The sequence below is a fragment of the Centroberyx affinis genome, unplaced genomic scaffold (assembly GCF_046629955.1).
Source record: "Centroberyx affinis isolate AG114_WGS23_722 - 3 ecotype Tasmania unplaced genomic scaffold, CSIRO-AGI_Caff_v1 ptg004631l_1, whole genome shotgun sequence".
In the NCBI taxonomy this organism is placed as follows: domain Eukaryota; kingdom Metazoa; phylum Chordata; class Actinopteri; order Beryciformes; family Berycidae; genus Centroberyx; species Centroberyx affinis.
This window is the reverse complement of record NW_027282236.1, coordinates 1-71,866: the sequence shown is the minus strand read 5'-3', so window position 1 is coordinate 71,866 and position 71,866 is coordinate 1. Positions and strand designations below refer to the sequence as shown.

Sequence of the window (71,866 nt, the reverse complement as noted above, 5' to 3'; positions counted from 1 at the left end):
TTAAAAAGCCTCATATGTTTTGAAATATGCTACTCAATGATCAGACGATATGATCCTGGGAAAAAAACAACTATTTATATTGGCATTAATAATAGGAATAAATTAGATTAAGTTAATAGCTCTGACAACAAACTCTATTAATTCATGTACATATTTAAATGCTAATGGTCATACTGTGCTTGCAGATGCAAACATGTAATTCAGTTAAAAGGTGGTCTTTCAAGAAATAAACATGGTTATATATGTTTTTGCACTGGTTGAAAAACTATATAGTTTATCACTTTGAAAAAAATTCATTTAACAGCAAGCTTTGAAAAGTAAATATAAAAAGCCATATATTTAGCAAATGTTGTCCTCGTTTCATATTAACTACTGATGTGTACTTCTGGCCATGGAACAATAAGATTTTGTACTTTATTAGATTAACATTTCTTTTTTGGGAGATGACTTGCACATTTTTATGCACCAAAGCAATGATGCATAATTTTCAGTTGCAAAATTAAATACAGTGGTAAAAAAATAAGATGTTAATTATAAGAATCATAAAACATTATCCTTTCACATATATTGACATCATCTTTTTTTCAATCATTCATTCTTTCTTGTGCCTTTAAGATAAAGTTAAAATGAAAAAAACGGGTGTATATATTTCTTTATATATTTATATATTAAATAAACTGTCTTTTTTTGTCATGTTATATCACTAATAAATTATAACCTAACATGGGTTTCAATCAGCTTTTTTAAAATGATACAGGTGGGCAGCACTTCATGAGGAAGGTATTTCGGTCAAGTAGTTGGTTGTAAATAGTCTTTTTCAGTCGCTTTTCATCCCAATAACAAATCCAAAATGTACTGTATTTTTCAATGCTTTTTTATAGCAAAACAGATTTATTTGTTTTGTAATAATTGCCATTTTTTTGCTAAATGTCCAGAATGTATGCAGCTATTTAATTGTATATTTCCAACAATTACGCCAAAGCGTTGCTCAAGTTGAATACACACAGATTTTACCTGTGAAGAAAACTTGTGGAGAAAACTTGTATAATTTTTCAGCCTTTACACAAACATGACCTTGACCTTTATCAGAAAGCAATCACCAATAAATGCTTGATATTATCATTGTATTTTGTGTTCCTCTTGTTAGATTTAGGAGAGCAAACGCAAACGATCTCATTACGAGTTGTAATTTGTAAGAAAGCAAACGAGAATGATGTTCAATTGTGATGTATAATGGTTTTTCCTCTTTCTGGACACATAGGGTTAAGTCAGCTTAGCACGACGACATTTTGCTTTTACCTCTGTCCTGATTTACAAGTAATGATTGAATAGCATGGCAGGAATAGTTTGTGAGGAAAACGTTGCTTGCGTGCTTTTCATCATATAATATTATCTGGGACATCAATACTGCGCATGTCTTGTGTCCACCATTTTGTGATCAGAACTTTATGCACATGCCCCCATTTTATGAACTTCGGTACAACACGTGCTTTGTAGTCGATGACCTCGAAACCGATTTATTTAAAACGTTTCTTCTTAATTTATATTATATTTATTTGTAATTTTTACTTGATTTATTTTCATTTATATGCATCTTCAAATATATCAAATATTACTTGCCGATGCTGATGAAAATCACTGCCCTCTTTTTCAGACATGAACAAGCAACAGAACTGCAAATATTTTGCAGTGATTATATTGCATCATTTATTCATGTGTGTTCAGACAGAATTATTATTTTCAAGCTGTGGTGTCCCCAGTTGTGATACTCTTCATTCTGTGTCTGTTGACTGGTGTGTGTGTGTGTGTGTGTGTGTGTGAGAGAGAGAGAGAGAGAGAGAGGGAGAGAGAGGGAGAGAGAGAGAGAGAGAGAGAGAGAGCAGAAAGTGGCGGTCACAGTCGGCTGCCTGAGGTGACGGGCGGGGTCAGAGGTCAGGTTGTGTTAATAAGACGTGATGTGCTGCCCTGGGACCTCCGTCCCATGGGGGATAACCCCCTAATCGGCATTAGTTAATGTGTTAGTAATCTTTACCTTCTTAAAGCAAACAGCAGTGGAACATTCAATGGGCCTGCTTGGCCTCCCGTGTAACGCTTTTGACCTCGGGGTCATGGCCTTTGTTCCCTGCTCGATGGGGAGTGCCCTCAGAGGTCTCGGGTGTAATAGAGAAGTTGTTTAGACACGTGCGGGGCTTAAGCAAGACCACCTCATAGACTCTGCTCCTGCTCCTGGAGAGTGAGTAAAAACTCTTTCATCCTAGCGTAGGGCTGCACTTGTGGTTAGCTTTTATCCCCTTGAATCAGTCCCTTAGAATATCAATTGTTTCTATGTGCCACATATCATGTCTGGCGTGTTGATGTAGTGGTGGTTGCTGACCAAGCACAGAAGCAGCCCACCCCTACCCCCGCCCCCCCCTTGATGGTCGCAAATGACTGAGCGCAGATCTTGTTTGTCTTTGCGGATCCCCTGCCCACTGCAATTTCATATTCCTCCGGCTCTCCTCACTGCTTCCTGTAGCTCGAGACACTATAGGAAAACAAGCAGTGTCTTAATTATGTGGCCTTGCTCCCCTTACATGACCTTTTGTGTAATACACAGTGTTCAGCATGTCAGCATGGCTCAAAAATGTCTTTAAGATACCATGGGATTTTTAAATATATGTATTTAGTATGTTTAGCAGGCTATAGCACACATATGAGACCTGGAGCTCTTTCAATATGAGTGTGGGAAAATGAAATTGTTTGTTCAATGCCCTGATATCTATGTAATCATTTTAACATAATAAATCTAATTCATATGTATAATATATTCTTGAAATTGAAATTATATCTCCTAACTATTTTGAACATATTCATTTCATTGTGTAATATTCCTAATAGTTCTGCTTACTCGTTATAAGATAGGACAACAGCTGCTATTATAGATTTCAGTGGTTATTTGTAGCTTTTTGCAAAATCAATAAAAATTGTACAGTTCACCAAGCAAATTTTGTTTTGAAAATCACAGTCAAATGACGTTGGCCAGAGTCGATGACATGGCGTCGTCTGCCATTTTGTTTCACATCGTTTTATCAATTGGCCTGAACGACTGATTCTGTATCACAGAAGTGTAGCAGACATGTGGATGAGAAGCTGTGGCTTCTCTCTATTTTAATAATCCCTTCAAATATGCAAATTAAAGAGTGGTTACATTTTTGTGTGGTTGTCAAGGTTCTAAAGACATTTGACTTATTTGATAATAATTCAGTCAGAAAAAAAATCCTACTGGTGGGTCAAAAACAACTTCACCAAAGTGTTTCATCTGAAACAGTTTATTTTATTTACTCATTTTAAAAAAGGTAACTTAGAGGCTATGTTAGTTACTAAAACATGGTATAAATATGGTAAGTATAATTGTAGTTATATAATGTGATCAATTATTGGGAAATGTAACCTAAGCACAGAGGAGCAATGTAGAGAAGCATAGTGGTAAAAGTTGGCAGGCCACCCAAAACCAAAACTGTATCCTCAAGTGAACCTTTTGCCATGCAAAGTGCAGTATGCACACTAAGCATAATTACAGAGTCTCTCTAAAACAACTACTAGTTTAATACTTTCCTAACATGTTCTGTTTAATCCTCCAAGTTATTCCCCAAAAAGGACTCTTAACCATTATACTACACTATTATATGTAGGCAGCTTTATACGTTGAAGCCATAATGAAGACATGGGTTTCTCAATTGGTTAAAACGCATGGCGAGATGTGACGTGCAGCTGCACTCCTTCTAATAGGATTCTATAGCTCATGCCAATGCAGACACCCGAACCGAGCTCGTATCTCATTTAGGGAGACAGAATAGAGAACAAATGAATTGCAATCCAACTCTTTCTGCACTTGGTCTCCACTGTAACTAAGTGTAAATAATGCTAGAATTTTCCTCTGACTGCCTCCACATCCTTTGTGTTTGGCCACCTGTGTTTTTATTGAAACCTGTCGAGCAGTAAGGAGTGAAGAGGGGAGAATGGTTATTGTGGAGAGTCCAGTCTCTGTGCTGCAGCAGTGAGCAAGAGAGCCGGCGAGGAGCGGGGTGGTGGCCGTGCTATGAAAGCACCCCTCTCAAACTGTACAGCACAGCCTGAAGCAGTAGCAGCCATGTTAGACAAATCTGCGTGAGCCTGAGCCCCACTAATAACGCAATGCCCTCTGCAAACCAACAGAAAGTTTTCACAGAGTAAAAGCAAGAAAAGTTTTACCCCCACCTTTTTTTCTTTTTCTCCCTGCTAGGCATGCAGTTCCCTCTTCCCCTCTTTAGTTCTCAGCAGTTTATAAAGAAGAAATGCAATCAAAATAGATCCACAGCAAGAGATACAGTTTACAGATCCCCCTTCTCCTTTTCTTTCTTTCTTTTTAGAGCTCCTGTACTTCAGGGCAGAGGGAGAAAAAGTTAAAGCCACGAGCTCAGCCTTTGCAGTTTTTGGAACCAGAGCCAAAAGAGGCAGGAAGTTGTTTTACAATAGCGTTACAGTAATCTGCCACAAATGGAAAAAGCCAAATGCTGATCGCCGAGTAGAGAAGGTGGCAGAACAGAGGCAGAAAGAGGGAGGGAGGGACAGAGGGAGAGGGAGAGAAAGAGAGCTAGCGTGTGTGAGAGAGACAGACGTTAAAGCAAAGAATAATCAATATAAACTAAGATGGTGGAAGCAGCCATGCTGTTTCTCTCCCTCTCTCCCTCTCTCTCTCTCTGTGAATCCTTGGATGTGCCTATTTACAAACCAGAGATCTGGTCAGAACAAATTATTTAGACCATCATATAATTCTGTATTCCTCCTCCATTTTAGATGGGACAAGTCATCATCGCCGGGGTTTTCTCTGAATTTTCTCTGAACTGTTGAATGCGCTTTACCCGGCAAGTGGCAGCTGTTTTTCCTCGAGGAAAAGCAGCAAAGTCTCACCCAAAATGCTTATCAGCCTTTTGACTTTGTGCCAAAATAGCTGCAAGGGTTCAGCTCCAGTGTTCAGCCTCGCTTTGTGACAGAGCCGGGGCAAGGAGGAGGGTCCTAGCCGTGCGCTCTTTGCCACATGTTACTGAAATAAACGCTCTGGAAGCTTATCTTTTTTCCTGTGTGTGTGCCTCTGGTCTATTCTGTGCATTCACGCCAGTCACTGTGGCATGCTAAAGAGTTAATGCACTCGGAGAGCCTGTGCTCCTTTCAGAATGTGCTCCCAGGACTGTTGCAGCGACAAGAGACCCACTACAGTAAGAGATAAGGTTAATAATTCAACCAGCTCTCAGAAGTGTTGCATATTTCAAGGATCCTTCAGCGGGGCAGTCCACTCTGAGAGATTGTGTGTTCTCTCTTTTCCTCTCTTTTCTCTTCTTTTCACTAGTTGATAGCTGAGGCATAGTGTGCACTAGTATGGCGTGTGAGTGTGTGCACTGCGTCTGCGCGCTGCTGGAGGAGTGGATTTCTGTGTCATTCTTCCTCCTCCACCCCTCCCACACTCTGTGCTTTCCACCCTCCCACTCTCCCTCTCCCTCTCTCGGTCTCTGTCTCTCTCTCTCGCTCTCTCTCTCTCTCTCTCTTTCCTTCTCTGTCTCGGTCTCCCACCCATCTTACTCCCTCCCTCCCACCCTCCCTCCCTCTCCCTGTCTCCAGTGCAAATACAGTTCCTTGCCGTGTTGGACATGTGATGAAAAAGTGGCTGGTTTGCGCGCTCCGCCGCACCTCCTATTTCATCATCAGCGGAGCTTTTCTCCCCTTCACTCTGCGCTTGCTCTCTCCTCCTCTCCTCCTCTCTCTCTTCTTTTTCTCTCTCTGTTTTGCTCGCTCCCCTCTTTCTGCTCCAGCTACACGCAAGGGGGAGACTCGAGCTCTGCGAGGGAAAAAAGAAAAAAAAGTCTGCTGCTATTTCTACAGTCAGGGCCTCCCCACAGCCCGCCCTTCCATAGACGGAGCTTTTTTTTTCACTACTAGCTGGATTTTAACCCTCTGCCTCCAACTAGCTGCACAGCAGCTCTGCAAAACCTGGCAACAAGTTGCTTTTTGAGGGCCTTTTCTTACTTTTGGCGCATTGATTTTTGCATCACTTTGGATTTTGCCGCTGTTTCTTGCATTTTGTTCCATTTTATTATCTAAAAATATACCGCGGCTTTCCTGCTGATGGTTTTCCAGTAGTATTTATTTGGTTTCTCTCGATTTTGGATGGAAATTCGTCGAGGTGGCGTCTCGCCACGTGACGGGCCTTGTTCCACCTGGAGTGCCGGGGCGCCATTCCTGACGGGTAACCTGCTCGCCGTGGGCTCTTGGTCCTGCTGGCCACCATGGATGACAAGCAGAGAATGTGACTGAGCGTGGTACACATCTGTGTGTTAAAGACATGTCCTTCGTCAGCGCCAGCAACTCGTCTGAAGTACCGCACCTCCTTCTTCCTTGCTGTCTGTCTCTCCTTCTCTTTCCTTCCCATGTCCTCTCTCTCTCTCTCTCTCTGTCTCTCTGTGTCTCGCTCTCTCTTGTTCTCTCCTTTTCGCACCGACTCTCTCTCCTAACAGGGGAGTGAGTGGTGTGCCGGGCCGGAGCTCTTTCTGGGACAGGTGCCAACTGCAAACAAAAGACATTAAAAGGCAATAAGAGAAAAAAAAAAATGCAGTAATCGAGAATTTTCAAATTGTTGCAGCGAAATGTCAGAAGTAGCCGTGCATGTCTTGTCTCTACGTGGCCGCTGTGTGCCACTGATGCATGTTTGTATCAAGTATTAAAACTGATTTCGCGGCCAAGGCTGTTGGTACAGCAGAGGTTTGAATACTTTGCTACACTTAGTCCAGTGAAGGCATTTCATTCGGGCAGAGGGAGGGAGTAATGAGGGAGAGCAGAGTATAGACTGCTGAATTATTCATGTGCCCAGCCAAGGCTGTGACTGGACTGGTTGTGCTATTTGCATGCATCAGACATGCTGTTTGTCTGTTTGCTAACATTCCTCATTCAAAGACTTGTTAACTAGCAGACGGGCTTAGCTGGAGCCTTGCAGACAGCCTCATGGCCTCCTATTGTTGCAGGCCCCGCCAGGCCCGGGCCCAGCCGGTGGCAGGCGAGCCATGCAGCCCTGAGCTTGGGGCTCAGACTGTGGCTGGAGGTGGGAGTGAGCCTGTGGCTGAGATTGAGGCTGGGCTGGGTCCGAGGCATGGCTGCGAAGGGGACAGTCTGAGGGGAATCACTGGGTCTTGCGAACACCACCAGACAGGAGCTTATGGCTTTCTGCTCTTCTCAACAGAGATGTGAATCCCACGAAAACGGGAAGAGCTGCCGAATTTCACGTCCAGATTCGGACATTCACCATCTTCGCTGTGGAATATGGGTAAGTAGTATCTGTTTTAATATGTGTAGGCCTGTGTGGTTTAGATGCAAGTTTATCCGTGTGTTTAAAATTGCGATCTAAGTTTCCGTGTTTAAATAACATGCTGTACAAATAAACATTTGATGCTCATTAGGTTATTACACAAAGTTTCTTTTTACCTCAGTGCGCATTGATATGTCTGAATATAAAACCCTACATACTCGTGTATTTTAGGAAGGTACTACTTTACGGCAGATATGAGAGTTTTTAGCCACAAATCAATTTCTTCAACTCTGAGAATGTATTTCCATAACTTTCCCCACCCCCCACAAAACCTATTTGTAATTTAATGGTGCAAAAACATGTTTAGTCAAAAGCCATTAATGGCACTTTGATTACTGCAAGGATAATCTGACTTTGTGGTAATCAGTGGATGAGTGGAAGGCCACGGTTGTGGAGGTATTTCATGTGAGTGATGTGGTTCGGGCTTGGTATGAGTATGAGGAGAAATACGTGGTGTGCTGATCGGTTTGACTAATGTTCCCAAAAGCTTGACTGTCAACTAATTTTCGATGGGAATTATCTGTATTTCTTTGAATTTGAAGTGTTCACAGCAGTATTTGCCTGTGTACACAACATTTGAAAGCTATCTGGTTATTTCTTCTCCACTGATTATTCTGAGCAACAGGAGATCCATACAATACATCACTTCTTTGCACATGTGATAAACCTTTGTTTGCGCTTTCCATAGCAACATACTGTGGCAAGTGCTTACAAAAAACTACTCTCAAATTGCCCTTGTAATTATATTGATGCAAATGAATACATTTCCTTGTTTTCATTTTAAGCCAATCTGAAGTAGGAACAAACCCTGAGTGAGTAATAAAGCTGTGTAAGCAGCCATGAAGTAATTCCGCTAAAACAAAAAAAAATTATAGTAAATGTTGTAAAGTAAATTTCAAGGACTTACTGTAGATAAAAAGCAAATTTGCCTTGGCACATTCGGCTCTTTGTCAGATACTTGGTAGTTTGCATTATCTTTATGATCTCAAATTAATGGCACGACCATCTTATATTAATAAATGAGGCATTTATATGGCCATTTACAATCCCCAGGCCTATTCTTAACCATTTGTGGTAATTTGTAGTATTTCTTGTATGGGGAACCAAAATGATTAGTAATCACTGTCACTGGATATGTATTTTTCATACAATTTTTAAAACTTATCATATTTTTAAGCAAATAGCGTTGATGTGGACATATTCCTAGCTTTGGCCTAATGCTTTAGCTTGCTAATTTCTGCTCAGATGTTCAGTTGCTTATCAGGGTTTTTGTATAAGGGTTTGGGGGTTTTCTGAAGGGCAAAGCCTATCTGATAGTACTCGAAGCTTTCAGGTGTTTGTAATTTTTCCATACATAGGTGATTGTGTGCATTCATATGAATATCAGCTCTTCTTAACTAGCAGTGGACTCATGGTTTTGGCTGGCAGAGTATCACACTACCCCACCCCTAAGGCCTTTTTGGCAGCGGATGGCAGTATTCCAGGGGAAGGTTGCATGTTGAGAGGCAGATGGCAGGGTGGTAAGGGTTTGCAGTATTTTCTCTCTCTGTAAGACTATACCTGACCAATGCAAGACCCTGCTATGGCCCACAATGAGGTATACTGTGCACTGAAGCAAACTTCAGTATCCTGTAGCTACACAGATACAATAAAGCAAATAATGGGACACACACACACCACACACACACACACACACGCTCAAACACACATTCACAATCTAACACACATATCCCACTGATATTGCAGTTTTATCAGTGAAGGATATCTGAAATAAATATTTTTTAAGAATATTTAACACAGTTATTTTCTATATCCTTGTCTATGTTTTTGTCCTTTCTAATGTTAGGCTAGATAAAATGGTGAGTTCAGTGTGTTTTATTTCATTAAACTCATTCAACTATCAATTCCAAAATGGCATTTTTTTAATACATCATTGTCAGTAAATATATTTTACTTTCTGATATACACACGGGGGCTAGCGGTGCATGAATTATGCTACAAAAGTGGAGCTTAAGAAACTGCAGACCACAGCTAGAACAAGAAGTTCCCAAACTTGAACTTGAACTTAGTCTGAACGTGACCTTGAACTTGAACAAGAACTGCCACAGGATTTGCAGTGGAACTGACATTCTTTGCTAATATGTAAAATATCCCTTTTTTCTAAAGATGCTTTGAGTTCCAAATGACAACAGATCGAGACTTTTTTATGGATTATAGGTACCAAAAGAAATAGGTGAAAATGAGGAAATATACAGTGCATAATGTTATGTTTATTTGGTTGACCACTTATTTCCACAATTGACCACAATTATAATTTTAAGTAACTGTTATATGTAATATGTAATTCACACATTTTTTAGGTATTTTATGAATTATTTTGTCGTTCATTGGGGTTCATGTGCTGATTTGTACTTGATTTAGAAGTATTAGAGTTTTACATTAAAATATTCTATATAGGTTGAACACCGTAAAATGATATAGTTTTTATATAATTTTTTTTCTTTGAAAAATGAACTGTTTAAGAATTAAAAAGTTCAGTCATAAAGTTCCCAAAAGCAATAGCCTATGTAAAAAAAAAATTCTATAGGCTGTCTGCGTACAGAAGAGAAATACCAGTGAGTATTACAGTAATAGAGAAAATACATTGGAGTACAGATTGTTTGACTAATCATCATGTAGATATTGAGACTTATTTAGACTCATTTATATGTTTTACAGTATTAACATTGGTTCATGGCTACACAACATCAGTGTTTTTCAGCAGTTTCATGTGCATTTTGCTTTCTAATGGCTTGACCAGCGAGTTCTTATATCTAGTTCAGCCTTACCTGTGCATGTGTGTGTGCGTGTGCGTGTGCGTGTGCGTGTGCGTGTGCGTGTGCGTGTGCGTGTGCGTGTGCGTGTGTGTGTGTGTGTGTGTGTGTGTATGTGTGTGTGCGTGCGTGTGTGTGCGTATGTGTTTGTGTGTGTGTGTGTGTGTGTGTGTGTGTGTGTGCGTGTGTGTGCGTGTGTGTGTGTGTGTGTGTATGTTCTACTTTCTGGGCCACATCTATGATTTTAGAAATTAATATGTTTTTTTTTTTCATATGAATGTAATTGCAATAATGCCTGTTTTTCCATCTTTGACAACCAAAGCACAAAATCTATCAGGTGCCTTTGTAACTCATACTTAGCCGTTTGCAGGTTAATAATACTAGAAACTTTTTTTTATTTTTATTTTTTTTCAATCTACAATTTTTAGCATTTAGTTTTGCCTAATTAATTGTATCTATTTAGCCCTTTGGACTAGTATAACAATGGGTTTGTAATTCAGTATGGTATATTTGAGTTGAGCATTTTAATTCCTGTGATTCTGATTGGCCATAAAGTAGCATTATTTCTTATTCTCAATAAGGCTGTAAGCATAAAGCAGGATATCCATTTAGATGATAAAAGAGATCAACCTCTTTTCAGGAACTGCCAGCCTGGGGCGTTGCCACACCTCTGGGTTATGCAAATTTAAAATTAAGAATCTTATTTCACACAACATTAACAAATGGGATTACTTTCTGGCATGTAATATTATTGTTTAGTTGTGTAATCTAAACAGAGGTGAGAAATGATTTTTTATTTTCAGATTAACTTTTGAATAGATGCCCCCCCTTTTTTAGCTTTTTTTTAGTGGGCCTGTGTGTTGGTTGGTATAGGAGCAGTGTGTTTCTGCAGATCTGGGTATTTCTGCCAAATACTCTCGAAGCACTGAGTGTGTGGTTCAGGTCATGTGCCAGTGCTCAGTGTATTCTTACTAGTGCAACACACAGTGAAAATTACTCATTCACCAGCACAACACAGCGATAAGCCGCCAATGCACTGCTTCATTTGTTAAGTGGATAAACTGGTATTTAAGATTATGTGATTTTGTTTCATTTATGAGGTTGCTGTGATGTTGTGAATTCCATCCAATTTTCTCCTGGCTAATATGAAATCCAGATTGGAGTGGTGAATGGAGGCCAAGTGAGCACTGTCTGTAAATATATTTTTCTGCCATAATAATGAAGCCCCTTTTATTTCTCCAGCTGAAACTGTCTCAGTGTGCCATTTTGAAGTACTGTAAAACTCAGAGACCCAGCACAATGTTAGTCATATGTCTGATCTGAGGCTCTGTGGAGGACTGACAGGGTTGGGGATTTAATTTCCATACTGCTGGGACTGTCCATGCTAAAAAAAAATGCATATGCTTGTAGTCCTGTGAGGAAATCTGGATAAATGTTCACCAATTAGGAATTCATTTTATAATTATTTTTGCATACTTCTAATCAGTGGAAGCTGTTAAGCTTTCCAGATTTTATATGCAACATTTTTCATTTTGATTTATTGAATTTCTGTGATGACTGTGATGGAGAAAGATAATTACATATCTATCTATATATATAGATACATATTTAATTGTACTATTGTCATAGAAATATGCGTGTTTCAGATCACAGTAAGGATAATATAATTGCCATAAGAAGAGAAAGGCCTGCCAGAAATGCAGACATTTATTGTGGAATAGAGACTTGGATTTCACTCACTGTAGCAGAAGCTGCCATATTTTTCAATTCTTCATTTTTCTTAAGCTCAAGATGACGTGCACGCTCAATGCACTTACTTTATCACAAGGGATTTCAGCAATAACATTTGACATTATATTAAATAATGTAGACCAGGCTGAATATAAGTTTACATAGGGTAGCAATATGATGATTTTGCAGTTCCACCCTAGATTTGGGTCCAGCTTTATTACTGACAGACTGCATGCAGCAGTGCAGTGAGTCAACACTGTGGGGCAGATTAACACTAGCAGGTCACCACTTGTTGAAATGGAGCTGGATTGAAATTTCCCACTTTGACAGTTGAGCACTTATGATGGTGACAGTGCATTGTGGGAAAATCAGTGAGACATTTCCTGACGCTTGGAACTTGTCTTTTACAATACTTCTATTAATCATTAGAAAAGTCTGCTTCGGGCTTTTTACTTCGTGCTGGGCAGTCATTAGAGGAACTGCGTTCAAATCCCCTCAAGATGAACAGCAGTGTAGTCGGCCTGAGTCTGCCTGAGAGAAGCTGTTGCCCTCCAGCACTGTGACTGTGGGAGAGCAGATCAGTGGACCCACAGTGGCCACTACAGGCCGAGCTGCACTGATACAGGATCAGCAGTACAGTAGGAAGTAGGCCAGGACTGTGCAGAGAGACTGGGCAAAGAGACCGAGACCCCGACACAAACACACACACACACACCCACACACACCCACACGCACACATACACACATACGCCTTGAGGGTTGCTGTTGTGTAACCACGAGCCAAAATTATGGCACAAAATCGCGAATTTCAAGTCTCAATAAACATAATAATTACACGCACATACACACACACACACACACACACACGCACATGCACATACACACCAAGGCCTCTAACCCTGCCTCTCCTCTCCTCTCTCCTCTCCTCTCTCCCCATACATGGAAGCCATTAGTCCATTACCCCGCTGACTACCGAGGATTGGGGGGCCATTTTATTCTCCCTGTGTTTATCAGGATGTCAGCTGGGAGTGTCACATGCGATTTATCCACAAAACCACACCAACTCCGCTGAGACGCTGAGCACAGTCATAATGACATAATATTGGACTGGGGGAGAGTTTTGGGGGGTGAGGGATGATGTAGATTTTCCTCCCCTGTAACTGCCCCTCTCTCCCTCCAGACGTCCTGAAACAAGACCTGTGCAACTTTGACATGGTCGTTTTACATCATGGACCCTCAGGTTATTTTTTTGTCCCAAGTTTATTTACCCAGGAACGATTTGCCCAACATGTACGCCGTTTTCAGAAACTCCCTGATTCACACTCCCGTATGTACATACATTCACACTTATACTGCGGCAAAGTACAACCGGAGTCTTACTGTTGGACTCTGATCAGCTCGACTGCAACGTTTGGGTGTTAAGCGCCTTGCTCAAGGGCATTTTGTTTGTAGTTTAGGATGGGCCGCGTTGCTCATTCACTCAGATGAATATTAGGAATCATAAAAGAAATAAAACACACTGTTGTCCTTGCTTCTGACCACTTGATATATGCAATACGTGTTTTTAGGGGGTTTTTAGTCTGTAGTCCACAGTATCACGTCTCAGCGTCTCTCAGCACACGTCGTCAGGATAGATACTTGTTTTATGTACCTGCCAGGCAAAGCGATATTCCAGATAACGCTGAGCTGAGCCCACTCAACTTTTCTTTTCCAACGCTCATATATTTCCTCAGCTTTTGGCCTCTGCTGTCGCCAAGGCAATTTAGTCATAGAAAAACTGCAGAATCGGCAAAATTGCTCCTCTTGGAGGTAGAGCTGGAAGTGTTGAAAGGCCTCTCCTGCGTCTCAAAATAAATCCCTTCCCCTCATCTCACCTCCAGTCCATCACCTCTTTCCAATTCATCAATGTTTAGCTGAATTATGCTGTTTAGATTTAGTGACCAAAGCCAGCAGTCCACTTGCTTAATTTGTCATTGTGTTGACCGTCTGGGTAGTGAGTAATTATTAATAGTGATTATATCATGTGCTTTTGATGCATTTCATGATCTAAGTGTTTTTTTCACTGATCTGATTGGACTACTCTAATACCACTTTGACCACTGTAGTACTGATTTCTACTGTGTGTGCATATAAGGTATGCCTATTCCCATTCAAGGTCAGGTTTCCTCGTATGTCTGTATAGACTGCAATATAATGGTAGAGTGAACCAGCAATTACAGGATAACAGCAATTCATCAGTGCTACGATCAGCATTAGAATAAGAGACTGCACGTCAATCTATCCATCTTGCACCAACAAGAGTTGCTGCAACCTGTGTTAAACAGCACTTTCAGTTTAGATGATCGAAAAAACTAATCGATTTAACTTAAAAAAAATGGTCTTTGTTATGTCCTCGTTCAATACTTGCAACCATCTACATGGTATATACTGTAGCCTATCCCCTCTGCACACACTCGCCCAAGCCCCATGAGTCATCAACACGCACACACACACGCACGCGCGCACAGAGTGCAGTGAGTGCACAGCTCGGATATGAATCTCCCTCCATGGGCCGGAGGAGTTGGGTTACTCATGGGCCCATAAACATGTGCTGGCGGCAGTCCAAGGCACTGCACTGTAATTACAAACGTTAGAAACAATATATAAAAGACCCTTCCCCGGCAAGGCCACGTCCCGCGCTGCAATTAGCGTCCTTGTACAGAATTATCACCCTTCAGCAGCAGCGCTGAGTGGAGGCCCGTAATTGGCAGTGTCCTCCTTGGTCCAGGGAAAGGACAACCCTTCACATCTCTCTCTCTCTCTCTCTCTCCCTCCCTCTCTCTCTCTCTCGCTCTCTCTCTCTCTCTCTCGCTCTCTCTCTCTCTCTCTCTCTCTCTCACACGCTGCAATCTGAGATTTCGCTAATGATGACTAACTACCTCTGTTGTCCTTCGCCCCATTTCACCTCTACACACTGGCTCTGGCATCACACACACGCATGCACATGGTAACACAGAAACATGTCACAGGGGCTGCTGCCTTGTACATTAACGCCGTACAGTCTATACGTGCCCCCATGCGTGAAAATGAACATACTGTGCCGCATGTGCAGGAAAAAAAAAAAGGTTATTATGCTCACAAGTACACGCATACGCACCACTTCACCCACGCACATGACACTGTAGGGCTCCAGTAATGCAGCATGCCAAAGTGTGTGCACATATGCAGTGAGTGGGTGCCACTGGGCCAGGCCGAGGCCGCGGTGGAGCTAGTGTGTTGGTGTTGGTGTTGGGTGAGCATGCGGCAGTGGGAGTTGGCCGGTGTACAGGCCAGCAGAGAGGGTGCGGTGTGTTACATGTTCCACTAATGAGTTTCCTTGGCCAGGCTAGACCGTGGGGCGAGCTTATTAGTAAACAGGCTACAGAGAGGAGCCCCTACAGCCCTCTGCTGCTGCTGGCTCTCCAACTGATCCCTCTCTCTCTCTCTCTCTCTCTCTGTTTCTATTTCTCTCCCCCTCTCTGTCGGTTTCTCTTCCTCTCTCTGTTTCTATCGCTGTAATTTGTCTCTCCCTACGACAATCCTCTCTCTCTCTGTCTCTCTCCCCCTCTCTCTCTCTCTCTCTCTCTCTCTCCCTTGCTCCCTCTTGTTGTAGGCAGTAAGATGGTCTTCGACTTCAGCCAGAGGCACAAACAATTTGGCCAACAAGAGAAATCACGGACAGACAGACTGGCGATCCCGGCAGTATTGTAAGTACCATAATGTATTGCAAATTGAATATGTTGTCATTTAATGATGTATTATTATAGTGCAATTGTATTGTCTTCCATTTCATTTAATGAGATTAAGTGTATAATTAGATGCTGCGTAAGTTTCATTTGTCATTATACGTATGATATCCAGCTACTCTGTCTGCATTTATTGTCTTTCTTTTTCGGAGTCTTCTAATATTATAATGTGAGCCTTCACTGTATAAAATGCCGTCATTAGATTCAATCAAAATGGCTGGGCTTTGTGCCTTCAGCCCATTTGAAAGGCCAAGTGGCCCCAACAGCTTAACAGTACAGCAGATTCCAAAAAATGGATAATCTTTACTCGCACAGAAAACACTCTGGGTGTAATCTTTATTGTCCACAAGGCGTATGAAGTCTTGACTCCAGCCCACCAATTAATTCTCTATGCTTGGGCCTGGAACTGTTAGAAAATGGCTTCCACTCTCTGCCTCCCAGCTCTCAGCTCCCCGCCGCCATTTTGTGTATCGCTGCCAAAGTAGTCAGGTAGCAGGATGAGAGGGAGAGAGTGAAGGGGGGGAGAGAAAGCGGGTGGAGCTGGGTGTGAGGTTAAGAAGCAAGCTAAAACTGTATAGATAGGGGAGACCGGAGAGGATTGGAGAAAAGCGGAGAAGGTGGTTGTCCAGGGGGGGCAATGTACAGTGATAGGAATACTGAATCTGTCCTTTTCTTATGGGGAGAGGTTTTTAATTGTTGCCGACTGACTGCATACAAACAAGCAGCCTTGCAGCCCCTCTGGACCCTTCCCAGCTCCTCTTCTCAAAGAGCTGACCTTGGGTGGACGCCATAAACTGTTCTTTTCCATTGGCGCAAAATGTGCTGGCAGGGCCCGCAGCTGCACGACCCCCTTCCACCCTCCACCCTCCATCCCGCCGTCGCTCCTCCCTCTCTCCTTCACACCGCCCAGACTCCCCAACAGCCTGGCCCCCGTAGTAACACAACCTGCCTGCTTACAGTGCACTAGAGCCAGAGAGCATGGGAAAAGCTTTAACTTCTGCTTATCTACCTGTCTCCGCCCTGACCGCAGCACGCTATTAGCTGCAGCTTCAGCCCCAGCCCTAAGCCCCTTGCTTCTCTGTGCGCCTATCATCTGCCCTTAGTAACCCCGGGCCAAACCCGACATCCTCCAGCACCAACAGCTCGCTGCCCGTGGCTCTGGAATTCTGCAAGCGCCAAGCATTCGATTTCATGGGCATATGGCATATAGATCTTCCTGTTTCCTGACCCTAAGATCACAGCTATCAAGCTATCAGTGGGTGTCCTCTACCCCCTTTCTCTTAAAGGAATACACAGAGTTTTGGTGAGACTGGCCCATTGGTCAACTTACCCTTTAAGTAATGACAACATAGACACCAAAATCACCCATGTGTTCATCATTCATTCCGGTGCTCCATGCTAACTCTTTAGCATACACTAAAGTGATAGCAAGAAGACTGACCTTTTAGTAATAAAAGTTTGTTAGTGGTTTTTATTATATGGCATGTAGATTCATACATACAAAATTAAATATCATTAACCCAGTATAGCTGATGTAGTTTATTTTTGGAACTATTTCAGGTGAGCAACCTGAAATCCGCTGCAGTGGCTTTTAGCTGTACATCGTCATTGCCCACCACATTCACTTAGTCCCTGGTTGTAGTACATTATTTTCAAATTTTCTGTACCTTTCACTAGTCTCCTTCACAAAACCTGCCAAACTTGGCTGCATATCATTTAATATTATTATTATTAAATTATTATTTTCATTTTCTCACTTTTGAGATAATCTAGTCGCCTACTATCATTCATCATTCACAGTGTAGGCTAAAGGGTTCGCATCTACGATCAAATGGGAACACATGGATGATTTTGGTGTTGATTGACCAACGGGGCAATCTCACCAAAACTATTTTTATTTTTTTGGGCATTTCTGCTTTGTTGAATAGTCACAGTGGAGAGACAGGGCAGAGAGAGGGGATGACATGCAGCAAAAGACACGGGCCAGATTCAAACCCGTGCCACTGTGAGTAGGACATGCTCGGCTGGTTGTGCCAAAACTTGGTGTATTTTCAAGGAATGTGGAAGACGTCCTTTCACATCTGCACATAAACACTGTACAGGAATTTTGCCTTGGTGGCACTGGTGCAAAGACATATCGACAACTTACAGCACATACCGACTATATGGCTATATGGCCTTTAGTGATGTTACGCTAACTGCCGAACTGTCTGGGTTTGTGTATCCTCGCTGGCATGCAACTACCTTAGACTCCTTAGACTTAGGTGCAAAAGATAGCATAGGTCTCACCAGCAGCGAGACGGTTGGCCTATCTGGGGCCGTGGCACTCAGACAAGCTCTCATAGAGACAGACAGTCAATGGTCTCGCTAACAGTTCAGACTGCACTCCGTCCCCTTTGGCTCCCCGCTCCTCTAATCTGGCCATGTGTTTGCATATGGGACAGAGTGGCCTCCATATTGTGTTTGTGGAATGAATTATGAATGCTATTGCATAACCGTGGCCTGTTTCTAGGGCATATCTCTATAGCATCTACCCAGAGACCAAAGCATGAATACATTTACCCGGCCTAGACCTCTTGGAAGTGATACTGTGAAGCTGGCCTCTTGAGGGCCTGCCTGCGTTTGTTTATGGTTATATAGAGCAGATGGCCATGCAACATGGTCACATATCACACACTCGCTGCCTCGCTGGCACTGCCACACACACTAACACAAATGCATATAGGCAGGAATGTAGGAACATTTGAAGGGGACACAAATCCACAAAATTTCATTCATTATTCTTGTATAAATCACATATGGACACGTATAGAATCTCTTTATCAGTGTACATTATATTCCCATTCATCTTGGCAGCAGGCCTAGAACTATAGGCACCGGAGCTAATAACTGCTGTCAAATGAAGCTTTTCAACGCTAACTGTGGTTAACTGTGCTGTATTTACAGCCATAGCTTTCAGCTGAAACTGCTAACCACTGTAGCTAACAGGGTCTGACTACAGCCAGCTGTAGCCTGGGGCTAACAAGCTCCTCAAGGTTACACACTGTATAGAGCCCTGTCTGCCCACTCTGCCCCTCTGTCTGTCAGCTGAAGTTCATATCCAGGGAGAAAGGTATGTGTCCCACCCTCTAAATATAGCTGGCGACAGATGCAGCTCGATGGGGCACTGCCCGAGCTCAAAGGGGCCCTACAGGCAGGCCAGGCCAGAGCTGGGCAGGCAGACGTGTCAGGACTATAGACTTCTCCTAATAGACGGGGGCCCTCCAGGTCACCAGCAGCCACATGGCACTGCTAGTCTCACCAGCTTCCATTAGCTTGGCAGCTCAAAGGCTAGGCTTTGTTATACGTCAAAAAACTGACAACATCTCATGTATTTCAGTGAGACGTATGCATTGGCGGATGACATGGATTGACGTGAAAATATTGCAACCGTCAAACTGTCAAAAAAGTTGAAACTAACTTTTGACGGCGTGCAAACGTCACCCGCTAACATACTTCATCAGCCAATGACATTTGTACAGACTGCTTCAAAAGGTTTTGAGACACGCCCACAACAACGCAACCTAGGTGGTTTCAAGGCATATGTGCCCATTATTTTGATTAATGCCAAATGTCCCATGTGAACTTAGACATGGAGGACAAGATTATAAAATTCCAAAGGAGGAGTGTCAGTCATTGGCTACATGCTGGTTGCTCTGTGCACATATAGTTTTGTAATATATTTTATCATTTGCCTGGATCTAGCATGTACAGTATACATCAGTGTCGCCTTCTCTATCGGCCCGTCTGTGTGCGCATACGTGCATGCAAGTGTGTGTATCTGTCTCCATGTGCATGTGACTGTATACTGTGTGTGAGAGATGAGAAGCAGCTGGCAGGGTTGGGCTGAGCAGTCTGGGCGACCCCTGCTGTGTGCCCTGTCATTACAATGACTGGGGTCATTTTTTACCTCTAAAGATGGGGCCGGGGGGCCGCGCTGGGATCAGCTAACTCTGCCTAATCCAGCCCTCTTCACCTGGCATGTTGATGGCTCTGCCTGGGGGAGGGGGGTTCGGGAGAGGGGGTGGGGGGGGAGGGGGGGAGTAGTCACTGGGGTCGGTTCATCTCACAGCCAGACAGGCGGACACACATATGCACATAGGCGCAGACACGCATGCATGTAGGTACATACAAACTCACATACACATACACATACACACAGCACCCAGAATGTCACATACACATGCACGCACACACACACACACACACACACACATGTAAGAAGGTCCACACTGAACCACACACACAAACACACACCCACATATACAAATATATATCCATGCACTCGCAAAAACCCACACATGTAGGTCCACACACACACACCCATATGCACACACATACGCACACCATCATATACACACACATACACACATATACCCATAAACTCTCTCTCTCTCTCTCTCGCTCTCTCTCCTCACACACACTCACACAGAGTTTGCGAGCTCCATATCTGCCCCATGCAGAGGTGACGGGGAGGTCAGCCTGTCTGACTTTGAGCAGAATCCCCCTGCGGCTCGCCCCAGCCATCCCCCCTGGCATGTGTAACAGGACCTGCCCATGCAGCCTCTCCTCTTCTCCCCTCTCCTCCTCCTCCTCCTCCTCCTGCCGCCTCCCCTGGCCCTGGTATAAATAGATGGGTCATGCCTGCTCCGCTAACCCTGGGGGCTGAAAGGGGGTGGGGGGGCACAGAAGCCATGCTTCCCTTTTTAAACGCTCCGCCGTGTCTATCTGGATTCCTCCTGTCTGCACCCAGACACCCCTTCGCTTGGCAAAGAGGCACGCATATAGATGTACTTACACACACACAGGCGCTTAGATGCACACAGTTGCATGCACACAAACTAGACACATGCACATTAAATAGGCAAGATTTTTTTGTTTGTTTTAGTATTTTATCAGTCTTGTCTTGATGAAAAAAACTGATGAAAAAGTTTTTTTTTTTTATTCCTGACCTATCCCTATCCCTGACATATTGGAGACCACATAAGCATGAATACAAGAACTAATGAGCATACATACACAAACACATGTGCAAAACTCACAAGCACTAGCACCCATGTAAACCCGTGGTGTCAAAGGGCCTCCATAAAGGGTGGGATACAGAGAGTTGTAAATCTGAGGTTGCGAGAGAATCTGGGGTTGAGGAGCAGGTTAAATGCTGCTCCCAGCTTAAACTTATTTAATGTGCATGCCAATTTGACAAACATTTTCCTTGAATGTGCACAACCTGACAACACAGATCTAAAATCAAAGAATTGATGGTAGCGCATATGCATTTGCAATTCATATTGTTGTGGACAAGCACACACATTCAGGAAAATGATGAAGAATGGGGATACACACCATGTAAATGTCCAGCTGCCAGTGCTGGCCTACCCTCCACACTGACCACAGGCCCGGACCGCCAGAATCCCATAGATCAAGTTACAAGGTTACAGCACTCTGCTCCATCTTACTAGCACTCCAGTGAAATTCAGCTTCATTATTGATTGATAGATAGCGTAGCGCTTTGACTGAAGTGTGATTGAATTAAAGCGGCTCTTTAAGCAGTGCTGGCCTTTGCTGTGAAATCTGTGTGAATGTGTTATGCAGTAAATGGCTATTGTGGTTTGCTTTATTTCCTCTAAAGGGTATTTCTGTGCATTTGTGTGTGAGTGGGCATGTGTGTGTATGTGAGAGCAAGATCCGTGCATGCATGTACATGCTCGTGTGTGTGTGCATTTGCAATCACAACTGTGTCCATGTGTGCACATGTGCATAGGTTTGTTTATGCATTCATGTGTGCATACCTAAAAGTGTGCATGCATGTGTATTTGTGTGACATTATGAGAGGATGAGGCGTGGAAAGCAGGTCTTTACGCCTCAGCCTTTCTAAACAGCTAATGGAGGAGCGAAGCAGAAGAAGCATATCGGTTACAGATGCTCTGGTTTAAAGTGAAGGACTGCTTGCTGAGTTTGCACACTTATAAGAAGGCAGAATTTTCAGGTGGACAAGCTCCCACTAAAGGAGGTGTTTTTAGATTGTATTACATAACCGTGTCAAGAGCCTGATGCATGTGTGTGCAAGCGTGCATGCCTGTGCGCGTGTGTGTGTGTATGTGTGTGCATGTGTTGTATATTGGTCCTCTTCAGTATGTGTGTGTGGGTGCGAGTGTGAATATTTCCCTGTCACTGGATGATAGCAACTGGCTTCACTTGAAAGCAATAGCTTTCCTGGATGTGCACTCTGTTGGTCAGGACCCCAGAGCCATCTACTATATTAGATTGAAGTATGTCCAGTCAGCAGACTGAGAGGACAGTGTGCCTTGACCTTACCTTATGAAGTCTGGGCCCCACACCACTTAGCTTTTTGCAGGGCTGCACAATGTGAATGGATCGTCATATGAATAGCAATAAATGCAGACACAGCTTTTTCTATGTAATTTCTGTTTAAACACTTAACAAATTAAAATTAAAATATATTGAGGGTGCTGTGCTAATACTTAGGGTTTGCTTGGTTTGAATATTATGAAACAGTTCTCTAATTAGTAGGTCAGGTTTTCTGCACAGGACTAGAATACCTTGTTTAGAGGGCCATAAGAAACACTTTTCGTCCTTCTGTTGTAGTGTTTGTAGTCTCTTGTGATTTGGAAATTGCAGGTCAATATTGTAATTTCTCCTTTTTTTATTAATTGTGCACTGCTAGCTTTCAGTGAAATGTAGGAAATGACCACGATGTATCTTCCCTGTGTGGCTCTGTTTGTGCATGCACATGTTTGTTAGTATGTGCTACATCTTTCTGTGTGTCAGCCTGTCTCTGCCTGCCATGTGTCTCTGTGCTTCTCATGTGTGTGTCTGTTAGCCTGCAAGTGTGTGTGTGTGTGTGTGTGTGTGTGTGTGTGTGTGTGCATACTTACAATCCAATCATCCAGTGCTATGCTGTAAGTAAGGCAGTGTTGAATAATGCAGACAGCCTCAGACTCACCACTGAGCAGACACAATGGGGCCTCTCAACTCAAGACCTACTGTTCTGTATTGTGCTGTGCTGTACTCCAGTGCCTTCATAGATGGAATAATATTACTGTGGAGGTACATGCTGACAACAATTTCGCTAATATGACTCTTTACAGCATATAGTGTGACAGTAAGACATGTGGTATGTGTGTGTGTGCCTCTGTGTGTCCACATGCCGATGTAATGTGTGTGTTTGTCACAGAACACACAAGTATACAAGCGTACAAAACTTCATACAGGCATACACATGCACATACTCACATACCCAGTCTGTTCAAGTTGCAAGCAAAACCCAGACACACATACAATTATATTTCTTGAAAACACTCGTACAGATTGACAACCTCTGGGGTCCTAGCAATTGATCTCACAGAAGGCAAATCTAAAAGTCATCATGTTGAAGTATTTCTCCATTTCCTTTGTTGCAGAAGTAACAGATTTTCCCTCTTGGGGCTTTTCAGATGGAGGCTACCTGACAAGCCGCTGAAACCATGATGGAGGGAGGAGGCGATAGGCCAGTGTTCCCCCCTTCGCTGCGTGTTACAGAGCAGGTGAGAAACATTAACAACGGCAGCAGCTGCGGCCCTCTGCTCTGCACATGTGGGCCAGGATATGAGCTAGCTCAAGCTCGCCCACTCTCCACACCGGTCACTAATGTTAACACTCTCCTCTCTGAGCCATAGAAACAGTGCAAGAGAAAAAGGGGGAACATGATGGAATCAACATGGATCGCTAGGTGGGACGAGACCCATTTCTGTCTTTTTGCATTATGTTGTTGTGAACAATAATCTTGAGCTTTGGAGTGATGTGGACTTGTTGATCACCTTGCCCAGCCCCTTTCAGCATTCATCATAGGCCTATTGAACACAGACCAAAATCCGAAATACAGAGCAAGGTCTGAAAAACAGAGCAATTTTGAAATGGAAAATATTTAGCAAGTTGAATACTGCAATTTAGATTTTTTTGAGCTTGAACTATTTTCTGTAAAATCCTTTGCATGTCACAGTATCCCATATGTTACTGACATGGTGACATTTGAATATGGAAATATGCTGGCTATACAATTTGTTTGGGACATAAGCAGTTTGCCGGATCATTTGAATTCCCCTTGGCCCCAGCTATGAACCGGGTGACACGGTCACATTGTGTTCTGAGCACACACAGACTCCAGTCTCACCGGTGAGGCGTCCCAGAGGAGAGTGGCATGTGTATTCCTGTTTCTGTGAATCATAACCAGTGTTTTGTATTCAGTGAGGTGTGTCAAAGCGGATTACCTGCATGAACGGGGACCAGAAAGGACTTTGTGTTCAAAGACTGTCCTTTGGGGTGAGGTAGTAGGTTGTATAGTTTTAGGGTCATACCCTTCCTGTCAGATAACTATACAACTTACTGTCTTTCCTGAAGTGGCTGTAATGTCGTCAGATTCCACTTCGGGAGCTTTTGGATCGGGATCATCGTTGGAATTTGTATGTTTACCCACTGCTAAGAACAAAATTCAATGGCAGCATTTCATAGAGGTAGGACTAATTCACTTGCAACTGTATTTGCTTCTGGTAATTTTCTTTTCATGATTAATCATGATTGAACAGTATGATTGGATGTTCAATAAAGAAGACGTTTATTAAACGTATTGTTATGTTTTGCTTTTTATCTTTTTGGACAAGCAGTTGGATGATGTTCTCTTCATATCTCACCAGATCTATTAAGTAGACTTGTTGTCATCTTGAAGTTAGAAAAAGGACCCTCGGCCTCTTTCCTTAGCTCTTATTTTTTATTTATTGTAATATTTTTCTCTTACATGATCATCTTAAGGTCGCATGATTATTACCAATGCACTGTGGCTCTGATCCTCACACTGCTTAGCATTGTTTGCTTCTAATGTTGGTGATCTAGGAATTGAAGCTCTACTTACTGTTGCACTCACTGTAAGTCGCTTTGGATAAGTGTGTCAGCTGAATGCCTAAAGTGTAAAAAAGTAAGTGTAAAAATGATGAGGAACTACTCATCTATTATAAGGAAACATGCAGTGTACATATGTTACTCTACCATAGTGCTCTCTGTACAGCTCACACCAAAAGCTAACCAATGCCAACCAGTGAAGACCGTTTCCAAGCGAAGGATATGAAAAGGCAGCCCCCCCTCTCTGATGTTCGTACGGGGTGAGGTAGTAGGTTGTGTGGTTTCAGGGTAGTGATTTTGCCCAATCAGGAGATAACTATACAACCTACTGCCTTCCCTGAAGGGCAGCAATACTACACCAGACAGACAGCAGGGGGCGTCATGTGCACAGCGTCATAAACCTCCCAGGATCAACAAACCAAACCAGGTCAACTGTCTGGCCCAGAGCCGTCAGCCTGTCTCTTATCCAGAATGTAGGCTTCCACCGCCGATCACAGGAACAGAGAAGGCCTGCAGGTAAAGTCTGTTAACTCTGGCTTTTGTCCTTAATTTGGCTTTTCTGTTTCAAACGATAATAAAAAGCATGATGATGAATTGCTTTGTCTTTGACTTTTATTTCTGGGGGGTTTTCCACATGTTAAAGAGATTTAAATGAACTGTTTAAAACTTTGGGTCTATTTGCACTCATCACTATCAGTGCAATCTATGAAAATGTTATACAAAACATTGTCTGGCATGTGAGATTAATTGGAAGATGTACTGTATAGCTTTTTAAAAACTACAGTAGCCTAATCATCAAATGTAACACCAAGTGCCTTTGATGAACATAGTAGTCCCATAAGTAGTCTAGTCCCATTGTATTAATGCTGAGATACTATTGCTCTCACCCAACCAAATTGACCAAATGCTGGTAAATCTTTGGTTGGTTTATCCAGTCTAATAGCCAGTGTGGAAGGGAACCAAACTTTTTTTGGAGGTTGCTTTCTATTGAACAGTTGAGAAATTAGTAAAAGAAGTTGGTAAATTTTCATATCCAGCAGCCACTGGTAAAGCGAAACCTTAAGTTTACTGGCTCTATCAGGCCTGGGATCAGCCGGCAGCCCAGAAACGTCCTAAACCTGAGAGCAGAGCAGACGGAAAGAAGGAGAGCCGTGGCACAGTCTCACCTCCCGGGCTCCAGCATGATTCATATGGCAACAGATGATGGTTACAGTATTCTATCTCTCCCCAGCCAACACCACACACACACACACATAGATGATGGACTGAGTGCCAGTCAGTATCAGGCCAACATGGGCGTCAGACATGCCTCACTGTCTGAGACTGCAGCCCACTGTATCTCATATCAAGGTCAGGCTCAGGGTTGTCATTCATTGTGAAAGCCCTCACTCACTCCTGTGCCTTCACTCAACAGTCACAGAGCCAGTGGTCAACTCTTAGCCAGTGTTACAGGTAGCTGCTAGTTAATATCCATTTCACCTCAGATGTTCAATGTACCCACCCATACAGATACATACCAAATTCTGCTGCACACACTTGCACTTCCTCATTCTGAACTGTTTGTACATGCATTGTTCTCGAGTTTTCATGTCACACACGTCTCACGCATCTCAGTTATAGCTGTCAAACAGTTAAACTGGTCTGAGCTACTTACACATTCACCAGTGTCTCTGGAACAATGAGAAGGATTATATGAAAACAAAAGTTACTGGGCCGGTGCAGCACAGATCTGCAGCACTGCAGTGTGGGAAAAAGATAAATGTTCAAAATGTATCCTGTGTGTCTTGACCAGTGTTGGGTGTATTTGTATGTAGGCTGCACCCTGTGTAGTTGTCCCCCGCCAGCCACCATATTGAATTGATGTGAGTCTTGGCCCTGGTGATAGTGGAGAGTGAGCTGAATACTAAGCCTGATGAGACAATGGCTCTGTGTTCATCCTGTCTCTGGGGTTGCATCTCTAAAGGCTATCCTCAATCCCTCATCTCCTCTTGCCTCGCCACTTCTTCAACAACATCGCCAAAGATTTGACGTCCACCCTGGGATCTTCTTTTCCCATGCAACCAGGAGTTAAATGAAAGGCTTTTGAGGCTCGCGCTGAAATTTAAGGTTCAGAATTCAATCAAATGTTCTCTTATCATCCAAAGTTGCCAGGAATATGATAAGAATGATACTCGCCGCACTGTTTTTCTAAGCCTTCACATGATGTCATAGCCTTATAAATGGAATAGTGTTATTGATTGAATGTAAGTGGATAGGAGTGAAGGCTCTGTGTGGGTAGGACCCTCAAATAAGACAACATGCAGTGTGCATTTGCTGAAATGAAGGATAGCTAAGCCTGTACCTAAATAGATTGAGCCACGTTAATCTGTGCCACGGTGATTATAAAAAACAATATTCAGTCTAAAATGTAGGGCAAGGAAATAAAAACCCATATTTTCTTTCAAACAAATACCAATGATATTTGCTCCATATACATTTTTTTTGGTTTTCTGAATATAGCAATTAGCAATACATATATAGATATAATATAGAATTAATCACCAAAAATAAGTTATGATGAAAAGCAGCCCATGCAGCTGTCAGGCCTCACTCACTGTTATAGACATGGCTAGAGCGCCTCCCCATGGCTGCTTATACACACACAGCAGTGCCATACCACCCAATTCATCAAAATCTATTTTTATTGTAAGTATTAAAGGCATAGGTTAATACCTAGATTGTTGATGTTAAATTATTAAAAAGTCTCTTGAATATAAATCTAAAATTGTAGAGTTAGAAATTGGATGCAGTAACTGTGGATAAAGAGCTAACCGCCACCCTCAGCTTCTCAGCAGCAGGTGGCAGTAGAGGGCTTTCTCACTAAAAGTGAAGCAGAACCCCAAAATGACCCATTTACTTCAGTAGGTCATCAAATTCAGCCATCATAGGGCTCATCAGCAGGGAGTGCATACCAGCAAAACCCATGGACAGCTCCTAAAATTCCTCAAAATTCTTTATATAAAAAGAGTCTGTAAAGGATCTGTAAAGAGTCTGTAAAGGATCAACTTGATTGAGCTATATGCATTGACACATCAGAGGAGGATGGAATACCAAGGCCACATGGTTCCAATGTTTGATTTGTTTTATTGAAGTAAAAAAAGAGGTGTAAATGTGTTTAACTATACACATGCATACCTGAGGATACCACAGAAGTATTACACGTATTTCTAATGTTGTCCTCTTGTATTTTCATTCCCACAAATGTCATTGTGTCCATTATGTATGTTACGCCTCTGTCTTAGGTATGTATTTGTTTGAATGCCAAAGTTTAAAAAATAGGAACGTCTGTAAGGTTAAAGTGAAAAGTAAAACTCTGAGTCTCCCCCTCCTCAAACTCAGTTGTGATTCTGAGCATAGATGCCATTTCAGGATCATAAACTGGTTTGTCTTCTAGCACCACAAGTGTCTGCTTTACACTTCCTCACGCAGTGTACTCTCTCTCTTTTAAAAACAAGGTTCAGTTCAGGGACAGACGTGTTGTAAGTGGCTGGGGTGTTCCTCATTATATCATCTAGATGTGGAAAGCATTTAAAGTCTACCCGTAATTGGGAAACCAACTGTCGTCCAGACAGAATGTCTTGACCGGAGCCCATAACGCCGGGCTGTGTTTCTGTCTGCTCTCCTGAGAAGTGTTGCAACGAGCCGTATCTTCTGAGTCTAATGTTTCCCCATGTCCTCCTCACATGGAGAAATCACCCGTGCCCTGGTCAGGCCGTTTGGACTGCAGCTGACATCTGTCTGCGTGTGTGTGACAGATTATACTTGAGTAAATGAGTCACTACAGGATTTTATATTGATTGATTTTTATATGTTACGCAGCCCATAACGCTGGACTGTGTTTCTGTCTGGTCTCCAGAGAAGTGTTGCAATGAGCCGTACTGTATATTCTTAGTCTAAAGTTTCTCCTTGTTCTGATGTTTACATGGAGAAATCACCAGTGCCATGGTCAGGACATTAGAGAGTCTTAATGGGCTGCAGCTGACAACTATGTGTGTGTGTGTGTGGGTGTGTGTGTGTGTGTGTGTGTGGGTGAGTGCGGGTGTGAGTGTGGGTGTGATGCATTATACTTGAGTATACTAGTCACATACTAGTCACATCACAATCAGCAGGATCTTCTATTGAAAACCTAATTTTGAGATAATGCAATGCCTTATTGATATGTCTGTAAGTATGTATTTGTTTCAAGTAAAACACAGTCTCCCCCTCTTCAAATTCAGTTGTGATTCTGAGGATAAATGCCATTTCATCCTATAGTCACATGTGTACTCAAGTATAAACTCTGTCACGGACACACACACACACACACACACACACACACACACACACATATCAACTGCTGTCTACTGAGCATCTCGTGTGGTATATTCTTAGTCTAATGTTTCTTCATGTCCTCTTCACATGGAGAAATCACCAGTGCCATGGTCAGGACCTTAGAGTGTGTGTGTGTGTGTGTGTGTGTGTGTGTGTGTGTATTTGCGTGTGTGTGTGTGTGTGTGTGTGTGAGAGAGAGAGTGATGCATTGTACTTTTACAGTCACAATCACCAGGATTTTATACTGAAAACCTCATTTTGCGATAACGTGATCCCTTATTGGCACCCATATGAAATGTCTCTTTTTGTTTGCCTCTTCACAAGGAGCTGGTAGGGATTCAGTGTCTTGCTCAAGGACACTTCAGCAGAGCGGATGCTTGCCAACACAGGGTCTTGAACCCGGGCCCTCCAGTTGAAGGGCCCTATCCCCCTATTCGCTGTGCCACCCTTCTACCCAGATCGTGCAATATACACATCTGATGGTTCTTTGTGCAATACATCTGACTGTACAAACTGACACAAAAGCGTGCATGCATGAGGGTGTGTGTATACGTGTCTGCGTGTGTGTGTGTGAGTGTGTGTGGGGGTCTCTGGGGGGACACCCTGGTCCCAGGACCCATTACAGAAGGGCTACTATCTGCTACTAGGCCTAGAGCCAGGCTGTGGAACAACACCCCTGGGTGCTCTGCCAAAGACATGGACAGAATGTGATGGGGAGTTGGGACAGGCAAAGGATGAGGAAAGAGGCGAGTGGAGAGATGCAATCAGCGAACGGGTCACATAGCCCACTCAGCATCTGGCAGGAGCCAGGAAAGCAGAGCCGCTTCATTAATGGGCCGTTTATTGCAACAATTTTAACTGGAAAACCTTCACATCTTGGCCCGGTGTCAGCATGGAAAGCAGACGATGTTTTCTCCAGCTGCCATCTGACTCTCCTGAAAAGTGCATAGCTTTGTGCAGAATTAGCAGAACGGTGCATTAGTCAACATACCACAAACCGTCCCACTGCTGATGCATTTGGAAACTTAAGGATGCAGTCTTTTTTTTTTTTTCCAGATGTGACAAGAGTTGAGTGATTGACAAAGCTCTTGTCAGACTCATCCACTCCTCTGGTTTACAAAAGTTCACCATGTAAAATATTGGTGGAATTAGAGATTCTTTTGATGGTTGGCAGCAGTCCTGTTCTTTATGAGCAGCAGGTGTGTTTGTGTGTGTGAGAGTGAGTGAGTGTGAGAGAGAGAGAGAGAGAGGGGGAAGTAGTTGGATGGACATGCACTGGGTCATGTGAGGATAATGTAATTCAATTCTGTGGATATGCAAATTTTACCAAGCTTCATTCATTCGGTTCAAGGGGCAGCTCTGTAACGGATTACCACACTGTAACCGATTATCAGTCCCGTCCAATCCTACACTAAAACTCTCTTTCGTCGCACTTTATGCCTCTGTCTCCTCTGGTGTGTATTTGTTTCAACACAGCAGGCTGCAAAGCTGGAAAGCCTATTAGGGTGAGTTGAGGAGAAGAAGAGTCTTTTTCCATTCCCTCCTGCTATCATCCCATGGTTAGGGGGCGTCCTTCTCCAGGGGAAGGACTGCGCTCTTTCTATTCGCTGAAACTATAGGTGTGTCAGGGGGTGTGTGCCTTCCCTACGCCAGCTGTCAGTCATGAGGTCATATCCGGCGGGTGTGAGCTCCACGGCTCTGCTTTGTATGGACGTGGTGGGGGATTTTTTGACAGCGGCAGCGCTGTTGGGAGACAAACAAGGACGTGGTTGGGGTCGGGGACTATTTTTTCCCTCCTCGTTCCTCCCGATCCTGCACTGACGGCTTCTGAACCCACCGAGATTTCCGACGATATGACGGCTTTGGACTGGGCTGTCCATTGTAAGGTAGATGTCTTGATTTGGCGTTTTATATCCAGAGAATGCACACTCTTATGCTTTGCACCAGCAGCTGAGTGACTATGGCATCTCTATGGGCATTTTGATAGTGCACAGAAATGATTGCAGCCGATATACGCGCGCGTGCTCACAACTGTATTTTATCTTTTCTAGAATATGTCCAATTCATTATCTCTGACTTGCACATGGTCATCGGGAAAATTAATAAATTCTTCCAGGATTATAGGGCCATTGTTATTGTATGGGGCAAGCCTAATCTGATTTCAGTTTGCACGCCTGCGCAGCTAAAGTGGCGCTTGCTTATCGATAGACAACATCACCCAGTGATGTAAGCTATTCATCATTGAGCCATGCGCTGAACACAAAGGCTATTTATTTGCTAGCTCATACCCCGCACTCTAATACAGATCTTATAGCATTAGTGGTTATGAAGAAGCTGTGAATTGCTGACTAGTTTTGTGTCTTCTTCAGGCTTTCACTCATCCATGCTTGATGCACCAGTGAAAGTGACTGGCTGCAGTATTGCCATAATATCACCACTGTAGCACATGCTGTTTCAGTAAACACTATTTTAACCATGTCAGGTGCACACTGGACATCTGATCCTGCTCTGGTGGTTTAGGTTAGAGGTGTTTCTCACCTCATATGGCCTGGTGAGTCTGCATTTCATTTCCAGTGTGTATCAAGGCTCTCACCTCCTATCTGGGATAGACTTGGGGATATACTGTGCCGCCAATCATTTCTGGTTCAAAATATTGAATCATGAATGCTATTTATTATTGCTTATTATTGGTGTTAATTACTTTTGCAATACAGACTCTAGACCTCTGATGAGGTGCTGAAGTGATGGATGGAGGAATGGTTCATATGTAGAGACAGGTGCTGTGGAGTGACTGAAAGTAAGCCTGAGGCTGGCTTCTCTCTCTCTCTCTCTCTCTCTCTCTCTCTCTCTCTCTCTCTCATTGTATGTGCGTGTCACCAGAACGCAGTTAAAATATTTGTTCTATCCACCTTTATATTTGCGGAACAGAGTTTGCTTGTCATTTTTGGGTTGACATAACCCATAGTTCCATCTCAGCCTTCTCCCAAATTATTGAAGTTAACAAAATTTTATGTAAGCTGTTAGGAATGTTAGGCAAATTCATAGCTTACGATATAGTAAGTGGTGTTTGTTCATTCATAATGGAAGTTGTTTGCTTGATGATTATCAGAGTGGATGTCAGAGTTTACCTAGCTCTGTATGTACCACTACATCACTGCATGGAATTAATTCATATAAGCAGAAACACATTGTCATACTGCACCGGTTCCTGTGAGTGGATTGTGTGAATATGTATAGCGGTGTGCTTGGGGAAGCTTATCCGTAGCTCATCTGATCATTTAGTTTCATATTAGGAAATTGACCACCTTCAAGTGCTCATTTCTTAATAACACTCTTCCGCTTTGAGAGTGAAATTTGACCCAAATCCTGCTGTACCTGTCCTTGTTCCTCCAGGCAATGAAGGAATGCAGCCCGGCTCATGCGGCAAAGATGTGTGATTATAACCCGCTTAAAGGCCCAATTTGTAATTACTATAGTTCCCCCTGTTTAAACACTGTCGTCCCAGCACTTCCTTTGCTTTCATTGTTATTTAGTTATTTATTTTTGGTTTATAATTGTCAGGGTGTAAGACACAAGGGCTGACATGTATTCAGAGGCGGTAGATGGTTTGTTTACGTTTGTAATGTTTAGACACACTGGATTAGAAGAGACCAGTATTTTTAGCGTTTGGAAAGTTCCAAAAAACGCATTTTCCATCTACAAGTCAAGCCCTTGACCAGCATATGGAAATGTACCCAACAGTTACACATTATACATATATATACTGTGTCTCTAACTGCCCCTCAAGCCATTCTAGTGCTCTGAGTAAGAATTTGAAGGTGATCTGAAGACGGTGATCTGTTCTGTAGTCCAGTACCAAATAACCTGAGACACATACAGCTCAGTCCTCTGTGCACTGGACTTTTACATAATTCCCCCCTCTATTTGCTAGCTCTTATAGCCAGTCTCCACATTGACGTGGAGTTTACCTTGGGATCAAAGGTCCTCTCTCTGAACTAATTTTCCGTGCCTTATCATTGTGGTGAGCGTGGTTAAAAATCCATCAGTGATCTTGTTATGTTTGCCGCAGTCCAAAGTGACAGGTCTTTCTCTCATGGAGTAATGCCATGTGAAAGCATAGCGTTGGATGTTAGTTAATTTTTTCCCCCCCATTGGACTGAAGAATAAATCACTTCATAGGTTAAATAGGAGGAGGAGACAACATCAAAATGCACACACTAGACCAGAGTCAAATAGTAGCCTACTTGCAAATAGCTGTTTGTTTTAACCTACTGGTGAGTACCAAGCGGGTGGAGTTTACCGCTTCATGGCAATTCATATAGTGTTGGATACATTGGCAGTTATCGGAAAATACAGTATGTTTAAGTAACTTACAAGCCCTTTCCTGTGATCTGGCACTCATTTTATTCTCATATATGCTTCATTCCACACAGATTAAAATATAAAATAAGAATAATTTGCAAATATTATTTCACCCACCCTAGACACCCTACTGTAGTAGGACAGGGAGAAGTGGTTCTCACTTATTCACCCTGCATAATACCTCACATGTTGCGCTAAGAAACAAGAGGACATCATTTTGTTTTCAAAGTGTATCAAGCCTTATCAGCGCTCTTCATTCAACTTAGAACTTCACCATTGTAATCAGAGGGACGCAATACATTTAGGCAACCCTTATCTCTCTAATGCACAATGCATGTAAAATGTCCTTACAAACCAACTATCTGAACTCTGCCCCTTTCCAGACAGGGTTTGTGTTTGTTTGTTTCAGTGCCATCGGAGACTTGACCTGGCGTTGTTCTTGGTGGAGCTAGTTTCTGTCCAGCTGTGCTGCACTGTGACAGTTTTGTCTCCAGGAACCTGAGACCTGTAATCAGCTTCTGGTTGCGTTCACAGCCTGGAGAGACAGATCCAGACACAGGCAGAGGGTGAGAGGCAGGGCTTTCTCCTCTCTCCTCAAACAGGACTTTCAGGTTCTCGTCCTAACTGAACTTTCTTCAGAGTTTATCATCCGTCTCTGTTGTGGGTCTGTGGAGAAATGTTTTGTCAGTACGTTAGCAACAAGAACCAAGTTCCACTGACCTATTTTCCTAGTGCCTGCATCGTCAGTTGAACAGTGAAAAGAAATGTTAACACTGGGCATACTTTGGAGAGTACGCCTATGACACCTCATGTTCATGGCACTTAAGTGTTTGTTTATTTTGCATTAAAGCCAGCATGAAGACGTCCTTAAATCTTAAGGGATTTAATTCCAGAAGGCTCACTTGGACCTTATACAAAGGAGTATCTATTACTTAAATGCATCCACCTCTTTCAGAGGTGACAAGGATCAATGATACCACTGCCTTGTTATCTCAAGCTTGTGCGGACAAATGAGAGACCAGGGAGAGCGACTGAAAAATAATCAGCTTTTATAGGGACTGGATCTTTTACTAAGGACTTTTTTTTTTACACAAGCCTAGACATCTAGGCTGGGATGGTTGTTTGTAGTCAGTTCTGTGGTCTGTTTATTTTCCAACTTGTGCCCTCTGTCCCCCAGGTTTGACCTTCACCTGAGCCAGGGCCCTTTGAGCCTTTCTTGTGGTAAAATCTTTGTAGGTTGGATAGGATTGGGCCTTCCAGCCAGACTTACAGTAAGCAGCTCTAGACAGGAGATTGTCTGTGCTAATGATCAGGGAGGGAGCCACATATGTAAGCTGAATTTGTACTTTGAACCAAGAGGGGACTTGGATATTTGACAGGAGGATTTAACTGGTGTTCGATAGGAATGTCTCTCTCGCTCTCTCCCAACCCCTTTGTCTCTCAATCTTGTCTTTCCGGTAGGCCTATATGAGTGTCACATCTCTGTTGCTGCCTCTCCTCCCTGTCTGTCAATGGGACAGACTCATTGTTGGAAGATTTACTGCCTCTGTTTATTCCTTGTCATCTTGACGTTGAGGCAGTGTGGGGGCTGATCTCATCCACGTGAGCCGAGGTCTACAGAAATCCTCATCATTTACCTATCCCCGGTCTTATATGCTCTTCCGGTGTAATTCCATTACTGCGGAAGCCCACTCTCCTACAGCTTCACTGACCAGCTCAGACAGGAACGCCTTATCAGTGCTTGTCCTCTGACATTAACACTAGTTTGTAGCGGGAATGAGGCTAGATTTGATGTATGCAGGTATGAGCAACATTGGAGCATCTGTGTCCTGCAAGCCAGTTATGCCTGTTTTCGTGTAACAGAGGTCTTTCTGGCTAGCATGGACAATAACGGTGATTATTAACATGACAGATGACCATGCTATCAAACAAGCCAGGTGAAAGATTGTTTTGGGTGAAAGAAAGATGTTATTTCTGCCAGTGAGTTTTTTGTGAAAAGCAAAATAAGCATAATATCCAAACACTCCTCTTATGATGGAGGAGTGTGTAAATATGAAATGAGCGGAATGGCCCATGGAATATAAACATCTTTTTTAACCTTTGCAGATGAGAGTTGGGGCTTCCATGCTTACATATGGCAAGCCAAACAAACTTTTAGTCTTTTGCTGCATTGAGTGGGCCTACTACAGTAGCAAACCAGTGCAGTTCTGTCACCAGGCCTGTCCGCTGCATGCCTCCCCACAAACACGTAGGCTGATTTGGCAGCCAGAAAGGGGGAGTTCAGGACTCCAATGTCATGCTGGAAAATGTAACAAGAGACACACAGCTGTCTGAGCAGAGAGAAATGCTCCCAACCGTCAACTCGTCCTTGTCTGAGTTTTGGCAATTTTGCCTCAGAAAATGTCTGAGACAGAATAATTTTCTTAAGGGTCTTAAGCTTTGTGTTTGTTGACTTAAAATAAATGAAGATTCCTGCACACACCATTCAACTCTGCTGTCTCTTAATTGGTTGACGTTTTTTGGTACAAGTATATTTCTGAAGACATTTTTTTCTCATGACATGCCTTGAGAAAGGTCTTGTACCAAAACCGTAACCAATAAGGAGACTGAGGTGATTACTGAGTTCAGGAATCTTCATTTCCTAGGGATTTGATTTATCTCTGAGACATCAAAGTTTATTTTTCATGTTTGTTTTTTTTCCCACATGCCATTTGCCTTAATCCTATAACGGAAATAAAGCCGATCATTGTATGCTTGCTATTGTTTTGCCCATTAGTCAGAGGAAAGTGATGAACTAGCAAAAACATGAGGCGGAGGCGCTCTAGTGGAGTAAGACTCATGCCATGTATTCACTGTCATTTGTCTTGCCTGCCACTTGTTTTCCAGTAAAGCAGAAAATCGCTTTGAAAAAAATAGGGTGTCGTTCAATATTGAATGCATTTACTGTATATGTGTTTCAAGCTTACATAGGAGAGGATTGGAGGTTGCCCTTTCTGATGGCTAACTATAGTATGTTCAATGACAAGCATTCTCTCAGCCCCATCCCTGCACAATTGGCATAATGCTAAGTTTAAATTCTCCTCTGCAATGTTACAGCATGTACCATTCTCCTCAAGTCAACCTACAGTGTGTAAAATGTTATCAAACTCCTGGCAGTGATGTTCACAAGGTGGTCAGCCAATCCAAGGGGCACTGTAGCTTGGCAGAGCCTCGGGGGGCAGAGCAGCTAGAGGGGCACAGACTCACTTGGACATACCCTTCTCTTTGGCAGTAGACAGGACTATGTGCATTTGTGCTGATCACAGCCTACAGTAGCATACAGTAAAGCTGCACAATTAATAGCTAAAGTCAAATCTGCAGTATTACTGTCATTTCCAAATCGTGGTAGATTTTGCCTTGTCGTTTCAGACCGCTTCCCAATCACAATTTATATCGCAGTTGAAATATATAGCAAAAAAAGTAATATAATTTCATTTTTTTACAATATTGTGTAGCTCTACCATACAGAGAGTACAGTTACATCAGCATATGAGTACGTAATGGATGAAGTCAGTGAAAGCTGATGAACATTTATGAACCGAGGATGGTGCTAAACTAAGTTAAGCTGACTCATACAGGCGCTTTATGCCGTTGTTGGCCCTGTTTAGTATATGCAACTGCCACGTTTGTGACTGCAGTACTAGGGAGATTGCATTCTTGTTACCCTAGCCCTACATCTGTCAAGTGACCAAACCAGCTGGAAAAGATTGCTGCTGTTTCCCCATTCTGAAATTTACAGTTTGGATGCAGTGCAGAGAAGTTTTGTAATGGTAGTCTGCATTTGATCCTCCTGACTGATTTGGAAATAAGCACAATGTGGCAGCCAGGAGCCAGTGTTTGGCACAGAATGGAGGTTTAGCTTAAGGATACTGTTGTTAGCAATTGGCGCTCTGAGCAACTGGGAACGGCGAGAGCCGGAGGGAAGCAGAGACGGAGCGTGCCATTGGTTCAGCTGTAAACATGTCTGGCACACTGGGATAACTAGCTAAGAGTTATCATCTGAGATTCATGCAGGACCCGTGTCCTGCTGCTGGGTTGTAGCAGGTCAAGGTTACACAGCAGCTGTGTAACCTCTCCATATTCCCCCACTGTCACTGACAGAAATGGCTCCACTCATAGCAGAAAAATAGGCAATTTTATTATTTGTAACCACTAGTATATCACAATGAGATGATCAAAATCCTTTCCCTTCCCTCCCTTTATCCTGGTCCTCTGAGCCAGACACTGAGGGGCCCTATGAAGTCATTTTAACCATAATGCTTTTAATCACATAAGATGCTCCATTAATCAATTAATCTATGCCTATAGTAGTCATGCAACATAATTATCATTAAAAATTAATTAAGATTAAGTATTTATGTATTGTGAACACTATTGTTTTGTGGCTTAAAGTGTTTGTGGCTTGTAGTGTTTAATGTATCATCTTTGCAAACCAAAGATGCCACATCTCCTGCAACCTCATTAGAACCAAAACTAGTGAGAGTTATGACAGCTAGGATATACATTAGAAATGTCTATAAAGTATTTAGAAGCCTTTACCTCACTCAAACTAAACCCATGTCAAAACATTAAGTCAATACACACTAAGACATTAGAAAGACGAGAGGAAACCAGTGTCATCCAGTGTCATGAAAACATTTGGGCACCTTTGCATGCAGTCACACACCCATCTATATGTGTCTGAAATCTGTCTTTAAACAGTTATTCAGTCTTGCCATCTGTTATCCGCAGAACTGAAAACATAAGGCCTCAGGTAATGTTTGCCTTGAACATTACCACCAGTTCAACACGCTTGGCTCCACTTAAGAGAGTTTCTGTTCATATGTAAAATTTACGCGATACATTTTGATGTGCTTGTTTTGACCCCACCACATACAATTGCACACACTCTTTTTCACCATGTAATAGTGTGCTAAAAATAGTCAATGTGAAGGGTCAAGTCACCATAGACCTTAGGGTAACATGATACACTGTCACAGTCACACTGCACTCTCAGCAGTGTTTTATGGTCAAATTAAATGCGCTCTATCCTCTCAAACGTGTGGATGTGCCATTGTTATTTTGACACTGAACTCGCTGTCAGTTCACAAGTCAAAGTCCACTGGGGTTTGTGTAACTTAAGGCTTAATGTTTTATTTCTCAACTCAATGAAGCAGTGGGTGTTGAATCTGTCGGCAGGCAAAGCAGCGACACATCTTGTGTAACACATGTCCTCTCCACAAACCTGACCCTTAATACTCACTAAGTGATGCAATGACACAATCTTATAAAAAAAAAAAATCACAAGTCCTGCCAATTTGAAAATAGAATAGTTGGGAAAGCAATTTACAATCAGTAAGTGGAGTAGATACATCCAGTAGATTGAATTTTGAGATCTCCTATGGGGGTGTCCCAGTGGCTTAGTTAAGTCAGCACAGATACTTGTATCTTACATTTCTTTTATTAGTCCCGTTTTACATAAGGATGGTAATAGGACCAAGCAATTTTTTGACCAATGTAGATGAGAAACACTCAATGCGTGAATGGGGGAATGATTCAAGAATCTATTCAAATGTTTGCTGAACAAGCTGTTCCTGTGTGAGTAAAGACACAGTAATGGGGCGTCCTGGTGACCTAGTGGTCTAAGGCACATACTATGTACCCGTGATGTCCTGGGTTTGAATCCGGCCCAAAAAAAAGACAAACAAAGAATATAAACAAAGACACAGTAATGGGGCAACTCTTTTGGGCAGTGTTGTCTATCAGAGTTGCCTGGGCACTGTTGCATTTCTCCTTTCAGATAATAGAGACATGATGCTGAGATTAAGGGGGACAGTTCACCTCCGAAACCTTTCCAGACGTCAACTGGCTTGACCTACATTGGTGTTGAGGGACTTGCTGCATGTCAGTAAATATCTTACCCAAACTTTAATTCTAAAAATAACAGCCAAACTTTGGTGTGCACTGTACATTATAATGTCCTTGACCATGAAACGGCAAGGTAAATGACCTGATAATAGGAGGTTTGAACCATTAGCTATCACATGGATCATCTACCATAAACTACAGCTAAAGCCCAGTGTCAATCACCTCACCCACTAACCTGTACTTTGGTCACTCTGCCTAACGCTGAGAGGGCGCCGGCCAGCGTATCGGCACACGGTGATAAGGACCACTCAGGTGTTTGCTCTGCGGGCACGGTCCAAGCCCTAAGCTGGGCTCATAAACGTAACTCTTCAAACAAATGGACAGGCTGAGCTGACGTAAAGCCCATCAGCCCATATTCCTGATCTAAGACCAGTGTCAGGCCCCCCAAGGCCCCTCTTCTTACAGGCCTGTCAGCACTCAGACCACAGGATGGGAGGATTAATCATTAACCTGTGGTCCACTCACAGACACACACTGTATAATCATACAAGCTCATTGAAAAGGCTGGATGTCATGTAGTCAGCGACCAAGGTCGCATGGAAGACTTCAAGTTTTTGGATCAGAAAGGTACGGGGTTAGTGTCTTGTTTACTTAGTTAATCTCTGTTTTTCACTTGCTATGAACTAAACTCTGCAACCTGATCTTTCAAGTAACCCAGTTTCTTGATTGCTTCAATATTGATTTCATAATGAAACGGACTAGACAAATAGTACATGAACAATTTGTCTCTGTTTTTTCTTGCCAAGAAGGTATGTTCTCCTGTGCCGGGCAACGTGCTACTATGTGTTCAGTAATGTTTGTGTTTTTTTCCACGCCTTGGCTAGACAAGCCCATACACACCTCTGTCTTCTTGGTCCGCTGCCAGCTTTATCTAACTGCATGTTCTTGCCGTCTCACACTTTGGTGTTTGTTGTCTTCCTCTTTCAGGGGTTTGGGAAGCATGGAGTTCTATCTGATGCCTCAGAGACACAGATAATAGTCATGGAGTCATAGTGATTATACTCAGCTATAGCCAGATGTCCATCCATGTGGGTGTAGAGATATCAGCAGATCGGATACCTTGATCCCATTTAAGTACACTACTCCAAGTGTGATAAACATCGCTAGCGAGACCATAAAGACTATCAGCTTAACAGTGCCAGTGATTTGTAGATGATTATTCCCTGAACATCTGAGACGGCTGTGTAAACTAGCTTTAGGCTGATATGTATCCTTTCCCGTGGGGAAAGTAGGAGCCTGTCTACATGCCTGGGTCATGTTTGGAACATGTTTATCAGCTTGCCATAGCTCAGCCCCAGCCTTAGCTGCTTTATGGGCTGCCTGTCTAATGTGGTTCTTCAGTGGAATGGGTGAGCATGGTTGGGGGGTTGGGTGGCCATGCTAAGCCGCTGTGTAGAGATCCATCAGACTGTATGGATTATTTATGCTTCATTCACACACCTTGCCTCTGTGATCACTGGCACAGACGAGGTAATACACATTTAACCTATTTTTGGAGCTAACCGTAATGGGACTAATTGATCTAACGAGACGCTGAATTCCAGTGGTAGCAGGTTGTTGTGGATTTCAAACGCCTGCCTGCCCGCCCACCGCCACCGATTTCAAAACGTGATCTGTGTGTCGGCATTGCCATGGCATCGTCATGGCGACCCCATTGGCTCTTGGGTAGCGGGCCTTTGTCAGTGTACCGGGGGGGTGTGGAGGGGGTGACAGGCAGCCCTCCCCTCCCCCACCTTTCGGACCCTAACCCTAATACACACAAACACGTATGACCTTGCTCGTCCTCAGCTCAGTGTGTGCAGTGCCCTCCTCAGCAGGCTTGGCTGAGCGAGCACAAGAGAGGTCTTGACCTATGGGACAAAGCCTTGCTGTTACCGTAGGAACCGCTATTTTCTCTCTCTCTCTGTCTCTCACTGTCTCTCTCTCTCTCTCTCTCTCTCTCTCTCTCTCTCTCTCTCTCTCTCTCTCTCTCTCTCTCTCTCTCTCTCTCTCTCTCTCTCTCTCTCTCTCTCTCTCTCTCTCTCTCACACTGCTGATAACATAGCCTAAGTGACATTCCACTCCAGCCCCCAACTCTCTCTTTCTTTTTCTGTCTCACTCCCCTAGACCTAAATCTGTAGTTAAGCGGCTATGTGTGTTTACATACTCTCCATGCTGTTTGTTGGTGACAACACAAGGTTAGCTTGGTCCAGCAGTTCATTGCTGCTGGTAGGGGGTCATGTGGTCAGTAAGGGACTTGTGGCAATGTATGTTATTTAAATAGAAAGTCATGTGTGCCCTGCATGTCTGTTGACACAATGCTTCACCATAGTCAGTCATCGACACTGTGCTTGTGGACATACTGTATCTATCTATATCTGGACTATGTCAACAGCTATGTATAGGCCCAGACAGAAGTTTTTCTTGACCCAGAAAAAAAACGTTGCTGAATGGTATGCAAGCATATTTTATACACAAATTAATCTCATGTTACCACTACTTACATCTCACCCAAGTTAATTGATTGTTATCCGAATAGACAGCGTAGATGTTTGTCTAGCTCTAGCCAAGTAGCTGCTTTATTTTTCCTTGTAGCAGTATTCTAATGAGACAGTGCTGAGTGAAGTGAGTGTATGAAACAGGATGTCTTCTAAATGAAGACCTGAGGGTCAGGAGCTAGAGGCTGAATGCTAACGAGGCTCGCTTTATCCTTCCAGGGCTAACACTTCCTCCATTCACAATTCCAAGTATATTGTAGAGCGAGTAGCTCAGCAGAGCAGCCCTCTGACATGCCAGCACTCTTTTCATTCACTGTAGTGCTTTTTATGGGTGGGAATCTTCAGGGTCTTTACGATTCAGTTCTGATTCTCAGGGCTACGATTCCTCACGATTTTGAGTACAGTGCATTGTGATCCACTACTTTCCACTACTTTTCTTCATAATAAACCTTAAACCTCATAAAAATACAACTTTTGATTATACATAATCTTAACATGCTGAATATTCCGATGGCTCGTACCGATTCAGAAAAGGTCTTCATATTCTACAAGGCATTTACATTTGCCAATAAGCAAGGCACCATTAAACTGACAGATTTGTACATGGATTTCAGCATTTAGTTCTCACCCACATAGGTAAAGAGAGACTTAGAAGTATTTCCAACTTGACCTTGATGTGGCAGAGCTTCCATATCTTGTGACTTATTAAATTGCCTCTTTCCTTGAGTCTTAGGAAAAACCAAAATGTGTAGTTTACTTTTAATGCAGGAGGAGCTAATCATAGATTTTTCCACCTCTGCCATGCGCTACAAAGACGGCTCCAGCTGAGCAGCGAACATAGAATAATGGATCTAACCTCATTTAAACTTCCGCTACATCTAATGTTAAACAGTATAAAGTTACATATTTAAAACCTCAGAAAAAATGGGCTATGAAAGTCAGGCAGAATCACAAAAAGGCAGAATCACAAAAGGGAGAATTGCAGTTCTCACATTAATCAATTTTATTTTTCTCCCCACTTCCAGTGCTAAGTGTATCACTCGATACGAACATAATGATAATTCTCCTAGGTTGCAGAAGCTAGATGCCTCAATGAAATACCATTAACTTTTATCATTAGAACTTTCATATGGGAACACAGGGTGCATTGAGGACATAAGGTTTTTGAGCATGCAGTCACTCTCTTCTAAAATAACTACATCAAACAGTGAGGGGCAAGTTAAGGTTAAACTTCCACTCCTAAGGCAGTCATTTGTAAAGGTGCGGCATGGCAGTGTATAACCAACAGCTGTCATCTAATAGCCATATAGCCGCGCCCGAATCAACTTCCAACCCCTCACCCCACTCCCCATCTGACGTTCTTAGCAGCGCCTGATGAAAGGGGCTTACTGTAGATTGACCTAGTTTACATGTGGATGTATGGAGTTGGAATATGCGGATCTGCCCCAGAAGGTGATATAAGGTCCATTCCCCCAGCCAATCGAACCTAAGCCAAGCCCACTTCTTAGCGTAAGCGTACTTTCTAGCCTAGCTCTGTACCTCAACCCAATCCTTACTGGGGCCAATGTGCAATTCAGCAAAATCTTCAAGTCTTCCTAGTCCGGCAACCCACCCAACCCTCCTGTCTTAGTACAGCCTAGGACAACCCAGTGACCTACATTCATGTCTCCACTGCCCCCCACCATCTCCCTCGCTCTCTCTCTCTCTCTCCCTCTCCCTCTCTCAGTGAGGTTCATAAGGATAAGGATAAGGTTACTGTCTCTGCAGTTCAGAGGAATGGTCGGGCCTGTGTTGTGTCATAAGATACTCTGCGGCCTCACATTGCATCAGCGCTGACTATTAGCTCAATTAACCCCAAGTGCACCCCTCCTATGCTATGTTGAATGCCATGTGTGATGAAAGATAATGCAATATTACTGAGTGCCGTTGACATTGAAAACGGAGTCATTAATTTTACGCAGAATCACAATGAATGTGCTATGTCGTATGGGGAAATTCGAACAGAGGTGACCTTACAAATTAAGTCTTATCTTCTCTTTCTCTCTTTCTTTCTCTCTCTCTCCCTTTCTCTCCTCCCTCCCCCTTTCTCTCTCCCCAGTCTGATGAGTGAGAGTGCCGGCGGCCCGCTCCTCCACCGCGATGGTCGACATGGAGAGCCGCTACCACCCCCCTTCGCCCCTGGAGGACTCGGTGCTGGGCAGCCCCCTGTGCGCCGATGACGACTTCATGGGCGGCATGGAGGAGCTCCAGGACATCTCCCAGTCCATTGACGACGACGCGCTCAGCTCCTTCGACGTCCCCGAGTACCAGTCCTCCAGCAACGGCTCCGGCTCCGAAGGTTCCACTGTCCTAGGTGAGGAGACGAAGGTCGCATTTTGACTGAAGTACAGTTGGCAATTCGATTTGCGATATCGGGTTCGCGATTCGATACAACCACGATACGATGTAATAAATAAAAAGTCTGACTGTGCAGAATTATGTTTCTAGCAATGGCATTGTCTTGCTAGAATGTAAACAATTCAAAAATGTCATTACAAAGTACAAAATAATATAATTTCGATGGAGAGCTTGTGAAATTGTTATGGGCAAGCCATCTCACTTGTGATTACTACAGCAGAATAAAATGTAGCTAATATCGCAATTCGTTTTTCTGCCCCCAAATCGTCACATTTTTGTATACATTGATACATTGATTTTCAATATATTCCATTCCTACAGTTGGCATGTTGCTAATGTTATGGTCAGGATGATGAGATTTTGAATTTGTGAATGAGGGATTGTCAATTGTCCCACATTGTCAATTCAAAGTGTCCCCAGCAGCTCTGTGTAATCTCCATGCTGTTGTTGTTGTTTTCGGAGCGGGGGTTCCCTCCCTCATCCCCATAATCCCTAATTTGCTCCGACTGAGTGTTCAGAGAGGACAAACACCCTGGCTTGTTTAACCTCTGGCCTCAACCTACAGCCAACAGCAACAAGGCTGCTCATGGCACAGCCTTTGACTGCCCTTTTTTCCCCAGATTGTCTGGCTGACCCAGTTATTCATGCCTTTGGGCAATAGTCCTCCCAGTCTCATTCCCTTTCTCTGTCTGCATGACCCTGCCTGTCTCTCTCTCTTCCTCTTACTGACTCTGTCTCGCTGTTTTTGTGTGCCCATTTGACCCCATTTCTATCTTTCCCTCTGTTCCTATCCCTTTCCTTCTTTCTGTCTTTCCTCCACTTTCTGTCTTTTTCTCTCTCCCCTTATCTACCTCTTGTTCTCTCTTCTCCCTCTTCCCACCTCTGTCTCTTCCTCTATCCCTTCTCCTCGCCCCACATCCAAAGAGGAATTCACACATTCCTTAGCCACCAAGCACCACCTCTCAGGAAACATCCACTTTGCTTCTGTGTTTGCTTCCGAATAGAAGCCACATGGATGTCTCGGAAATTTATGCTACTACCAAGTTATGCAACAAGCGTGGAAGCTGTGAATGGTCCAGCAAGGTAAACATTTAATGAAAGAATAGAAGGTGTGAATAGAGAGAAGGAGAGGATTAAAGAGAAGGGAAGGTTGAGAGAAGGCATCATGGAAACTGGTGATGATGTCATGGAAAAGTCATTCAGAACGTGTTTAGGACTTCTCCTCGTTTATGAGCATTTATGGAGCGCTAAGAGTGAGAGACGGAGCAGAAGAAACAGATACTATGATGTATTGTCATGCTTGTCCTGGCCACGCTCAGTCGAAGCACGTGCAAGAACACAGCTACAAGTCCACTGCCAAATGCTTATCCCCGTTTTGGCGTCTCTCACCCAACTCATGTGGCTTGACTTAGTGCCACCATTTCATCTTTGCTATGTTTGTACCAAGCAAGTGAAACCAGCATGTTCCATTCGCAAGGTTGAATTCGGAAACTGTTGGCAACCCCGTGGCAAATCTTATTCCAATGTTGTTGTGCATGTGACATGCAGTACACCACGGAGGACACGCTAATAGTTGTTGTGATGGAACAGAAATTACTTCTACATCTGACTCTGTCTGTCAGGCCAAAGAGGTCAAACAGTGCTTAAGTTCCACTAGTTATCTGCCAGACGGGTATGAGTCTTCATAATACAGAGACATTTATAGTTTATCAATCAATCACTCTTATTTTTTTATCGGTGCTGACAAGATCTTTTTTCGGAAACGGCTGAGAACAATTGAATATTATATCCGGATATTCTCCTAATGTCTCATCTAATTGAATGTACTGTACTGAATGTGAGCTGCTCAGTGTCCATCTGTAGAAACTGTGGCTCAGCAAAATGCTCAGCCGTGGATAAAGGTTCAAATAAGTCATCTTCTTAATTGGTTAGCGGTGTAGTTAAGGTAATTGCTTTAAGATGTGCTCGGTGTCGGTGAGGTAATAGTGTAATGACATGTTTATTAACCCGTGCGCTCGTGTTCTCTAGATGCCCTGACCCCAGCGTCCAGCCCGTCGTCGGGTGTTTACGGCGTGGCAGCGGGCCAGGAGGAGTTCTCATCTTCCAGCTCATCCCTCAATCTGGAGTGTCGAGTGTGTGCTGACCGCGCCTCGGGCTACCACTACGGAGTCCACGCCTGCGAGGGCTGCAAGGTGAGACGGGGATCACACGCAAATTATATGCTTAAACAAGACGGTTCTCTCTTCCTTTTGCATTTTACATGTTGGCCGTTAAAGCTGATGCCGCTATCCAGGGCGACAATGACTGAGCAGGGATTCAGTGTCTTGCTAAAGGACATGCAGCTGTTGAAAGCCATGTTAGATGTTGTGGGGAGTATGGGACTGACACCTCTGCCTCAGTTGATGTCTCTGTTTCTCTCAGTCTCTGGCGCTTGCTCGCACTCAATCAATATCCGTCAATCACCTTCTCACAGACTCGCACAGGTACAAGCACAGACAAGACAGCCCCCTGACAACAGATTAAACAATCAAATCAATTAATAATATTTCTAAGGATTATAACAGGGCAGAAACTAGGCCACGCCAGGCCAGAAATCCAGGCGCAGTGGCGCATCTTGTGACTTCTGACGACTCTGAAAAGCATCAGAAACAGAGACTCAGCCTTCACACATGGCCACACAATCTTTTCCCAGTTAATTGTTTACCAGTCATGTTGAAGAACAACCCAAGGCTGTGTTTTTAAAGAGGCACCGGAGGACCAAGATATCTTGAGGTGTGTGTGTGTGCGTGTGTGCGCGTGCATGTGTGAGCCTTTGTGTGTGTGTGTGTTAGACTCTGCCCTATGTGGGTGTGTTAGTATTCTGTATTCTTTGTGTTCAGTCAGTCAATCAATCACCTCAAACCAAAGGGAAGATAAACGACTTCTCAACGCCTCCTGTGGGTAGATATTGTAGAAGTTAAATCTGCTGCACTGTAAATCCTCCACGTTCAACTAAGTGTACCGGCCAAGACGATATCGGGAGTATGAATGTCAGAAGGCGATGCATTCACTCCGTACCTCCATGATGTCGCCAGACTGTTACATCAGACACAGCTGCAGGTCACTGAAGTGTGTGTGTGCGTGTGTGTGTGTGTGTGTGTTCGCATTGGTGTCTTGCACACTTTTAGTACAGCCAGTCTGGAAGTGTACTGTATGTACGACTGTGTGTCTGTTTTTGTGCATTTGCGGATATGTGTGTGTGTACGCCCATGCATCAATACATAACTATCTCAATTGGACAGAGGCCTTGGTCGGCGATATCTGTTGTCGGGGCAGAGTCCCAGTCATGTTGCCAACGTGGGGCTAGGCTGAGCCAACTCATAGGGCTGTAAAATCCCAAGTTATCACAGAGGTCAAGGTAAATTTGTTCAGCTCAACATCTACCAATAGCAGGGAGCCATTAAGGGGACCCAGTGTATCTATTGGAGAAATGACCTATGACATGCCAAAGGGCAATGGTGAAGCTCACACATGCAAACACAGTCACATTTACATCACATTCGCACACACATGCACGTGATCACACAGATGCGGTAGTGGGATCGTGTCACTTATTGATCAGTTGCCACACTTCCCAGCCGTAACCATACTGTATGCCATCCTGCTCGAACAAACATACAGATTATTGAATGCATAGATGTAGGTTGCAATGTATAGTCCACTGTTCACTGTCCATAGTATGTCTTGCATGGTGTGTGAGGCCACGTCATATTTGTGTCGTGTTAGTACATACTGTGCAACTCTGCAAGTCAAAATGTCTCTGCACCGATTACATTCCTTAGTCTTGGTGCTTAAAGAAGAATGCCGTTGTCATTTAGAGTTACAGCCCATTTATTACTGTCTACAACATCTAGTTTACATTTTCCCAATCATTTTGCACTACATGCTATGTAATTCTTTTAACATTTCATTTACATACTTTTTCTTTTTTTTTTTTTTAAATACAAACTTTACGGTGTCAAACCTGGCTTGACATTAACTGCTGTTCCGGCAGAGTGGGTGTCAAGTGATTGACATTAAGATGAGTGTAACACGATCGCAAAGGACGTCTACTTCCTGTATTTTACATTTTGACACAGACGCCCTCCGGCTTCGCTCATCCAATCAAAGAGCCTGAAATATTTTCTGGTCCAATGGGAGGTCTCTGAATGCACACACTGATATGAAAGTCTGTGGAAGAAAATGAATGGCAGCAGATGGCTTATTCTGAAACTAGGAAAACCAGTCCTGATATCTCCAGCTATGCTGAAAATGTGCAGACACCACTAGGAATAATGGAAAGGAGAGGGGCAAACTAGACGTACAAATAAAAAAAATAAAAAAAGCAATGGTATGATCCTTTAAAGCTGTTCTGATGTTTTCGGTAGATGGGTTATTCTTCTGTACAATTACGTCAAACACACACACACACACACACGTGCGTCCTGTCCTCCTGTTGTTTGGTCATGGGTCAGAGAGGGGAGAAGGCTGACCCATGTGATGTCAATATTCCGACCCTTTATGGGCACAAGAAGCCATGGTATGAAGTCCATTTGGCCTGAACTGGGATTGTGTGTGTGTGTGTGTGTGTGTGCGTGCTCATGTGTGGGGCAGGGGTTAGTGGGTGAGAGTCAGTGACGGAGTGGTACTTAACTCACATGCTTGCATGGTTGTGATGCCTCTGTGTAATCCTCTGTATCGTATATCGTATGAGTATGTGTGTCTTTCATGTGTTTTGTGTGTCTGCGTGTGTCTCTGAGTATGTATTTTGGCACACTTGATGCAATTTTTTGGAGAATAATACGAATTTGTTATTAAGAATGGCTAAATGTGTTATTAAGCAACTCCCCAGTCAATTTCTACCCTCCAGCCAACCGCAAACACACCACTTGATCCATCCATTCGTCCCCAAAGTCAGATTTTGCTCTTTGTAAGGGTTGTGCAAGCTCAGTAAAATTGATGGTGAAATGATAACCATGTATATCTAAGCTGATAGTGTCACGCGCCCAGATGGGAGTAAATAACTGCGTTGGTAGTGGCTTCTTTCTTAATTTTTGGATGCTTTGATTGGTTGCATGTTGCTGACTGAGGTTATTTGAGGACAACTTACTAGACTCTGTGACATTTCAAGTTTTATCAGTTTTATAGCCTCTAGCGTTCAAAGGCTATTGTATGAAAATGATTATTAGCCCATCACTGTCACAATATCAACAAACAGTGATAAAAGTTTGACGTTTTACTGCGGCATGTTTGTGAGCACTGTGCAATGTTTGGGATTTCAACAGTGTTTTTTTCTGTCCTGTCTCCTCGCTCCTCCAGGGGTTTTTTCGGAGGACCATCCGTCTGAAGCTGGAGTATGACAAGTGTGAGCGCCGCTGCAAGATCCAAAAGAAGAACCGCAACAAGTGCCAATACTGCCGCTTCCAGAAGTGCCTGTCGGTGGGCATGTCCCACAACGGTGAGAGCCGCAGGGCAGCACAGGTCCAGGCACTGCTTCCAGCCCAGCAACACACACACACACACACACGCACGCAGACATTGTTACTTACAAACATACGCTATTTAACACCACAATTGTGCAGGTGCCAGGAAAGAATGAACACACGCGCACACACACTCACACACACGCACACATAATTACACACAAATAAGTAATCTAACACCTCACTTGAGTGTTAAGTTGCAAGTCAGGGCAAGTCAGTAACTGGTGTCAAGGCCAGGCTATCACACATACATACACGTTGTATGTCATAATATTCTACAAAATGCAATGCATTTACCCATTTCAGCACTTACACCCATCTATATTTCCCTACGACTACTTAGATGTACAACTGATACATCAACATGATCTATCTGTCTATTGGTGCGTCCTGTAACCTATGTACTGTATGGAGGACACACAGTGCTGGGGTCGTATTGCATTGCACTGGCTGAACCCACTCCCCCACCCATTAGGTGCGGATATGCGAACAGGGAGGAAAACAGTCGGCTTCTGGCTCTGTCTGCCTGGACATGTGATTTCCAAGCTGTGTTTGTACAAGGTTGGGATGTACAGCAAACCCCCTCGGTCAGCAGGCCCCATTGGAGGGCAATGACAATCGGCTTCTCTGCACAGAGAGATTTGGAAGATCAAGACAGGATGAGGAAGAAAGTCTGTTTTTTTTGAGAAGTCTGCCTCCTCTGAATGACTTCAAATAGTTGCTGTTTGTCAAACAAAAGTTATTATCATTAATACTATCACATGTACTACCAAACATCATCCTGTGATGCATTAACATCACATTCAGTGACTCAAACCACCTTACATTTACTTTGACACATCATTTTAAACATTATTTTTTTGTTAAAACAGATGCAGTTTAATGTTCGGCCAACTGCAATCAACTGTTCAAACTTGCTCCAGTGTGTCAGTACTAAAACTGTTACCACCAGATAAGCTCTGGAAAAGACCCTGCATTGTGTTTACAGAAACACCATTTAAACATTTGTGGTTCTTCCTGGTGTTTTTTCTTTAAAATCTTTGACAACATTCCAGTAAAAAATTTAAACTTCAAAACTCTTCAGTCATTCTTTGACTATTTGATTTCTGTGGCGTATCCTGAACCATAAGGTGCCTGCAGATTTGAGCCTGACAGTCACAGAGGAAACACGTGCACATGCAACAGCTGTGAACACTATAAACACAATTATCTGTCTTAAAAGCACAACATCAGATTTTCATTTCAGTGACGATTATCTTTGTTTGGAACACTGGAATGCTGAGGTCAAAGTCTGAGATTCTGGTGAATGTTGTTTACTTGTGCGCTCTGTGTAAACATACAACATGGCATGCTGACCCTTGGTCAAGGTCAATGTCCTGATGGATGCAATGCATTGAAATAGATTTTGGAGATGACGTGTGCGTGTGCCGGCGCTTGCGTGTGTTTGTCTGTCTGTCTAGTAGAAGGATCAAAAAGGTCAATATAATTGGTGGGTTTGCATACAGTCTGTGCACACAATGCAGAAACTGCATACTCAGTGAGAACTGGTGGCAGTGAACTTGTGAATGCAGAGCCTGGACTGCCTCTCTAAGCATCTGTATTGATGATCAACAGAGCAGCATTCGTGTCCCATGGGCGTATTTACAAGAGGCTCCACACTGCGTCCAATAGGTATAGCCCTAGATTTTGATGATGATACTGCACTGATGCTCAGCAGTAGTATTTCTGTCAACTGCACTTCCTCTTACGGTATATGTGTATTAGGTGTCATGGGCCTAAAAGTAACCGTAGAGGGGGAGGAAGGACATTGGAGAGGCAAGTGCAAACTGATCTTGTGAGGTCCGGTGGGCTAAGAGACCACAGGACCACAGCGCTGCTAATTTTGGAGGTTTCTGTCTCTCTGTTTGTATCGATCACCCATTGATTTCACTGCTAAGTCTGACCATACCGGAAGTTTCTTAACAAATTGGTTCAGCAGTTTCACAGGTCAAACTTCAGTCATATATGCTATCATCTCCACCAAGCCCCCCTCTTGTTGTTACAGCAGCAAAGTGCTTTTATTATCACACAACACATACAAGTGAAGGAACCTTTCTTGCATACAGCAATTCAGTAACACACAAAACCACAGATCACATGTACAGACAAGATGCACTATAATAAACACGTCAGTATTGCATGACAGATCCAAAGCGTTTTATAAGTGTTGCTGTGGGGGAAGAAGCTTTTGGTTATTGTCCTGAAACTTCTTCCACAGCGCAGCCGTTGAAACAGACGACTCTACAAGATCAGGGAAACGACAGACTGTCTCCCTCCCACCAGGCTCGCCCCAACTGGGGTCAGAGACTCATCCCCTCTCCCTGGGTCTTAGGAAATGGACTTATGCTGAGCTTAGCATCACTCACTTCCTCTCATCTTAATTAGACTTGGCTCCTACCCAGGGATCCACTGTGGGGCTTTACCTGCTTTAGACGAGCCATCCACTTTGTGAACAGTAATCTAATGGGCCCTCATGCTGTCTGCTCTGTCCTGCTCAATATGCCTGGATGTGGTTCATCGCTGGTTTTCTCTGTGGCAAGCAGGGAAATATGATCTCCTTTTACGCTTTTATAGTCTCGTAAATGCAGGTAGTTGGTGCAGCTGCGGTGGTTAGGATCGAATACTGAACATGTTCTCAAAGAGTGATGTGTGCGTTGTAAATGAAGCAATGCATGCAGTTGTTTTAATTTATGTGTGTGTGTGTGTGTATGCTTGTGCACACCAGCTTGTGCCCATTTAAGTTGGTGAGGAGGGGTTAAAAACAGTTCAGATCTAATCTCATTACTCACTTAGGCTCAGGCCGTCTGAGAGAGTCCTTTTGTACAAAAACAACACTTTGTAGTGTTCAAACATGCACTTCACACGTCCAGTGCCCACTTGCAACACACACTGTAATGTTTTGTGTTGTGTTGTATTCATCCATAGCTTCCTAATGGTCAAATGCGTAAAGAGTTAGCTGCTTTTTCTGTTTTCTGTTTCTTTGTTTTTTGTTGAACTGAAACATTTCAAACAACTGAAACGTTTCTTTAAATATGTCACTTACTCTCTGTATTGCATTGCATGGGGTGTTGCTATTTCTAAAATCATAACATTATACTGAAGGTATAATGTTATGATGGAAAGGACCTAAAGTATTTGATTCTACAACATTTTATCCTAACATTTTATCTATCTGCTCTGATTCTGTTGTTGCTCTCGACAGCCATCCGTTTCGGCCGGATGCCCCAGTCGGAGAAGCTGAAGCTGAAGGCGGAGATGGTGACGGGGGACAGGGAGGTGGAGGACCCCCAGCTGGCCGACCAGAAGACCCTGGCCAGGCAGATTTACGAGGCCTACCTCAAGAACTTCAACATGAACAAAGCCAAGGCCCGAACCATCCTCACCGGCAAGACCAGCACCCCTGTACGTGGAGTAAGAGTAGTGGGTTGGGGCTTGATGAGTGAAAGGTGTTGTGTGTGTGTGTGTGTGTGTGTGTGTGTGTGTGTGGATTGCGTGTTCATGGCTCATTGCATTACAAAAATTTCCTAACAGGCCTGAGGTTGTGTTGTCTTGCAACTTCTAATTTATCTCTTCCCATTGGAGTGATCTTATTCTCATTCTGAGGAGATTACAAAGAAATTTGCAACCAAACTTGTCCTTATGTCTCAACATGACCTGGCAACCAATACCTTAGAGATTCTATGCAGCCAGCCAATGTCAGAAATAACTTGCTCAATCAGTGGTGCACGCCAACATGCAAGCTGGACAAGGAAACATCTGTTTGCGCCGACACGGTATAAAGACCCACTGTATGAGCCCACCACTCCTCCCTCCGCCCGTCTCTCCATCCACCCCTCCCTCCATTCCCCAACCCTTTTCATCCCCCTCCCCTATCTCACCAAAATCATTCCCCTCGCAGCCCTGAATCTTTCTCTTTCCTTTCATGAGAAAGGAGGGTTTGACACGGGTAGGGTTAGGGTCTGCTGCCCAGAGTTGTGTTGAATTCCATGGATGGATGTGTGTAGGTGTGAGATAGGTCAAGAGGGACAGGTCAGTCAAAGTACACATCCATGTTCAAACACAGACTTGCCCCGTTGCCTCCAGAGTTCAGAACTTCTTGATGTTTCTGTGTCCTGAGTCCAGACTGACTCTCTGGGGTCTACAGCTGTTGGAAAGCAGTCAGTTGGAAATGCATGTATTGTTTGATCTGCCCTAGATTTTCCAATAGGCTCAGATAGTTTGTGATCCTTCCTCACTGTAAACTACAGATTACATTCTGTATTCCCTTCTTCTGATTTACTTGGCACTTGCATGAAAAAAACCCTATCTGTGAGTTATTCACTGACCACCTGGCTCCAACAATGTCTGCCCAGCATTAGCTTTTGCTTCTCTGTTAAAGTTACTTCCTACCATTGGCCAGGGCTCAGTGTAAGAATGCTGACATGTCACATTACTTTCATTCTGAGATTGTTTGCGTATCGTATGTCAGTTGAGCAAGCTGCACAGTGGCAAAGGAAAAGTAGTACACTCTTCTAATCTGTTGTCACTTGCCTTATCTTGAATCAAAATAATATTTGAACACAAAGATCAAAAGATCAGATGTTTTCTAAAGGTACAATTGGACAGGACAATTGATACGAAAAATTTACAACTTTATTATCCATGATTCAAACGCTATTAAATAGTTAAGCACCCATTGTAGAAAAAGTGCATCCCCTGTTATCTGGTAAAATGTAATTTAATACCTGTAACTGATGGGAATATTTCCTTCAGTCACAGTGCCAGGGAGGTGTACTGAACCATAATTGTTTCCACTTTGGCTTAGATTTATGTACAGCTGCTCTCAGTGTTCACAGTGTACCTCAACTGGCATTTGGCTGTGCTCTGGTTCAACTTAACAGTATGTACAGTAAGTCAAGAGATGTATACGATGTTGCCTTAATGATTGACCTCATGTCTATGTCTAGCAAGCCAAGCAGCTAAAAAATGTCACCCTCTTGCTGCTCTGGTCTCTGCTGTACGCTGGGCGATTTGATGGGGGAAGAAAGGGTGGCATTCCCTTTTGGAGAATATAACATATCTCCCATCATCTTAATGAAAAGCGGTGGGTAAATGACACCACCGCTGCCTCCTTGTTGAATTTGAAGAAATTGTGGATTCGTTTTACATGGGTGTTAAAGTAGTCTCTCCAAGCTAATCTGCCTTTTGAGTTCTATGAGGAAACTGGCATAGCAAATTAGCACTGATGAGTCATCCGTTCTCTTTTGAAGTCATGGTGACAGTAGGGTGATGTGAGTTTTGGGCTCCTTTGCTTGTACAGGATCACACAGCATCAAGTCAGTCAGTGATGCCATAATGGAGCAACATTCGCAAAAATATCCATCAGAAAAAAAAATAAAAAATTATACATGTTTGTGCACCAGGCCAGTGTTGAGGCAGATTTAGTAGCATTGCTTGCAGGTATTGTGAAAGACAGATTAATCCATGTTTTTGAAGGAGATTGTACCCATTACAAAACTATACATTCATTTACTTTTTCTACCCTGGGTACTTAAGATTTGATTATTTGTGAAATCAAATTAGCCTTTATTATTAATTACCTATTAGAAAATATATGATGATAAAGTGTAATTTTGAGTAAAACAGTAAGGCAAAATCCTACAGCTTGGCGGAGGTTCCCACATACTTTCCTTTGCCAGTGTAGCCTGCGTTTAGCATGGTATTAGTGAATCAGAGCTCTGGTATGATGTGCAGCAGCAGGTGTTAGCTTGGCCTCTGTGGGAACAGTGACACAGCTAAAACCTTTTATTAGCCTGGTGTACACTAAAGGACCAAACAGGACTAGCCAGGTCTTACTTTTTCACTTTTACCTGAGCATACACCAGAATTTAGGATTCATTTTTGCATCTTGTTATCACCAGAGACTACTGTCAGCTGGGCCATAGTTTCAAATGAATTGCCATTTTGCTCTTGTGTTTATTTTGAGTTTGTCCTAGCAAGCCCAGCTTTGCCCTGAGATAGAAAATAGGTTATTGTCTTCTCCAATAAATTCCCCACAACCATAACAGACACTGAGGCAAAATGTTACTTAAATGTTACTACTGGGTGTGTTGTTTTTGTGTTTATCTTGTAGCTCTCTTGCTAGCTTGTCAAAGAGCTGTAGTCTGTTGGAGAAAGTGATTTTTTTTAATAAGACAGTCTCAGTCAGTAGTATACACAACAACAGATATGGTTTAATGGGTCCAATTTGTTTTTCCGAGTTTGTTGTATCAGCTAAATCACTAATGTCATGCCCCTGGCTGTGCTCTCAATATTAAATCTGCTAATATTCCTAGGGAAATTATTTGTGCTCCAGACCCTTTTGAGCATAGGAGAGTGTAAGAGTGACATCCATAAAGGTAGCTGCAGGGTCAAGGAGAGTGCAGGAAATGAATTATGTCATCATGGAGATTTTAAAGTGTCAATAAGGGTTCTGGGCTTAGCTCCTTAGTTCTAATAAAGATTGTGTGTAGACACTATAGCCCTATAGGCATACTTGTTTTGTGGTAAGCAGCTATGGAAGGTTGTTCATGTAGATGGGTTGCTGATTCAGCCTTATCCCATATTTATGTAGTGTACACATTGTGCCTGTCTACATTGCATTTCTACAGCAGACCCATTTCTTCACTCTCTTTCTCCACCCTCTTCCTCATCTCTCCAGCCCTTCGTCATCCACGACATGGAGACCCTCCAGCTGGCAGAGCAGACGCTGGTAGCCAAGATGGTGGGGACAGCCGGGGTGCTGAAGGACAGGGAGGCAGAGGTTCGCATCTTCCACTGCTGCCAATGCACCTCGGTGGAAACTGTCACCGAGCTCACAGAGTTCGCGAAGTCCGTCCCCGGCTTCTCGGGCCTGGACCTCAACGACCAGGTGACTCTGTTGAAATATGGCGTGTACGAGGCCCTCTTCGCCATGCTGGCCTCCTGTATGAACAAGGACGGGCTGCTTGTGGCGTACGGTTCGGGCTTCATTACCCGGGAGTTTCTCAAGAGTCTGCGGCGGCCATTTAGCGACATGATGGAGCCCAAGTTCCAGTTTGCCATGAAGTTCAACGCCCTGGAGCTGGACGACAGCGACCTGGCTCTGTTTGTGGCAGCTATCATCTGCTGTGGAGGTGAGGATACAGGAGAAAGGACTTTTTGTTTGAGATTAAGCTCTTAATCTGCTGTATGAAACAGTGCATGCCTTTTTGCTCTTTGTTAGAGTGAGAATTTTAGCCTACTCTAGCTCAAGACAAATGCTCCCATATTACAGAAATGACCTCTTGCAGAAATTTTGAAGACATTGAGATAGATGAGGAGATTATGATTATGGAGTCTCAATCAACTCTCTTTATTTACTTCTCTACCTCTCTCATCAGACCGCCCAGGGCTGGTGAACGTGGCGCACATCGAGCGTATGCAGGAGAGCATTGTCCAGGTGCTACAGCTCCACCTACTGGCCAATCACCCCGACGACACCTTCCTCTTCCCCAGGCTGCTGCAGAAACTTGCTGACCTCCGGCAGCTGGTCACCGAGCACGCTCAGCTGGTACAGGAGATCAAAAAGACGGAGGACACCTCACTGCACCCACTCCTGCAAGAGATCTACAGAGACATGTACTGAGGAGTATGGAGAGTGGAGGTGGAGGAGGCACGAGGAGAGGCACTCTACGAACCATCTCCATTTTTTCAGGGAGTCAGGGACAGAAGAAGAGTCCTCCATAAGCTAGGGTTGAACCACTTAAAAACCCCTAATGCAGCAAGAGTTAGCTTTTACTTCTGGTCAGAACAGGAGTTCCTCTGTAGGCCCAGGTCAAGGGGCTGATGGTTCTCTTCGGTCGACACAGTGCTCTCCACTCCATTACATGGACCTGCTCAGACAGGACAAGTCATGTATGTAAAGAGGTGATGTACAGCTGATTGAGCCCCCATCTAGAGAACAGTGTATGAGATCTCTGGCCAAGCACGTGGATCAAAAAAACTGAATGCTAATTTGAATTTCTTGAAGTCTTGGAGACAGCCTCCTTGGTTATACCTATGCTATCCCTACCCTGACCCTTATCAATGCCCTAAAATGAGGAAGGAAAGTGAACTTGATAGAGTCGCCACTCCAGCAGTTTGTTTTAAGATAGACTTTTGTACTGAACTCAAAGAGCAAAGAGCCATACGCACCTACATTCACAATTAACGACACCCAAGTGACTTCAGTGGCGACTGCAAAGTTCACACAGTAACCATACAGTTTTAAAGCAAGGCAGCTTCTCCCTTATTGGCTGTGCCCTATCAATGATGTCATCAAATCCCATTCCATCAGTAGGCCCTCAAAGGTGTGGTGATGGTTAGCTACTTACCAGTCCACCACCATTTTTCTTCATCTTTTTACACTCAGAGACACAATCACGGTTTCACCAGGCTTCTGAACTTAATAATTCATGTTATTTGTAAGTCTTTTTAAGCCATAATTTGTTTGTGATGATGGCCAATATTGCACACTATAACTGTCATTTTCTTTCCTATTCCCACCAAGACAAAACTTCAACATGGAGGCTTGGCATGCATTATCTTCACTTCTGACTCAACTAGGTTCAACAAACGTCCACAAACTTTTGTACTTTTGATAAAGGCAAACTATAATGGTAATAGTGTCCTTCACCCTCTAGAACAAGGTAGCAAAATCCTGAAGTTTGTATGAGATTTGATGTCATTGAAGACCGAAATGGCCACAGTCAGAGATTCACTGTGTAAATGCACCACAATGCAACACTGAAGCACAAACGTGCCCATTAGATGTGATATGAGACTATTTTATACTGGACCTCCGTTACAATGCCTTTTTCACAAACACATGCACAAATATTTGGCACTCCATCCTGTTTTGTATCCTGGTATTCAAGGGCTAAAACCAAGATAAACCGCATTACAACCTTAATACTGGCAGGCTCAAAGCAGATTTGCCCCAAATCATTAGTCAGTCTATTTCTTATTTTCTCACACACCGAACCCCTACTCCTCAAAGTTACATATCCTCATTAACATTCTGTCTTTCTCTCAATTACTTGCATTGTCTCTCTTTCTCTCTCTCACTTTCTCTCTCACTCTCTGCCTTCCACAGTGCCTTCAATGGCTATCTTTGGTCCTCTTCTTACCCATAGATTAGGGTTCAGGGGTCTTTATATACACAATTTTTTATATCATGGCAAATAGAAATTGTTAATCGTTCCTTTTCACACAAGCAAATCTGAATGGTATGGCATGGAAGAGTAAACGGTTACATTGATGTTTGAATTGTAGTTGGTTATTTTATTTTTCACTATCAGACACATTAAGGGAAAAAAGTTTCTATGTTTCTCCTTCAGTTTCCCTAAAATGTTTTGGTATTATTGTTAGCACACAGCATTAAAACCAAAAGACACGGCAAGCCACAAGCTTGCAGCTACCTGAGCTTATTGGCTTCAGTGAGCAAAGATAACAAGCCATTGTGGGGCAACTGAAGGGTAAATTTGTAGATTTTTTGTCCTCAATTAGAGTCTAGTTGTGTCTGGTGATGGGAAAAGAACAAAAAAAGTAAAAAAAAAAAAAGTCAAAGTATCCTTTAAGAATTTCCTGTCATTTGAAAAGGCCACTCCTGGATTTTGTACTAAAACTGTCTCTTGTGGAAAACGGACACCCTCCACAAAAGACATCTAGGGAACGTTGATAAGGAAATGACAAAACATGCATGTCTGATAGTTTGGATAATATATATGTGAATCTTTGAGGGAATGCTTTTTTTCCATCTGCTTATCTTACCAAAATCTCTAAATTCATCATGAATTAATTGAAATTTGGTCAAGTGGAATGGACCTAGCTTTTGTAGTTATACCACGTTGTATAAACAGAGTGTACATAGATGAAATGATCATATTGACTGCTTGCCCCAACTTTTAACCCCCGAGGTATACAAGGTACTAATGATGATCAACTTTTGTATTCCTCTTTGTTTGGTAAATACTTTTCAATGTTTTGAAATTGTACAGTAAATGTAGGTATGTATGTTCTTTTGCTTAAGCGCCACATAATTGTGTTCTAATTGTGTTGGATGATATTTTTATACTAAAGCTAAAGTATATATGTATGACTAGATCTGATAATTGTTTATTTGAAATGGCGCGGTTGAAGAGTGCAATGTAAATAGACTCAAGGGTAACAGGGCAACCGGCGATCTGAATATCCATAGATCTGAATCCAATTGGGGACATTCCTTTTGTTAATTGACATTCTAGATAGAGAATGATCATGGCTACAGTTTGCATTCAGATCGTTTCAATAGAACTTTATTCATCCCACACAGGACAATTACACAAAGCTCTTATGATTTAAACTGAATGCATATGTGTGCTGGGCTGTACTGGGGTGCAACTCTTTGTAGCTGATTAAAACTTGATCTCCATGATTTTTGGATATCATGAGAACTATTATAGAAAGACATACTTTCAGTAGACATCATTTCTTTATTCTTCGCATGAAGATGCCATTGAAATGTCAGGCTACAGCTCAGCACTGATCATACAATACTTGTCTCCTTTTTTTTATACTGTGGTCTCAGGTTGCACATTAAGAGATAAAGGGGGTTTATATGCACAGAATTTCACCATCATTATCAGAAATGCTCCGTAGTTGCCTGCCTCCTCATATTGTACAAGCCAATATGTATTTTTTTTTTTTGTCACACTTATCACTTCTCTGTTTTGATCAACGGAGGAACTGAATGCACTCATAACTTGCCATAACAGTGATCACATAACATGCTATTACAGTAAGGAAGATGTAGTAACTAAGATGCAGTATATTGTTTTATAACCCGCTCCCGTTTTGTCAGGCTTTTTTTTGCTGACTTTTCTCCTCACTCGCTGCTATATTGTACTAACTCACCAAACATTGTTATGCCATGAGTAGATTACTGACCTTCAAGCTGCCTGTACTTATATTTTTCACAGAATGTCAACCCCTCCCCTGCAGAATTCATTCAACGCAGCTAATTTTTTCCCTCACAAATTCCTGGGACTTGGAGATCCCAGGTATACTTAGGGATTAACCACAAACAATCTGTGCCTTAGCGTGTGCCCATGCCAGGAAACACTAGAGATTCAGAGGGCCTGAGACTGGCTCTCACACACACACACACACACACACACACACACACACACACACACACACACACACACACACACACACACAGAGAGTTGTATACAGTTGGTGTCATCAGCTAGAATCTGCTGCTACTGACACTCAACAGGGCCACGCAGACAGGGAATGATGTCATGACAGATTTAGGGAAATTCATGTAAAATGCAGTAAAGACAGAGGCTCGATTTCAAGATTAATTCCCATACAGAACAGTCACAATGAAGGACTCGCAAAACTAAACAACAAAATGGTTGAAACACTAGAGCCAAACCGTTAGAGGAGAAGTCATGTAAATTTGTGATGTCTGCTTACCCTTAGGAATGTCTTTTTTGTGTTGAATTGACAAGGGACTTTTTGACATGTATCAGGGAAACCTAGTCTTCCTTTGTTGAACTAGCTCAGGACATAGCGAGGTACTGTTCTTCCTCTTTTTTTTCTCTCTCTCTCTCTCTGTCGAATGAGTTTATAGCGCCCTGCCTTACAGCACACAAACACCAACAAAAATACTGATTAACGTTATTACTTTTATTTTCATCTTCTCAAAACTGACAGAAAAAAATGTAACCAGGGGGCAGCAGTCATAGGAATTAGGTATTTGATTTGTTTTGTTTTTTTTGTAATTTTTTTCCTGGATTTCATGGAGTTGATGCAGTGGTTTTTGTGGCTAGTGTCATGCAAAGAGACAACAGAGATGGATGTGTCGTTAACGTGTACTGTGGCTTGGTAACAATACTGTAAATGTTTGACGAATGTATATCTAGTCATTTAAACAATGAAACAAGTTGACATTGAATGGATTTCAAAATAAAATTATTTTAAAATCCAAGACGCATTGTATGTTTGTGTAAATTAAATGGGCAGCACTGTATGAAATAACCTTGTGCATATTATGTACACATTGTATATGTAATAGTTAACTTACTGTATGATAGATGGGGCCCACTTGATGACCCCAATGACATATTCACCCCCCTTTCCTCTAACACCCAAGTTAGGTTTTTATATGAGCCATAATCCCTTAATAATGCAAACAATGGTCATATCAGATCCTATGTATTGGTGAAGATGTGTCTATGCTAGATCTACAGACAGAGAGATCTACAAACAGGAAATATCTTTAGCCTCTTACAGTGGACAATCATGTTAGCTGGACCTGATCTAGGTTCGCCATCTACTGGTCTAAAGGCAAACCTGCACTTTGTACTATATTCTTGTGTAACACCCTCACTGTTTCATAACAGAGTGTGGTATGTAGTGCACATATTTTGGTTTCATTTCTATACAGCTTTCTGTGACCTTATATATGAACCTTTACTGATCGAAATGTGATAAAGTCAGAAATATCCTTTTATCCCAGATTAGATTTATATCATCAAAATGGCAGCCTCCTCCTCCTTATACATTCTCACAATGTGCTGACTTTTTGAGAGTGGAATTATAGTGAGATTAATATATTCCTCACTTTGCTGGGGACCTCGTGCACCCCCTCAATCAAAGACCCCCTGAAGATCAAAGGACCCCCCCCCCCCCTCCGCTTTGAGAACCACTGCACTAGAGGGCGCTCTACTCCTGCCAAACCCTCCGCGCCACCCTCCTTGACTCCTCCCCTGTCGTCTTGTCACATTGTCCAACATGGCGGCGTCCATGGTGAAGACCTGTAGGTATGTATCGCGGCATGGATCCTGTGTTCTCCTGAAGCAAGCACACCCTCGTCTCACTCTCAGGACTAAATTTCACTGCACTTCTATCGCACACAACGGACTTTTATTATCTCTGAACAAACGAGGTATTTTGAAGGACGCTTTCCCCGAAAGCGCAGCGCAGGACCAGCTTCCCCAGTTGCTCCAGTCTGGCTCTCAGACGGTGTACTGCGGGTTTGACCCCACGGCGGACAGCCTTCATGTGGGCAACTTGCTCGCTATCATCGGCCTTCTGCATTTCCGCAGCGCAGGGCATCATGTCGCCGCGGTGCTTGGAGGGGCCACGGCACAAATCGGCGACCCGAGTGGGAAAACGAGCGAGAGGGAGCGGCTCTCCGCGGACGCTACCGAGGAAAACTCACGGAGCATCAGGGAGAGCATCCAGAGGATTTTCACCAACCACGAACTGAACTTCCACGACAGCTCCAGGAAGCTGGGCACCGTGACTGTACTGAACAACCTGAGTTGGTACAAGGACTGGGGTGTGGTGGCGTTTTTGGCAGACGCCGGCAGACACTTCAGGATGGGCACCATGCTCAGCCGCCACAGCGTGCAGTCCAGGCTGAAAAGCGCAGACGGTATGAGCCTGACAGAGTTCACCTACCAGGTTTTCCAAGCATATGACTTCTACCACCTGAACCAAGTATATGGCTGCAAGATTCAGCTGGGAGGCACCGACCAACTGGGCAATTTGATGTCTGGCCATGAGTTCATTCACAAGTAAATGTCCACTAATGTGTTCCATGTAAAAAGCCTCTCTAGAAGGTCTTTTGTAGCCCCAATACGTGTCGGTTTCTCTTCTGGAGAGAACGTGACGCCAAATTCCATTGAAAAATCTGACAATGCAATGTGTCCGTGATTATTGGCAAATGTACCCACACCAGAAAATGTGACTCAGTGCCTTCTCTGGATGGTCAGGAGCCACTCTTCAATTCGGCATATATGTAATCCGCCAAGCAGCACTTTGTGTCAATAAAATCTCATCTTTAAATTTATGTGAGTTGGTGCACACTACTAGCTTCTGCTCTCCACTGTGTATTTTGGTGGAAGAAGACAAACCAATTCTAAAGGTTAAAAGTTTAGTTAAATTATGTGCCACTTTGTGGATTATATGTATGTTGAACTCAAGAGTGGTACCTAACAATTCAGAGAAGGTATTCACTCATAACTTATGGGGTACTGTATGTATCTTTCCAACTTAGCGAGGACATTAAAATTGTCAGGTTTTTAATGGACTGTTGAGGCTAGCAATTCTGTAAAAGTGATGACTTCCCAAATGTAACTACATATACACAAAACTAAACCCACAGGTTTCAGTTCATTGTTATTGATTATGGCACAGCGTCGTTTCACTCAGGAATTAACAGACGCTGATCAATAATGTGAACTAATCCACTTAGGGCTTTTGAAATACCCATACCTGAGGTCTAAGACTTGGATAACAACTCCTGATTTCTCTCCAGAGTGAGCGGTGAGGAAGTGTATGGGCTGACCATCCCCCTGGTGACCAGCTCTGTGGGGGACAAGCTGGGGAAGACGGCAGGCAACGCAGTGTGGCTCAACAGAGACAAGACCTCTCCGTTTGAACTCTACCAGTTCTTCCTCAGACAGCCTGATGCCAGTGTGGAAAGGTAGGTGAAGGGTGATGCTCTATGGAACCACACTGTAGGCTACTTACGTATGTACAAATACCCGATATGAAAAAAATATTGGTAAATTATGGATACAGGGTTAGCTATTGGTACAAGATATGAAAACTTCTCATAACCACCTAAGCTGGCTGCTTGATTCAGAGGCTTATAAGTCATAGCTGTATCCTACTTCTCAAATCACCACACAGTAAGTCAGGTTGTTGTAGACCTATTCACTAGTTGCATTCACAGAGAACCTACTTGCGCTTACACTGATTGAATATTTTTGTACTTGATAGTTAATCTAACATCCAGATACCTCAAGTCTCGGCTGTCTGAATCCAGTCAGGTCAAATTTAATTACAACTAAAATTAACAAAAGAGATTCATTACAACAACCAACAAAGGATTTGTATACAGACAGCTAACATTAATACAGGTAGTTTGTGTATTGCAACAGAAGGTTCAGATATAGTGTGTGTGGTTGTGCTGCAGATACCTGAAGCTGTTCACCTTCCTGCCCCTGGTGGAGGTGGAGAGGGTGATGGAGCAGCAGAGGGAGGAGCCGGGGAAACGACTCGCACATAAACGACTGGCTGCCGAGGTTACGAAACTGGTGCATGGCAAGGAGGGCCTGGAGAGTGCTAAAAGGTCAGGATGGGGATGGTGTATGTGTGTGTGATGGGGATGGTGTATGCCTATGTGACATTACATTTTTCTTAATCAGTTCCTGTACACATGCATGTTTTATTTATTTGTCAGGTTTTTTTTTTAGGGAGATTTGACCAAGACAGCAGGAACACATAAAGTTTTAGACAGAACAAAAATAACAATAAGAACAATATGTTTGGGGCAGCTGGTGGACCTGAGTTCAACCCCCTATGTACCCCACACAAAATCCCCAACACCACCAGGATTTCTGGTCTGTAGCTGCCCCTGACCTCTGACCTCCCTGTGGAGGAGGGCAAGCTAAAAGAGAATTGCACTAAGCGGATCAATAAAGTCATGTTTAATATTATCATTACAGGTGCACCAACGCGCTGTACCAGAGCAGCGTGCAGGCCTTGGAGGAGATGAGCGACGAGGAGCTGCAGGAACTCTTCAGAGAGGCTCCCTTCCATGAGCTGCTGCTGGAGCCGGGAACCACGGTGATAGACGCCTGCCGCAATGTCAGCGCCATCCCCGAGGGGCCCAAAGGGTAGGCACTCTAAGGCTGGGGACACACTGCGGGATTATCGGTTAGATTAACACCATATTTGGTCGTCTTGACGATCAGGAAGGGAAACCCTGATCGGAGGCTTGGTCAGGACCGATGGTCAGCACAGATTATCTGGTAGTGTGATGGGTTCACGGATTCAATCTTAACCAGGCCGATCGACTCATAGACTGATCTGAGCCGCTCCGATCATATTGAACATGTTTGATATTTATGACCCAATATCTGGTCAGATCCTGAAGTTCGTGGAGATCAGACTTATTCCAAGAGTAGGCACTGCCAATAGCCAATGAGAGACAAGTTTACAGTGAGGTGTGATGGAAGAATTATATTAAAAAGTTGTATTAGTGATAATAATAAATGATAACAATGCAGAGATAATAATTTGGAACTCCTGTCTTACAATGAATGTAAGTTACTAGCCACTACCCTTACCTTTTTTCTGGTGAACCAGCTCACCTCCAGCTCTTGTTGAACAGTGTGCAGCCCACGTTGACTGCATCTCTCCAGCTTTACCCAAATTCTGTTTTGTGTTTTTTCTTTGTTTTGTTTTTTTCAGTTCACATTTATGCACGTTGCATTAATGTGCATAATAATGCACGTTGGATTGCACAAATTCCCACGAAAGTTAAGGTCCTGACGTCAGTGATGTTTTAGGAGTCGGCAGGATATTCTATTGGATCATTAATTGTGTCTGATACCCCAACCTTTCTTAATCGTCTAGTGTGAGCATATTTATGACAAAAATTGTGAAATCAGTTGTGGTGTGTGATACGATCTGCTTTTTCAAAATTAGTAAGGATTTTAAGGCTGCTAGTTTGCCCCCAGCCTAACCCCTCATGCCCTCTTCACCTCTTAGTCTGAATACACAGAGGGAGCCGCATTGCTTCATTTCTTTCAGATCTACAGTATATTTACATCTGTCAAATGGGAAATTGTACATTTCCACTCAGACTTCGATTTCAGGCATTTTAGGCTTGAGATTAAGAATATAAATGAAAGCCTATGTGTGTGAAACATGAAGAGGTGGAATTGAGAGTAACACATCCAGAGGTGTCGACTATGGTCCTCATAAAGATGGATGACAACGTGACTAGTTGGCGAGTTCATGACATGTTATGCAGATTAAAAAAAAAAGTGAACCTGATGCGGTTTCCTGACAGGTTGGGTAGATGCAGTCCAGTCATAACCTACGTTTAAAACACTGCTCCTGTGCATCGCTGTGTCTGCAGGTACCGCATGGTGTCGGAGGGAGCGGTGTGGATCAACCACAGCCGGGCAGACAAGCCAGAGCAGGTCCTGATCCCGAAGCTCCACATCCTGTCCAACGGACTCACCCTGCTCAGAGTGGGCAAGAAGAACTTTTACATCATCAAGTGGCTCGGACTCTGAGGCCGCCCGCACTCGGCACTGGGACCAGTTTACTGTAATGGACTAATTGGGAAGGTAGGGCAGCTACACCTTGTCAGGGTCAGTGAAGGGACGAGGATGGACGGACATTTTGGGACATTTTGGGACATTTTGGGACATTTTGGGACATGTTGGATCGTTGGCGTTGTCTTCATCCTTGGTGAGAGCCTGTGGTTGTCATATATATGTGTTCGGATATGGATGTACAGATGTGACGCTGATGTAAAGGTATGGTATTAAAAATATTTAATGGAGGGATTGTTGCTCGCCGACTTTGTACAAGTTCAGTGGGTTTGGAGAGTGAACACTAGGGGTCAGCCTTGTCCCAATCATGAGGGTGGAGCAAATCATGGCTACAGCATAGCCTGCAATGACCCCGTAGTTAAATAATCGCTCACAGTAAAAATGAATTGTATCATCTGTTGCTGGTTGTCGTTCAATTTGTAGTAAAGTTTAAAGGGAAAAGCATTTCCTTCAAATTAATGAGCAGAATAAGCCAACATCTGTCTGAATCGGGTGGCATTCTCTCTCTCTAAGGTGGGAGGTGTAAACTGCACCAGCAAGAAAAGAAAAGATTGAGAGTTTAATTATTTTAGAGACCTAGCCTGTAGATTATTTTTATACAACATAATTTACAAATTCCAGCGAGATTAGTGGATATTTTTCTTGATTCACATAAGATTTCCCCTCAAAGTACTAAGGTTTTCACTATTGGTGTAGATAACAATTTCTAACTCTTAGCACATAGGGCCTATGTTTGTATAGCTTTTATTTTATTGGGTTTTTTTAGGTTTATATTTTTCCACTGCATATATAAATTTATGGATTGGAAATGTGCATGGCTTTCTAGTCCTCGTGCAACCCTTTTTTCTCTTTTTCTCCCGAGGCTGGTGGGGAAGAGGAGAGTGTGTGGTGTGGTGACCTTGACTTACCCCACTCAGCTCCAGAGAATTGGTGGAAATACCATGTCATTCAGATACATATTTGCCCAATTTGCAGTGATTTCTTTTTTTTTATTATTTTATTTTTTTTATTTGGCAATGGTTGAATAGTTTTGACACAGGGTGTACCTACTCAAGCAGAGGGCCCACACCTTGGAGGTTAGCCTATGTATTTTCAGAAGTGTCAAACCTTTTAAGGTGGAATGTTTACAAGCAATTTTTGTCTTCTTTACAGACTGTAAAAAAACAGACTGTAACCTGTTAACAAGCTAGATACATTTTTAATGTCAAGCTCAGGAGAGCGGGTCATGAAGAACATATTAATTCAAATTGCCTTGGTCATAGATTTGCTTAGTAGCCATGTGACTTCTGTAGGTGTATCTTTTTAAAACTAGTCCTTGATTCGAAGCAAAGAAAAAACACATTAGGGTGTAGATGCACTTATTTCCCTTACTTTACCGCAGGAAAGTTAATCACGTTGCCTCAAGTTAAAATTAAGCATTGTAAGTCTCAAAATAAGTTTTAAAAGGATTAAAACTGTTAGGTTTTTGGTGTTCTGTTTTTATGGTGAGAAATTAAGCAGACCTACATTCTTGTGGATATTTCAGGGTGTCTGCAAGTTTCATCAAGTTACATTTAATGTTGTTTTAATGCCGGTTATAATGAAACATACGACCAATTTGGCAACTGAAATAAATGTACAAATTAACTCATCTGTAAATGAGTGTGCATGACAGGGCTAATTTCCACCTGGAAAACAGATAATCAAAAATGCAACATTTTCAATATATTTAAAACTGAATTTAAGACACAATACTTTATCACACTGCATTCAAAACTTTTTCAAGGCCTTGAGTTAAAACCTTTTCAGGACCTGCAGGCACGTCTTGTCTACTGTTGTTTTCATTTTCACGTTTATTTCAGCTGCCAAATGAGTCTCGTATATATTTTTTTTTATTTTAACTGGTATTAAAAAGATTTTGAATAAAAAGTCTTACATTTAAACTTGCAGACGTCCTGGATGTTGCAAGTCTGCTGCGATCAGCCAGGCCACCTTAAGAGAAGTGGGCGGGTCTAAGCTGCTCAACCAATGAGCGGCCTTCTTCGTGTTTAAATAGCTCTCTATGTCAATCATTTTTCCTCCCCCCAGTCAACCTCCCCTCTCAATCCCAAGTACATCTCTCAATCGCCATATTGGGTACTGAAAAGGTTTGTCTGCAATTTCTTCCCCCTCTCTCTCACTACGGGACGAAATTGACAGAGTGGCTTCAGTTACTCTGCACTTTGTTTTGATGATCCGTGGAGACTACTTTTGCGACAAAAATCCTGGCAGTTACCGTTTCTACCTAGACCTATGCATGGCATAAGTCGTTTTACGCTTGTTTTGGATCTCGGTGAGCGACGAGGAGATACCCGTTGTTTTTGAGTGGTGTGTTGTTTTGAAAATTGGACGCTCTCTGATTTTTTTTTTATATATTATTATTTCTTTTGGGGAAAGATGTCAAATGTTCGTCTTTCAAACGGGAGCCCGACGTTGGAGCGGACGGACGCCCGGGTGTCTGATCACCCGAAACCGTCAGCCTGCAGAAGCCTCTTCGGCTCAGTGGATCACGAAGAGTTAAAGAGGGATTTAAAGGGACATTTGCGGGAGATGGAAGAGGCTGCCTCCGCCAAGTGGGGCTTCGACTTCGCCAATCACACGCCGCTGGCGAACGGGAGACTGGAGTGGCAAATAGTGGATTGCAGAGACGTCCCGAATTTCTACACCAGGCAGCGGAGGGAGAAGGGCGTCTGCTCCTCTGGGAATAACAATGTGGATCTAAATGGGAATCATAATTGTGTTGTGGTGGCTCCTAGCGAAGACACCGAGAGGTCTGATAGTCAAATGGAGTGCAAGGAGCAGTGCACCGGGCCGAGGAAAAGACCTGCATGCCACGGTACTATAAACCACCTGAAATTATAGTGGCACTAGTTTCACCCAAATGGATACATTTCTGTGCAATTGCAACGATGCAGCTTGTAGCAAGCCGTGCGCATATCGCAACATATTGGCTACACTGGTGGCATTTCTCTCCTGTCTCCACTCGCCAGGCTGCGATGCACAGAAATGTATTTTTGCATAGTTGTAAAACTGGAAGTTTATTAAAATATGTAACTTAAGACGTCGACAAACAGTGAAAATAGCCGTAGTATCGTAAGAACGCCCCAGTTTGATAGGATATCCTTATCTATCTTTATCTCGGAGTAGTTTTGACTTATGGTGAACTTTCCTTTTTGCAGAACCTTCGGCCCAGAATAAGAGGTCGCACACCAGCTCAGATGAAATTAGTTGCCCAAACCTGACGCACTCTGCAGAACACACACCCAGAAAGCCCAGTCCCAAGAGACAAACGTGAGGATGAGAAAGGTAAGAAATTTGCTTTTATGACACATTATAGGGTTTCTGCTTGGTGTATAGCCTAACAACTTAACTTGGTATATAACGTGGTACATTGTTTATCAACGTCGTGTTCGTGGGGAGTTAAATGCCCCAGTTTGGTCGACTTCTTCCCCTTCCAGCTGTTGCCTTGAAAGTCAGCCGCAGTGTCTATTGACATTTTGCACGACAGATCTAACAAAAGACCTTGTTTTCCCCACATATGTGGAAGATAATTTCAGCTCCACCTGACGATAGCCCTTATGTAATCCCTGCGCAAACCAGATAAAATACGGCAAAGCGGTTTTCAATGGGAATTTCAAACATTTGCACGGCTTTGATAAGCAAGGAACTTTGTTTTTGTGCGGACACGTCAAAGGCGCTGTCAGGCTGCTCCATTTACATACTAGTAGTAGTAGGAGCAGACGTAGTTGAAGCAGCGCTGGCGTTCACCAAAGCTTTTCAAAGTGCGCCGTGCTCCACGATACACGTTTCGACGCACTGCGCATGGTGCCAGAAAGGGTTAAAAGTAAAGCACGCCGCACATTTACTACACATTTACACCTTTACTACAACCGCGGCCACGGCGAGGTTGAGTTTCCGACGAAACTGTAAACAAGTCCTGTGAACAACAGTGTAGTAACACGTCAGCAGCCACTGCCCTCCGCGCGGAGCAGAGAAGGGGCTGGTCTCTGCTGCACACTGCACACACACACACGCACACAATAACCTGGAGGCACATCTGGCTCTGCTGGCCGAGAGCACCGCGGTTTGAACACTTCAAATGTAAATGAGAGAGCGTTAGGTTCTGAGATGAAGTGTGCTTGTTGGCGTTGGACAGAGTATATAAGCCTGGAAACGCGTATTATCATGGGTGGATGCAGACTGACAGGGCTGTAGTGGAGGGCAAACTCGCCTTTAGCCACTTTTTTATTTACAGAATAGGTTTAAAACTTTTTATTTTTAGGGCTGACAAATCTTTATCATGTATTCATTGTATGTGCATCAAGCTGATTTAAGATATATATACAAAGATATTGTCTTTTTTTTAAAAGGTGAAAACATGAATGATTTTATGCTTCTCTGAAAACTATAATTCATTTTTGTTTATATTTCTTGCTGTTTTGCTCTTATGATGATCACCTACTTGTGGTCATAGTTGCACAACAAAATTGTCAGTGTTAATGAAACTGAATGTAAAAAAAAAAATCACCACTATGCCGGTGTTTATGTAAGTCCACACCCATCAGTTAATTTAACACACTCAGATAGTTTTGAACAGCCTATGAGTGGACAAACACCTCTCCAGTCAACTCCTAATAATTGTCACAGAAATAACACTTAATACTGGGAACAAATTGCTGTGCACCCGCCTTTTTATCTGCCACTATATTACTGGATGCTGTCTTGCTGCTCTTTGAGTAAGCCCAGTTTGCCTTCTGGCCAAATGTATTGGAGAGGAGCATCCCTATTCCATGTTTTGTTATGTAAAAACTGCTTTGCAACTGCTCTTTCCATTCTCTGTGCTTTGCAGGTCGCCAAACAGTTCGCCACATGATCAAAAATGCTCAATGTCACAAGTTTATTTCAATCTTACAACCTTTTTTTTTTCTCATCTGATTTGTCTCACAGAGCCGAAGATGTATTTCCCCTTTTACGTGGGAAACCTCAGTGTTGGCCGATTTGGAAGAGGAACTACACAG

General features: G+C 43.1%; 3 protein-coding genes across 4 annotated transcripts; all 3 read left to right on the top strand.

Annotated features, from left to right (window-relative positions):
• Window positions 1-43,882: 43,882 nt before the first annotated feature.
• Window positions 43,883-61,639, top strand: LOC139665611 (peroxisome proliferator-activated receptor alpha-like). Of its 2 annotated transcripts, XM_071544690.1 has the most exons (6): window positions 43,883-44,099; window positions 46,172-46,335; window positions 49,481-49,619; window positions 52,886-53,085; window positions 56,363-56,816; window positions 57,063-61,639. In XM_071544690.1, exons 1-6 carry the CDS (start codon window positions 43,886-43,888, stop codon window positions 57,305-57,307), a joined length of 1,416 nt encoding a protein of 471 aa, XP_071400791.1. In that variant the 5' UTR covers window positions 43,883-43,885; the 3' UTR covers window positions 57,308-61,639. The 2 variants fall into 2 exon arrangements, with proteins under 2 accessions (XP_071400791.1, XP_071400792.1); XM_071544691.1 differs by lacking the exons at window positions 52,886-53,085; window positions 56,363-56,816 and having other exon boundaries at window positions 43,886-44,099.
• Window positions 61,640-62,481: 842 nt separating this feature from the next.
• Window positions 62,482-67,102, top strand: LOC139665613 (tyrosine--tRNA ligase, mitochondrial-like). The gene is made up of 5 exons (XM_071544693.1): window positions 62,482-63,269; window positions 64,013-64,180; window positions 64,676-64,831; window positions 65,208-65,378; window positions 66,629-67,102. Exons 1-5 carry the CDS (start codon window positions 62,482-62,484, stop codon window positions 66,786-66,788), a joined length of 1,443 nt encoding a protein of 480 aa, XP_071400794.1. The 3' UTR covers window positions 66,789-67,102.
• Window positions 67,103-68,908: 1,806 nt separating this feature from the next.
• On the top strand, window positions 68,909-71,866 carry LOC139665612 (cyclin-dependent kinase inhibitor 1B-like). Its single transcript, XM_071544692.1, has 3 exons — window positions 68,909-69,684; window positions 70,028-70,154; window positions 71,796-71,866. The coding sequence occupies exons 1-2, from the start codon at window positions 69,246-69,248 to the stop codon at window positions 70,141-70,143; spliced, it is 555 nt and encodes a 184-aa protein (XP_071400793.1). The 5' UTR covers window positions 68,909-69,245; the 3' UTR covers window positions 70,144-70,154; window positions 71,796-71,866.

What these genes read in the sequence shown, in the direction of transcription:
- LOC139665611 (XM_071544690.1), top strand. Translation starts at nt 43,886, where the DNA reads ATGGTCGACATGGAGAGCCGCTACCACCCCCCTTCGCCCCTGGAGGAC. An exon ending in CGAAGGTTCCACTGTCCTAG is followed by an intron (nt 44,100 to 46,171) that starts GTGAGGAGACGA and finishes CGTGTTCTCTAG; the next exon opens with ATGCCCTGACCCCAGCGTCC. An exon ending in CCGGCAAGACCAGCACCCCT is followed by an intron (nt 53,086 to 56,362) that starts GTACGTGGAGTA and finishes TCATCTCTCCAG; the next exon opens with CCCTTCGTCATCCACGACAT.
- LOC139665613 (XM_071544693.1), top strand. Translation starts at nt 62,482, where the DNA reads ATGGCGGCGTCCATGGTGAAGACCTGTAGGTATGTATCGCGGCATGGA. An exon ending in GGCCATGAGTTCATTCACAA is followed by an intron (nt 63,270 to 64,012) that starts GTAAATGTCCAC and finishes ATTTCTCTCCAG; the next exon opens with AGTGAGCGGTGAGGAAGTGT. An exon ending in GGCCTGGAGAGTGCTAAAAG is followed by an intron (nt 64,832 to 65,207) that starts GTCAGGATGGGG and finishes TTATCATTACAG; the next exon opens with GTGCACCAACGCGCTGTACC.
- LOC139665612 (XM_071544692.1), top strand. Translation starts at nt 69,246, where the DNA reads ATGTCAAATGTTCGTCTTTCAAACGGGAGCCCGACGTTGGAGCGGACG. An exon ending in GAAAAGACCTGCATGCCACG is followed by an intron (nt 69,685 to 70,027) that starts GTACTATAAACC and finishes TCCTTTTTGCAG; the next exon opens with AACCTTCGGCCCAGAATAAG.